The sequence below is a fragment of the Pelodiscus sinensis genome, chromosome 1 (genome assembly GCF_052426305.1).
Source record: "Pelodiscus sinensis isolate ZL-2025 chromosome 1, ASM5242630v1, whole genome shotgun sequence".
NCBI lineage: Eukaryota > Metazoa > Chordata > Testudines > Trionychidae > Pelodiscus > Pelodiscus sinensis.
The window spans coordinates 359,680,554-359,751,209 of record NC_143052.1 but is presented as its reverse complement, the minus strand read 5'-3'; the positions used below and the strand labels follow the sequence as shown (position 1 = coordinate 359,751,209).

General features: G+C 49.3%; 5 protein-coding genes across 5 annotated transcripts; all 5 read left to right on the top strand.

Moving 5' to 3' along the window:
* The first annotated feature begins 5,180 nt into the window (after positions 1–5,180).
* Positions 5,181–6,128, top strand: LOC149526149 (olfactory receptor 52E2-like). Its single transcript, XM_089775395.1, has one exon. It carries the CDS (start codon positions 5,181–5,183, stop codon positions 6,126–6,128), a length of 948 nt encoding a protein of 315 aa, XP_089631521.1.
* Positions 6,129–26,696: 20,568 nt separating this feature from the next.
* Positions 26,697–27,644, top strand: LOC142819372 (olfactory receptor 52E2-like). The gene has a single exon (XM_089775392.1). It carries the CDS (start codon positions 26,697–26,699, stop codon positions 27,642–27,644), a length of 948 nt encoding a protein of 315 aa, XP_089631518.1.
* A 9,002-nt stretch (positions 27,645–36,646) lies between these two features.
* Positions 36,647–37,594, top strand: LOC142819384 (olfactory receptor 52E2-like). The gene has a single exon (XM_075906099.2). The coding sequence runs from the start codon at positions 36,647–36,649 to the stop codon at positions 37,592–37,594; it is 948 nt and encodes a 315-aa protein (XP_075762214.2).
* Positions 37,595–49,519: 11,925 nt separating this feature from the next.
* On the top strand, positions 49,520–50,707 carry LOC142827794 (olfactory receptor 52R1-like). The gene has a single exon (XM_075923646.2). The coding sequence runs from the start codon at positions 49,634–49,636 to the stop codon at positions 50,579–50,581; it is 948 nt and encodes a 315-aa protein (XP_075779761.2). The 5' UTR covers positions 49,520–49,633; the 3' UTR covers positions 50,582–50,707.
* An 18,286-nt stretch (positions 50,708–68,993) lies between these two features.
* On the top strand, positions 68,994–69,941 carry LOC102460637 (olfactory receptor 52E2-like). The gene has a single exon (XM_006112436.2). It carries the CDS (start codon positions 68,994–68,996, stop codon positions 69,939–69,941), a length of 948 nt encoding a protein of 315 aa, XP_006112498.1.
* Positions 69,942–70,656: the final 715 nt, after the last annotated feature.

Below are 70,656 nucleotides of genomic sequence, written 5' to 3'. Positions count from 1 at the left end.
TTAGTTTGGTGAGATCGTTTTGAAGCTCTTCACAGTCTGCTTTGGTATGAACTATCTTGAGAAATTTGGGATCATCTGCAAATTTTGCCACTTCACTGTTAACTCCTTTCTCTAGGTCCTGCCATGAGGGCAGGAGACTGGACTCGATGACTCTCAAGGTCCCTTTCAGTCCCAGTATTCTATGAGTCTATGATCATATGATCATTTATAAATAAGTTGAAGAGGATGGGTCTCAGGACAGACCCTTGCGGGACCCCACTAGTTCCCTCTCTCCACTTGCAAAACTGACCATTTATTCCTACCCTTTGTTTCCTGACTTTTAACCAGTTCTCAGTCCATAAAAGGACCTTCCCTCTTATCCCATGACAACTTACTTTACGAAAGAGCCTTTGCTGAGGGACCTTGTCAAAGGCTTTTTGGAAATCTAAGTACACTATATCCACTGGATCACCCTTGTCCACATATTTGCTGACCCCCTCAAAGAACGCTAGTAGCTTAGTAGGGCAGGATTTCCCATTACAGAAACCATGTGGATTTACCCCAACTAATTATGTTCATCCATGTGCACTGTTATGTGCACTGTTCATGTAGCACTGGGTACTCACAGGTGCCACATTCTGTACAGACCTAGGCATCGTGCTAAGTTTTCTCACTAATCAATTTTATTCTTTACTTTCATTTCATCTAATTTGCACAGTACTGACGTTAGACTTACGGGGCTGTAATTGCTAGGATCACCTCTAGAGCCCTTTTAAAATATTAGCATCACCTTAGTTATCTTCCATTCATTGGTACGGAAGGTGATTTAAAGGAAAGGTTACAAACCAGAGTGAATAGTCCCCAATTTCCCATTTGAGTTCTTTCAGAACCCGTGGGTGAATGCCATCTGGTCGCAGTGATGGTTACTGTTCAGTTTATCAATTTGTCCTGAAATCTTTTCTAATGACACCTCAATCTGGGATAATTCCTCCGATTTGTCACCTATAAAGAAGGGCTCAAGTTTGGAAATCTCCCCAGTAATCTCAGCTGTGAAGACTGAAGCAAAGAATTCATCCAGCTTCCCCGCTATGACTTTATCGTCTTTGATTGCTCCTTTAGGGTCTAGAAGACAGAAACCAAAACGATTTGGGGCTGGAGCACATGGCCTACGAGGAAAGGCTGAGTGGTTTGGGCTTATTTAGTCTGCAGAAGAGAAGAGTGAGGGGGGATCTGAGAGCAGCCTGCAACTCCCTGAAGGGGGGTTCCAAAGAGGATGGAGCGAGGCTGTTCTCAGTGGTGACGTGTGGCTCATTCCCTAGCCTAGCTTGCCCCTCTCTCTTGTAGGGCATCGGCCTTTGACTTTGATTACGTTTGCGGCGGGTCCCTCAGGGCTCTGGCTGTGACTGTCACTCTCTCCACGAGCACGGACAGGCCACCTCTCCTTGTGGCTCCGTGCGTCGCGCCACACGAGGGTGTGTTGGGAGGGACTTCCCTGTGCTAGGCGCTTCCACGGCCCTGCAGGAAATTGGCTGCCTAGCGTGAGAAGAGTGACTGAGGAGAGTCGCTGCGCTCTGCCCTTGCGTAACAGCCCCGTGGGCCTGCAGAAAGTGCCTGTGCCTGCCAACACACCCATCCTGGGCGCTCACAGGTGCCACATCCTGTACAGAACTAGGCATCGTACTTAGTTTTCTCACTAATCAAGTATGTTCAAGTAAACACAGAGCAGCCAATTGCTCTGTGGCTCAGCCCAGAGCCCAGGGTTCTTTTCTCCCTGTAGGAAGGTCCTTTAATTGCTGTTTGTGCAACAAGCTGGATAAATAGCCCCGTCTCCAGGCTGGTTACATCCAGATGCTGCTTCTCCCACCAGAGGCTGAGCGAACACCCCTGGGATGTCCCAGAGCTACATTAACAGTGCACAGCCCGGTGCCGGCTCTCAGTAGGGAACGCTGCCGTAGATACTGGTCTGAGAGAGGTGCGGGACACGGACACTTGAGGGGGGTTCCCTCGGAAGACTCTCTGATATCCGAATTCACAGATCCCATCTCTGATGAGCTCCCCTGCTTCACACACCCAGACCTACGTGGGTATGACCAATGCAGAGAGAACCATGTTCTCAGCAGAGCCATTAAACACCTCTGACTCATAACCGCAGAGGTAAGTTTGCTCCTGTATCTCTGGCCAAAATTCCACTCCTTTCTGTGCACGCACACACCCCCATGGACTCTCACAATCCTAGAGAGTCCTCGACTCCAACCAGCTGTTCAAAGCCCGACCAGCCCGGATTAAAGATCTTAATTCGAACTACCCACTCCGAGCCATGTGTAGCTGCGGGCTCAGAGTTCAGACTAAGGGGGATTTAAAAATGGTGGCGCCCGGGAACATGCAAATGAAGCCCCGGATAGTTAAATCCCGGGCTTCATTTGCAACTTCAAGTGCCTATATTAGCCTCCCTAGTTCGAACTAGGGGGCTAGTATAGACATACCCCCTGAGCCTAGTTTGATAAGATAATTAGATGAGGGTTTCTGGGTTTCTTTTTGGAAGGGATTTGATGCATCCTCCCTCCATCTGTGCGGCTCTTTCCCTCACCCGCTCCCAGTTTGGCTCCCGTCACCCAGTCGCTTTCACCGATGCCCCTGCTCCTGCACCAGCTCACAGCTCTCCTGTTCACACAACCAGGAATCCCAGCCTCCCTTGGCCACAGCCCGGCACTGGGACCTCCCGGTGAACCCGGCAAAACTCTGAATCCCGTCCAGGGTCCCATTGACCTGCTCAGACTGGCACTCAACACACTTTCCTGTCCACCACAGAGCCCTGCATTCCCTTTGGATAGCTCTGCATTCGAGTACATCAGAATATTTTGTTACCATAGAAACACTGAAAGACATTGATATACAATCCCAGGCCTGGCAGGGACCGTGGGGGGCCCTTGAGCCCCGTCCCTTTTCCTCACCCAGGGCTGAGCAGTTCCAGGCTGGTGCTGGGTAGTCTGCAGCCCCCGGCCACACACAGCTGCTGAGGAGAATGGGACTGCGGGCTGGGAGACATTTTGCTGACACCGACCATCCCCAGGCACCGCTCCCACACCTCTGCGTGGCTCCGTCCCCCCATCCCTAGCCCAGGAGAGCGGTGGGGAGGGCGGCCTCCTCGCCTGCAGACCCTCCTCCCCACAGCTCTTTCCTTACCTTGTCCCCAGCGTTGTGCTCCACTCCGCACCCCATCCAGTCTGCCCGCAGCTTTCCCAAAATGTGGTGCCCAGAACTGGACGCACTATTCCCATTGAGAAAAATTCAGTGCAGGGTGGAGGGGAGAATTGCACTTGCGTCTTTATTGCCACAGCCCTGTTACAGACTCCCAGAATTATTTTTTTCCTACCGTGTGACACTGTTTACTCGTATTTATCTGGTGCCCATTAGGACAGCGCGATCCATTGCAACCAGGCTCCTCCTTCCACTGTTTTGCCCATTTTCATGTGTGAAATTGTGTTTTCCTACCTAACGCGTAGATTGGACTGAGTGCCATAGCAGGGCTTCTGCTGCTTCCGAACCTTGTCAGAGCTTTGTTCAAACTTTGCATTTCCCTTTAGTAGTTTATTTTTAAAAGAAAACTGCCCCCCATTTGCCTTTTTATTTGCTGGTTTTGGCTGCTGATGCCCGACTGAGCACTTCAGGTTCTCAATGAGCTGTGTGGTCGATCATTCAGTTCCAAACTCTGGTTCTCCCAACCCGACGGTCCCACTGTGGACAATGTTTAACAGTCTCCTCCACTGCTAATGGACCCAGAGGTGTTTCCTCACCTTACACAGTGTGGGTACCTTGTACAGCTTCAGCACGATGTCTTGAACACGTCTACTTGTTCTGCAACATTAACACGTTATTTTCTCATGCTAGAACTTGCACTAATGTTTTCTAGCTTTTCTTATATTTAATATACTTAACAGGGACATTCACCCAACATTAATTGGGTCTCTAAATCAATTAAGGTTTTATTTTAAATAAAATGAAATTGTACAATAAAAATAAAAGGAAAATGTAGACAGGTATTATTATTATAAATGTAGACCAGGATAGGTTGGTTTTACTCATCTTATCTTCTATTTTTCAAAGCTTAAGCATTGATTTAGCTGTGTCAAACCAGAGCCAATTTCTCCATTTTATCTCTTTTCTGTCCTGACGATTTAGTAGCAATCCTACCGCCCGATCGTTCTCTGAGTCCGGCTCATCTCAGTTCAGGCTCTCTCAGCATTCACTGAGTTCTGTCCCTTTTCAGGACTCTTCTTGATCTGGTGATTTTGTCTCTTTTCCGATTGGCTTCATGAGAAGCTGTCTTTTTCCAGGTAAATCCTGTTTTGTTGGCCCAACCAAACGATCACATTGCTTAAAACACTTTTTTGTCTGTAGCATTGTAATTGTGTAACGACCGAATACAGTCATGTTAAAGGACACCCCATTGTCATTCTCATTTCTCCAGCTCACTTTTCCCCCCACTTAGTTATGCTGATGTTTGGATATTACGGTTTGGGATGTCGTCTCTCTTTGCCCATTGTAATGCAATCAGTTCTGTGCTTCACTTTCCTCTTCTCCATCATCTTCCCCCTTGTTACCTCACAGACTCTTTAAACCCGGTCTCCTCCGTTCCTACAGTTTGTCTTACAACACCCCTTTCTATCTGATGTATCCTCCACAGAGACGAAGTCAGCAACATTGAGTGTGTCCGACCAGGTGATTCTCCATCCCATTCTCCATCATCGGGCATCCATACATGGGCTTTCCTTCTGCTACTGCAGTGAAGGAATAAGTGTTTCCATGGTGCTAATATTAGTGAGGACCTGAAGTTTTCCCCAAGGTTGGTTTCCTACTGTTGCCTTGTATGGTTTCCCACAGCATGGGGTGTTGACATGGTTGAAACAGGGAGCACCAGAAAATATGGAACTGCCAGTAGTAGGGTCATTTGTTTATAATTTGTTTCCCTTATAATGAAAACATCATTTCTCAGGGTGTGAAGAGCAACCGATCTGCTTCCCCATGAAAATAGTCTCCCTCACGTGCGCACCGCGCCTCATACAAACATTCTCTGTCCTTTCAGAGGCTAGTACTGCGAGCATTGCTGTAGATCGTGGGCTCACACAGGACGTCATGAGAACCTACGGCACATACAATAGACACAGTTCTGCCTCAGAGTTGGACAACTTCCTCCCTGCTCCATGGCAGATTCCAACACAACCCAGTTCACCAACCCCTCCACCTTCATCCTGCAGGGCATTCCTGGCCTGGAGTGGGCCCATGTCTGGATCTCCATCCCCTTCTGCACCATGTACGTCATAACCATATTGGGGAACGTCACCATCCTGTTCATTGTGAAGACAGAGCCGAGCCTCCATGAGCCCATGTACTATTTCCTCTGCATGCTGGCCATCACCGACCTGGTCCTGTCTAACGCTACCTTACCGACAATACTGAGCAATTTGTGGTTCAATTTAAGGGAGATCAGTTTCAGTGCCTGCCTCACCCAGCTGTACTTCGTTCATTCAATCGCAGTGATTGAGTCTGGGATACTGGTGGCCATGGGTTTGGATCGCTACGTGGCCATCTGCCATCCCCTGAGACATTCCACCATCCTGAATAACCCTCTGGTGGCCAAGATTGGCCTGGCCATGGTACTGCGAGGTGCCATATTTATACTGCCCTATCCCTTACTGGCGAGGCAGTGGCCATATTGCAGAACCAATGTCATCCCCTACACGCACTGTGAGCACATGGACGTGGTGAATCTGGCCTGTGCTGACATCCGTGTGAGTCGACACTACGGCCTCTTTGTGCTCTTCTGTGTGTTGGGTCTGGATGTGAGTTTTCTTGCTCTGTCCTATACTCTGATCCTCAGGGCCATCTTCAAACTCCCCACAAAGGATGCCCGGCTTAAGACTTTTGGGACCTGCACTTCCCACCTGTGTGTCATCTTAGCCTTTTACACTCCAAATCTCTTTGGCTCCCTCACGACCCGCTTTGGCCTCAATATACCCCAGCATGTATACGTTCTTATTTATAATATTTACCTCCTGGTGCCACCCATGATAAACCCCATCATCTATGGAGTGAGGACCAAACAGATCCGGGCCAGGCTGCTCCAGCTTCTGACTCGCAAATTACCCTAAATGTTTTCTCCTCGTTTCCTGACACTCACATCGAGCAATGTGCCGAGAAGACTGGTGCTGGGCTTCCTTGCCTGAATGACTCACTAGCTAGTCAAAGAGCGATTCAATCCTTTCCTGATATTTCTTTCCAAGTGTAACATATTGGGGAATCAGTCTGTATGTGACTCATTAAATTGTTGGGTTTCTACATTGTAACTGGACACTCAAGGCCCTGGAAATGACCCCACCTCTTTCCCAACGGCTCCACCACTGCTCCACACCTTCCTTTGGGCTCCAGGAAGGTTTGTGCCTCTTCCAAATATCCTTCCCTCCTGCTTCCTCGTCTCCTCTTCCGTCACCCATTGGATCACCTCTGTGACGGGTTCCCTCTGGCCCCCCAGGATGGCAGCTGGAGCTGAGAGGGAACTGAGACCTCTGCCTCCCATGTCTGTGTTCCCTCCTGTGTTGTGAATTGCAAGTGGCAAAGCTCCCCAGTCTGCCTCACCCCAACATCCACAGAGAAGTCCTGCACCCAGAGGTGTTCATGGAAAGTGTACACTCCAAACACCCCCAGATCCCCAGCCAATGCCCCCGGAGCTCCCCTGCCCTAGTCCCATCCAGTATGGATGTGATGCCCAGAACCCTGCTGCTAGAGAGGAACGTGCGTGTTCACCAACTAAGATTCCTGAGCTAAGACTGACCCTTTTGCACTGCTACCCACACACCTTATGCGAGGTGACGTGTATTTAATAGATTTCTGTGCTACAGAAAGAGTGATTTCCAGGGAGCAGTGGCGACAGCAACCAGGAGAAAGTAGAATAACCCCTAAGAAATTAAAGAAAACCTTGACCCAAGTCTAACGTACTAGTGGGCCTATGAATTGAGCAGTGTCCCACCAAGTTATCTAGCACAAGAGGCCTCCTTGTCTTCAGGCAGGCCTCCTTGGTTCCATGCTATGAGCCGTACAGACAGAACTAGCAAAGCATCTGCTTTCAGTGGACAGCTCTCTCAGCCCTTTTGGACATAATTTGGGGCAAACAGGAGCTGTCTGAGGCTGTCTGTGGCAGCTGGTGCCCTAGGCGTAAGGCATAATCTGCGCCCTCACCTGCACGGCCATCAATGATTTGATCATCAGGTGCCCGGGCCCGTGGTGCCCTAGGCAACTGCCTAGTTTTCCTACGCCCACAGGCCACCCCTGGGGGCAAACACACAACTGATGTGTTCTCCAGGTTCAGATCAAAAAAGAGATGGCCAAGCAGAAATCCTCCCTAGGTTTGAGTGAGGGGCCAGCAGCCCTCTCCCAGAGAGCTGCTCCCAATGGAACCAACTTCCACTGGTGGGCACATCACAGAACCCTTCAGTGCTTAGGCTGGTGAGGGTGGCACTGCAGGCTGCACATTTCAAGCCCCTGTCACACACTCGAGTTCAGCCCAAATGCAGACGCAAGGCACCTGGCACGGGATGGTTGGCTCGCACACTGAAGGACACTGGGACGGAAGGAGGGGAGCACGAAAACACACAGGAAGTCTGGTTCATTTGCTACCAGTGGCTCTCCATAGTAAGCTTCATTGAGCTCGGAATTTCCTGTCAATGCCGTTCAAGCCACCCAGAGTTGGTGTGTGAGCCCCAGGGCTGAGAGGGACCCAGAAAGCAGCTCACAAAAATAATATTCTTGCAGGGGACCCTTGACTCTAGATTAAATGGCCAGGATGGACCCTTCTCTGGTTTCCTGTTTTGCACTGGCTGCAGGACTGCCCCGGAGTCATCCCTGCCTGAAAGGGAGCAGAGCTCTGAGGAAAACCCTCCATCCTGAGTGAAACACATGCAGGGATAAGCAAAAACTAAAATCCTTGATAAAGAGTTCAGTGGTCAGTGACCCTTCATGGTCCGCATTTCCACTGGGTTTGCAGTCTCGAGCTGTCTGCCTTCTGTGCCCACCCACCCACCCCTTGAGACCTGTTCCTGCTGGCTCTGTGAGCCCGCTTGCCGCACATTTCTGTTCCGCGTAGTAAGTGCAAATAGAATGCAACCGCCATCTCCTCATTACGTGATTGTTCATTGAGTTCCCATGGCAGCCTCCAATAGGTCTAGGTCACTCTGGACCCTAACCCTATCCCTAAGCATGTCTACCTCTCCCCCAGCTTAGTGTCGACTGCAAACTTGCTGAGGGTACAATCCATCCCCTTCTCCAGGTCATTAATAAAGATGATGACCAAAGCCAGGCCTAGATCCGATCCTAGGGGCACTTTGCCTGAAACTGACTGCCAACCGATGGAGCTGTTGAGCAGGAAGGGGATCCTCAAGGAATCCATTTTGAAGTGCTTGGAAGAGGGGAAAGTGATCAAGAATAGTCAACATGGATTCACCAAGGGCAAGTCATACCTGACCAATCTGATTAGCTTCTATGATGAGGTAACTAGCTCTGTGGATATGGGAATGTCAGTGGATGGTTATATACCTTGACTTTAGCAAAGTTTTTAATATGGTATCCCACAATATTCTTGCCAGGAAGCTAAGGAAGTATGGATTGGATACGTGGACTGTAAGGTGGATAGAAAGCTGGTTAGATTTTTGGGCCCAAAGAGTAGTGATCAATGGCTCAATGTCTGGTTGGTGATCGGTTTCAAGCAGAGTGCCTCAAGGATCAATTTTAGGGACGGTTTTATTCTACGTCTTTATCAAAGACTGGATGAGAGAATAGATTGCACTCTCAGCAAGTTTGCCGAAGACACTAAACCAGGGGGAGACGTAGATACACTGGATGGCAGGGATAGGGTTTAGAGTGAGCTAGACAGATTAGAAGATTGGACCAAAAGAAATCTGACGAGGTTCAACAAGAAGAAGTATAAAATTTGGGAGGGGAGAATCTCAAGCATTGTTCCAGGCTGGGGACCGACTGGCTAAGTAGCAGTTCAGCAGAAAAGGGCCTGGGGATTACAGGGGATGAGAAGCTGGTTATGAGTCAACACTGTGCCCTTTTAGCCAAGAAGTCTAATGACATATTAGGGTGCATTAGGAGGAGCATTGCCAGCAGATCCAGAGAAGTGATTATTCCAGTGTATTCGGCTCTGGTGAGGCCACATCTGGAGTATTGTGTCCAGTTCTGGGCCCCCCACTTCAGAAAGAACATGGATGCATTGGAGAGGGTCCAGCGGAAGGCAATCACAATGAATGACAGTTCCTGGGCATTACCACATAGCTGGCTCCTGCGGTGTTTACTCAGGTCTTACTCCAAGGAAAATTTGCCTCAGAGCCTCAGAATTCGACCTTTTTACTGTACAGCTAACGGCTTTTATCCTCAAGGATTCAATGGACCATTTAGGTCTAGGTTGGATATTAGGAACAACTATTTCCTTAGGAGGGTTATTTCCCTGGGAGGGTGGGGAAGCACTTGGATGGGTTCTCTTGGGAGGAGGTAGAATGTCATCCCTTGAGGTTTTTATGTCCCGCCTTGACAAAGTCCTGGCTGGGATGATTGAGTTGGGCTTGGTCCTGCTTTGGGCAGGGGGCTGGACTCCATGACTCCGGCAGTCTCTTCCAGCCCTGGGGTTTCCTCCACATGGCAGAAGTGGTGAAAGAAGGAAGGGACTTCACCAGTTGGTTTCACTCCAGCCACAACTGAGCCCCTGTAATCATGGCTCCAGGAGCAAGAGTTTTGCAGGGTAGCTGGTCCCACGCTTGAAAGGAGAAATCCCAGCCGCTATATGGAAGATTGGGGAACTTTTTGTTAGACACTCTTTGATTCAAATCCTGTCAAATTTACAGAACTGAGATGGCATTTGTGCTTTATTTCTTGGCAAATGGCCTTTACTCTGTTCGTGTTGCTTTTAAAACAGCAAGGAGTCGTGTGGCACCTTAAAGACGAACACATTTATTAGGGCATCAGCTTTCATGGTCTGGAACCCACTTCCCTGCACAGAATCTGTCCCCTCCTCCTCCGGCATGTCAGGGCTCTGGCTGTTAGTGGGGCTCTTTCCTGCCGTTATCCTGCTGGGAAGCGAGGAGGTGCCAGGGCTCCGCACTGCAACCATTGAACCCACTTTTCAGCAGAGGCAAGACCAGGGTTCCCAGTGGAGCTGTAAGGCTGTGACGCTTTAATGCATTAAGTGCTCACGAGCCCTCGGCCATTGTCCAGAACAGCCGTCAGCCCAGCTCTGCCAGCACTGGGAGTTGGAGAATCCACCCCTTCCAGAATTTGATCTGAGGAAGTGGGTCTGGCCCACAAAAGTTCATCACCTAATAAACCATCTTGTTAGTCTTTAAAGTGCTGCACACTCCTGTCTTTTGTTTCAGCAAGATCAGACTAACACGGCTACATCTCTATTACTAAGAAAAAGAAAATTACTGCCTGTGCCTAATGTGCGAGTTGAGTTTTCAATCAAGCTCTGTCCAACTGAGTTCGCTAGCAGAAGCAGGTAATTTTTTTTCCAGCAGGCTTTTTGGTTCCTTCCTCGGACCAGAACTTCCCCCTAGTTCAGTCTTTTCCCTCTGGTACTTTTAGGTGCGTTGTTGTAGGGAGAGTGAGGAACCATCATTAAGTTATTTCCCCTTTATAACTTAAGTGCTGAAGGATCCATCCAGGGACCCAGGTTCACCTTGACCTGCTGCTCAAAAACAGAGAGGAACTAATAGGGGAAGTAAAGGTGGGTGGTAACCTGGGCAGCAGTGATTGTGATATGGTTGTGTTTAGGATCCTGAAAGGAAGAAACGAGAAGCGCAAAATATACATCCTGGACTGCAGAAAATCAATTGTGCTTTCACTTCCCTGATGCCTATTAATGTCATTTGGTGACCGCTAGTTCTTATATTGTGTAAATAAGTAAGGGTACGTCTACACTACAGTGTTATTTCAAAATATCTTATTTCAAAATAGTTAATTTGCAATAAGATATTTCGAAATAATGTGTCTACACAGAAAATGCATTTTGAAATAGCATTTTGCTGTTTCGAAATACCTTGTCCACACTGAGTGGACGCTGAATCGCATTTAAGGCTGGATGGAACCAGTGGCAGGGCATCAGGTCAGGAGTTACTTTGTGTGGCTGCTGCCTGAGGCTATCTGAGGCCTGCGCTTAAAGCGACCCAGGAGGTTAGGTCCATAAAAGGCTATTAGCCAGGGGATAAAATGGTGTCCTTGGCCTCTGTTTGTCAGAGGCTGGAGAAGGACGGCAGGAGATAAATCACTTGATCATTGTTTTCGGATCCACCCTCTCTGGGGCACCTGGTGCTGGCCGCTGTCGGCAGACAGGACACTGGGCTACATGGACCTTTGGTCTGACGCAGGACGGCCGTTCTTATATTCTTATGTTCTTATGGTTGGGGGTATTTTTCCACTGTGCATTACTTTACATTTAACAACAATAAATTTAATTTTCCATTTTGTTTCCATTAATTTCATTTGGTGTCCTCTAGTCCTTATATTATAGGAAATAATGAATAACTTTTCTTAATTCACCCTCTCCATATCACTCATGATTTTATAAACCTCTATCATATCCTTCCTCAGTTTCCTCTTTTCTAAACTGAAAAGTCCCAGGTGCTTTAGCCTCTCTTCATATGGGACGTGTTCCAAACCCCTGACCATTTTAGTTGTCCTTTCTGAACCCTTTCCAAGGCCAAAGTATCTTTTTTGAGGTGAGGAGACCACATCTGTACGCAGTATTGAAGTTGTGGGCGTCCCATAGTTATATGCAGGGTCAGTAAGATATTCTGTATCTTATTTTCCATCCCTTTCTTAATAATTCCTAACATCCTATTTGCCTTTTTGACCGCCGCTGCACACTGTGTGGACATTTTCAGAGAACTATCCATGATAACACCAAGATCTCTATCCTGATCTGTCGTAGCCAAATTATCCCCCATGATATTTTCTTTATAGTCGGGGTTATTTTTCCCGATGTGCATTACTTTACACTTATCCACATTAAATTTCATTTGCCATTTTGTTGCCCAATCACTTAATTTTCTGAGATCTTTTTGAAGTTCTTCACAGTCTGTTTCTGTCTTGACTATCTTGAACAGTTTAGTATCATCCACCAACTTTTCTACCTCACTGCTTGTCCCTTTCTCTAGATCATTTATGAATAAGTTGAATAGGAATTGGTACTAGGACTGACCTTTGGGGGACCTCCACTATGACCTCTCTCCACTTGCAAAACTGACCATTTATCCCTACCCTTTGTTTCCTGTCTTTTAACCATTTCTCAATCCATGAAAGGGCCTTCCCTCTTATACCATGACAACTTACTTTACTGAAGAGCCTTTGGTGAGGGATCTTTCCAAAGGCTTTCTGGAAATCTAAATACACTATATCTACTACATCCCCCTCGTCCACATATTTGCTGACCTCCTCAAAGAACTCTAGAAGATTAGGAAGGCAGGATTTCCTGTTAGAGAAACCACATTGACTTCCCTCAAGAAATTATATTCATCCATGTGACTGACAATTATATTATTTCCTATCATTTCAGCTAATTTGCACAGTACTGCCGTTAGACTTACCGGCTTGTAATTACCAGGCTCACCTCTAGAGCCCTTTTAAAATATTGGCATGATGTGAGCTATCTTCCAGTTATTAGGTATGGAGGCTGATTTAAAGGATAGGTTAGAAACCACTGTTAATAGTTCCACAATTTCCCATTTGCGTTCTTTCAGAACTCTTGGGTGAATGTCATCTGGTCACAGTGACATGTCATTGTTCACTTTATCAGTTTGTCCTGAAACCTCTTCTAATGACACATTAATCTGGGATCATTCCTCCGATTTGTCACCTAAAAAGAATGGCCCATGTTTGGGAATCTCCCCAATATCCTGGGTAGTGAAGACTGAAGCACAGAATTCATTTATTGTTTCCACAATGACTTTATCATCTCTGAGTTCACCTTTAGGGTCTAGCAGAGAGAAACCAAAATGATTTGGGGCTGGAGCACATGGCCTATGAAGAGAGGCTGAGTGGCTTAGAGTTATTAAGTCTGCAGAAAAGAGGAGTGAGAGGGGATCTGAGAGTAGCCTGCAACTCCCTGAAGGGAGGTTCCAAAGAGGATGGAGAGAGACTGTTCTCGGTTGTGGCATGTGGCTCATTCCCTACCCTACGTTGCCCCTCTCTCTTGTAGGGCATGAGCCATAGACTTTGATTATGTTTGCGGCGGGTCACTCAGGCTCTAGCTGTGACTGTCACTCTCTCCACGAGCACTGACAGGCCATCTCTCCCTGTGGCTCCGTGTGTCGCACCACACAAGGGTGTGTTCGGAGGGTCTTCCCTGTGCTCGGCACTTCCACGGCCCTGCAGGAAGGTGCTACCCAGCGTGAAGAGAGAGACACTCCAGCCCTGTGGGCCTTCAGAAAATGCCTGTGCCTCCCCATAGCCACCTTTGTTCATGTGGCTCTGTCTTTGGCCCACCCAACGCATCCCGAGCGCTTAAAGGTGCCACAGTCAGTGCAGACTTAGGCCTGTTGCCAAACTGTCTCACTAACCAAATATCATTTTAAAATAAACACGGAGCAGCCGTGGGGAACTAATAGGGGAAGTAGAGGTGAGTGACAACCTGGGAAGCAGTGATCATGAGATGGTAGATTTCCGGATCCTGACGAAAGGAAGATAAGAGAGTAGTAAAATACACACCTTGGGCTTCAAAAAAGCAGATTTTGACTCCCTCGGGGATCTGATGGGCAGAATCCCCTGCGATGCTAACATGAAGGGGAAAGGAGTCCAGGACAGCTGGCAGTATTTTAAGGAAGCCTTATTGAAGGCACAGAAAGAAACCATCCCGACGCGTAGCAAGAGAGGCAAACATGGTAGGAGACCTGATTGGCTTACAGGGGAAATCCTTGGTGAACTTAAGCACAATAAGGAAGCTTACAAAAAGTGGAAACTTGGAGAAATAACCAGGGAGGGGTTTAAATGTATAGCTCGAGAATGCTGGGGGATTATCAGGAAGGCGAAAGCGCAAATGGAATTGCGACTGGCTAAGGATGTGAAGGATAACAAGAAAGGTTTCTACAGGCATGTTAACAAGAAGAAGGTGATCAGAGAGGGTGTGCGGCCCCTAATGGATGAAGGAGGTAACCTAGTGACAGATGATGTGGGGAAAGCTGAAGTGCTCAATGCGTTCTTTCCCTCTGTATTCACGGACAAGGTCGGCTCCCGGACTTCTGAGCTAAGTGACACAAGATGGGATGAAGATGGACAGCCCATGGTGGGTAAAGAACAGGTTAGGAACTACTTAGAAAAGCTAAACGTACACAAATCCATGGGTCCGGACTTAGTGCATCCGAGGGTGCCGAGGGAGTTGGCAACTGTCATTGAGGAGCCTTTGGCTATTATCTTTGAAAAGTCGTGGAGATCGGGAGAAATCCCGGATGATTGGAATAAGGCAAATGTAGTGCCCATCTTCAAAAAAGGGAAGAAGGACGATCCAGGGAACTATAGGCCAGTCAGTCTTACCTCGGCTCCTGGAAAAATCATGGAAGGGATCCTTAAGGAATCCATTTTGAGACAGTTGGATGAGAGGAAAGTGGTTAGGAATAGTCAGCATGGATTCACAAAGGGCAAGTCGTGCCTGAGCAATCTGATTAGCTTCTATGATGAGGTAACTGGCTCAGTGGACTTGGGAAAGTCAGTGGATGTGATATACCTTGACTTTAGCAAGGCTTTTGATACGGTCTCCCACAATATTCTTGCCAGCAAGTTAAGGGAATGTGGATTGGATAAATGGACGGTAAGATGGCTAGAAAGATGGCTAGAAGGCCGGGCCCAGTGGGTAGTGATCAATGGCTCGATGTCAGGCTGGCGGTCGGTTTCTAGTGGAGTGCCCCAAGGTTCAGTTTTAGGACCGGTTTTGTTCAATATCTTTATTAATGATGTGGATGAGGGGATGGATTGCACCCTCAGCAAGTTTGCGGATGACACTAAGCTTGGGGGAGAGGTAGATACACTGGAGGGCAGAGATAGGGTCAAGAGTGACTAAGAGAAATTGGAGGATTGGGCCACAAGAAATCTGATGAGGTTCAACAAGGACAGGTGTAGAGTCCTGCACTTGGGACGGAAGAATCCCAAGCATTGTTACAGACTGGGGACCAACCAGTTAAGTAGTAGTTCTGCAGAAAAGGACCTGGGGGTTACAGCCGATGAGAAGCTGGATATGATGCAACAGGGTGCCCTTGTAGCCAAGAAGGCTAATAGCATATTAGGTTGCTTTAAGAGGAGCATTGTCAGCAGATCCAGAGATGTCATTATTCCTCTTTATTCAGCGTTGGTGAGGCCACATCTGGAGTATTGCGTCCAGTTCTGGGCCCCCCACTACAAAAAGGATGCGGACGCATTGGAGAGGGTCCAGCGGAGGGCAACCAAAATGATTAGGGGGCTGGAGCATATGACTTATGAGGAGAGGCTGAGGGAGTTGGGTTTGTTTAGTCTGCAGAAGCAAAGAGTGAGGGGGGATTTGATAGCAGCCTTCAACCTCCAGAAGGGAGGTTTCAAAGAGGAAGGAGAGAGGCTGTTCTCAGTAGTGACAGATGGCAGAACATGGAGCAATTGTCTCAAGTTGTGGTGGGAGAGGTCCAGGTTGGATATTAGGAAAAACTATTTCACTAGGAGGGTGGTGAAGCACTGGAATGGATTACCTAGGGAAGTAGTGGCGTCTCCATCCCTAGAGGTGTTTAAGTCTTGGCTTGACAAAGCCTTGGCTGGGTTGATTTAGTTGGGATTGGTCCTGCCTAGAGCAGGGGGCTGGACTTGATGACCTTCTGAGGTCTCTTCCAGTTCTATGGTTCTATGATAACGGGATGGTTTGATGAGATAACATGATCTTGGTAGCTAATTCACCATTCATTATCAGTGGGAAATAGGTCAATGGACAGATGATAGGAGTCATTACAGAGAACTTTCTGGGTGTCTGGCTGGTGAGTCTTGCCCACATGCTCAGGGTTTAGCTGATCGCCATATTTGGGGTGGGGAAGGAATTTTCCTCCAGGGTAGATTGGCAGAGGCCCTGGAGGTTTTTCGCCTTCCTCTGTAGCATGGGGCACAGATCACAGCTGGAGGATTCTCTGCATCTTGGGGCCTTCAAAGTATTTGAAGGCTTCAATATCTGAGACATAGGTGAGAGGATTATTCTAGGAGGGGGTGGGTGAGATTCTGTGGCCTGCACTGTGCAGGGGGTCAGACTAGATGATCATAATGGTCCCTTCTGATCTTAAAGTCTATGAGTCTATGACTGTGTCTACACTGGGCCACTTATTCCGGAAAAGCAGCCGCTTTTCCGGAATAAGCTGAGAGCTGTCTACACTGTCCCCTTGAATTTCCGGAAAAGCACTGACGATCTACTGTAAGAAATCAGCTGCTTTTCCGGAAAAACTGTGCTGCTCCCGCTCGAGCAAAAGTCCTTTTTCCGGAAAACTGTTCCGGAAAAGGGCCAGTGTAGACAGCCCAGTAGTCTTTTCCGCAAAAAAGCCCCGATCGCAAAAATGACGATCAGGGCTTTTTTCTGGAAAAGCACGTCTACATTAGCCACGGACGCTTTTCCGGAAAAAAGGCTTTTCCGGAAAAGTACCCTGCCAATGTAGACGCACTTTTTCCAGAAATACTTATAAAGGAAAACTGTTCCGTTTTAAGCATTTCTGGAAAAAGGTGCCAGTGTAGACACAGCCTATGAGTCTAAGAGCTGTGCCAGGGATATGCCAAGGCCCAGGACCAGAGCTCCCACTCCAGGGCAGCCCCCAAGACCTGCCCTTACTACCAGGAGTTGGAGCAGATTGTGGGTTGTGGGGAAGCCCAGAGTCCACTGCGTGTGGTGGAGTCCGGGTTAACCCCCCACACCATAGACCAACCCCTGAGGGAGGGGACCCAGGCAGGAGAGGCGGGAAAGCTGCACCCAGAGGAGCAGGAGGAGGAGGACGAGGCATCAGCAGGGACCCTCTCCCAGGAGCCGGTCCTCCAGACCCCACAGGCCTCTCAGGCGTCCATGGATATCGGGAAGGGAACATCAGGTGAGTGCTTTCAGGGGTCACCACACGTGGACGGGTTGGCAGTGTGAGGGGCCAGCTAGTCCCATTGCCACTGTGGGGCCCCTGTGAGGCTTTGGGGCCACTGCCCAACTCACACGCAGTGTCACCTGTATCACCCCTGAGTCTCCTGTCCAAGGAGAGCCCCTGACAGACATGGCTTGCCCTCGGGGATAGCGGGGGTGCTCACAGACAGTGACTGTCCCCTCCTCTTTTCCTACACTGCCTGACCCTCTACCCAACAGGGGAGCACCACACCCGCCCCACCCCCATCCCGGACCCGTGGCACCCACAGGCACTAGCGGGTCTACACAGACCTGCTGAGGGAGCACGTAGTGGCCCTGCAGCACCTGAACAGGACCCTCCAGCAGAGGATGGAAGCAGAGGCCGAGTGGCGCACCAGGCTGCTGGATGAGCTGGTCCAGAAGCGCACTTCCATCTGTGCCACAATTCGGGAGGTCCTAGCCTTGCCTGCCCCTGTCACGGGCACTGCTCCTTTTGCACTCCAGGCCCCACTCCCCCTGATCCTCCAGCATCCCCTTCCCCAGCCCGTCCAGTCCACCTTCCCCCCCAGCCCATCCTGCTCCCCCCCTCCTGCCCAGGCCAAGACTGGCTCTCGCTCCATCCAATTCCAAGGCCGTGGCAATGCCAGGCTGCAAGAAGGTAGCAATACCCTTTGATCAGGGTACTTTGACCAACTTGTTCCTCCCTCCCCACTCCAGGTTTTCAGTCAACTACCACCCCAGTGAAAGGACATTTCAGTTATGGAACAAAATCTTCATTTCTGAGGGACAGATTTACTTTGTTTATAAACAGTTGAATGGTAAGAAGAGAAAGGTGCTTTTTATTCACAGTTCACACCTTTTCTGTACTACTAGTGTTTCTCATAAAAAAAATTTCTGTTTCCAAAGAAAACCGGGTCTGTATGTCTTCTTAATGGGCATAGAGTGAGAATTGTGGACGGAAAGGGATCAGTCAGGCCAACCCCGCCATGGGGGAGACCCTGGCAAAAATCAGTGGGCTCCTTCTGAGAATCTCTCCCTCAGGACCTCTTGGATTTGGACACCAGCCTGGCGGATGGCAGCCGTCTGGGGCTGCTCAAATGGCCTGTCCTCACCATCAGCACCTGTCCCCCATCTCATCAGGAAGGCCTCCCCTTTCCTCTCCACCAGGTTGTGGACGGCACAACATGCAGACCTCACCTCCGAGATGTTGCCTTCGCCCATCTCCAGGTGTGTGAGGAGGGAATGGCACCTCCCTTTCAGGAGGCTGAAAGAGCATTCCATGTGGATGCGAGCCTGGTAAGATGCGTGTTGAAAAGCTCCTTGCTCACATCCAGGTGGCCAGTGTAGGGCTTCATGAGGCACGGCATGGGGGTAGGCCATGTCGGCCACTATGCACACTGGCATCTGCACGTCCCCGAGCATGAGGTGCCACTGAGGGAAAAATGTTCCTCCTGCAACCTGCGGTTCAGGTAGGAGTTGCGGAATATGCGGGCATCATATGCCCGCCCCGACCACCCGACACAAATGTCCATAAAGTGTCCCGAGTGGTCGACCACGGCCTGCAGCTCCATGGAATAGGAGTCCTTCCTGTTTATAAAGTGGACTGCTTGATGGGGCGGTGCGTGGATCGTGATGTGTGTCTCTTGAGGGCTCCTCCGCGGATCGGGAAGCCAAGAGAAGCAAACCCGGCAGCGATGTTGTCCAGGACCCGGAGATGGATGAGCCTCTTCAGCACCTCCACATTCATGGCCCTCACCACCTGCAGCACGAGACAAATAGACAGACAGAAACCAGGTGTAGTAAGTTGAGGGTCAGTAACATGGAGTCAGCAGGCCTAAACAGAGGCCTGTAACATGAAAACAGCAACAGGCCTGCTATCTAGTGAGCAAGACTTTGGTTCAGTAACAGGAGCCAAGAAAGAGGCCCTATTGATAACTCTGTGATTATGTAAGTTAGGTCGAGCATGGAAGGACACAGGGAGGCACTGGGTACAGACTGTGAGCCAAACGGGAGTAATGGAACATCTTAATAAGAAATGTCTTGGTACAAAAACTCCCTAAAAACTAATGCACCTACCGACCTAGGTTCAGGACCGGGTCGGAATTGACAGAGTGAAGGATTGTAAGTAAGCCCCCCTTCCATAAGGTGAGGGGTGGTAACTAGGCAACAGAGGGTGGTAACCTGGTACGTAAAGTAATGATGTACGTTGTTTGTACCTGTCTATAAAAGGACACCGCAGAGGGTGCTCTCCGGCAGACCTTGGGGGGGGGGGTGCACTAGGCACCTGAACGGCAGGTGTCATTGCTTAAATTTACAGAGTGCACAGTAGCTTAATATCTGATATATGGCAATAGGCCTGCCCGGTGTTGGTACCTTGTCAACGCGGGCCATAGTGCCTAGTGGTGTAACATTGTACTGATCTCTGTTACCAACTGGTAGAGCTTCGCATTTGACAATAAACCTGCTCAATTGATTTCAAACCTTCCCTGCATCTGTCGCTTCCGGGGCCTCTCAGAGATCTCTCGTGTTGACCCAAGTGCACGGGGTCTAACACTCTAGATAAAGGGAGTATCGATTGTTACGCACGCAGCCGAAAGTTTATCAAGGAGTAGAGGTCCTGTCGGGAGCGCGCCAGGACGACGCTTACACTGACAGTCCAGCACTCCTAGTCCGAACTATCTAGTTCGTCCTGCGTGTAGCCGCGGGCACAGAGTCCGCACTAGCAGACATTTAAAAATGGCAGCACCCGGCAATATGCTAATGAAGCCCGGGAAATTCAAATCCCGGGCTTCATTTGCAACTCCGTATGACTACATTAACCACGACACTTATAGTCATACCCTTATAGACTAACTGAAGTGTAGGAGCATAAGCTTTAATGGGCAAAGACCCACTTCGTCAGATGCATGTGACGAAGTGGGTCTTTGCCCACGAAAACTTATGCTTCTACACTTCAATTAGTCTATAAGGTGCCACAGGATGCCTCGCCGCTTTTGCAGATTTAGACTAACACAGCTACCTCTCTGATACTTGACAGGTTACCTAAGCGCTTGGGAGGAGATCCCTCCCCCCTCCCAACTTTCCCCTCTCCTTGTCATGACACCCCCCTCTCCCACATCAGTGCAGGGGTGGCCGAGGAGCAGCCTCCAAGTGCACTCCATCCCCCACTCCCTCTTGCCCTTCCCTGGCAGTCCCCCTTTCTCAACCCGCTCACTCAGCAGGGCCTGTCCCCCAAAAGTGACTTACCTACATCAACACGACAGTTGATCTCCCCATGCCAAACTGGTCCCTTCCAGTCCTAGTATTCTATGATTCTGTGATCATATGATCATTTATAATAAGTTGAAAAGGATGGGTCTCAGGACAGACCCTTGCGGGACCCCACCAGTTCCCTCTCTCTACTTGCAAAACTGACCATTTATTCCTACCCTTTGTTTCCTGTCTTTTAACCAGTTCTCAATCCATGAGAGGACCTTCCCTCTTATCCCATGACAACTTACTTTACGAAAGAGTCTTTGCTGAGGGACCTTGTCAAAGGCTTTCTGGAAATCTAAGTACACTATATCCACTGGATCACCCTTGCCCGCATATTTGCTGACCCCCTCAAAGAACGCTAGGAGATTAGTAGGGCAAGATTTCCCATTACAGAAACCATGTGGATTTCCCCCAACTAATTATGTTCATCCATGTGCACTGTTATGTGCACTGTTCATTAGCACTGGGTACTCACAGGTGCCACATTCCATGCAGACCTAGGCATCGTGCTAAGTTTTCTCACTAATCAATTTTATTCTTTACTTTCATTTCATCTAATTTGCCCAGTACTGACGTTAGACTTACGGGTCTGTAATTGCTAGGATCACCTCTAGAGCCCTTTTAAAATATTAGCATCATCTTAGTTATCTTCCATTCATTGGTACGGAAGGTGATTTAAAGGAAAGGTTACAAACCAGAGTGAACAGTTCCCCAATTTCCCATTTGAGTTCTTTCAGAACCCTTGGGTGAATGCCATCTGGTCACAGTGATGGTTACTGTTCGGTTTATCAATTTGTCCCAAAACCTTTTCTAATGACACCTCAATCTGGGATAATTCCTCAGATTTGTCACCTAAAAAGAAGGGCTCAAGTTTGGAAATCTCCCCAATAATATCAGCTGTGAAGACTGAAGCAAAGAATTCATCCAGCTTCCCCGCTATGACTTTATCGTCTTTGATTGCTCCTTTAGGGTCTAGAAGACAGAAACCAAAACGATTTGGGGCTGGAGCACATGGCCTACGAGGAGAGGCTGAGGGATTTGGGCTTATTTAGGCTGCAGAAGAGAAGAGTGAGGGGGGATCTGAGAGCAGCCTGCAACTCCCTGAAGGGGGGTTCCAAAGAGGATGGCGAGAGGCTGTTCTCAGTGGTGACGTGTGGCTCATTCCCTAGCCTAGGTTGCCCCTCTCTCTTGTAGGGCATCAGCCTTAGACTTTGATTGTGTTTGCGGCGGGTCCCTCAGGGCTCTGGCTGTGACTGTCACTCTCCCCACGAGCACGGACAGGCCACCTCTCCCTGTGGCTCCATGTGTCGCACCACACGAGGGTGTGTTGGGAGGGACTTCCCTGTGCTAGGCGCTTCCATGGCCCTGCAGGAAAGGGGCTGCCCAGCGTGAGGAGAGTGACTGAGGAGTCGCTGTGCTCTGCCCTTGTGTAACAGCCCCGTGGGCCTGCAGAAAGTGCCTGTGCCTGCCCGTAGCCACCTTCTCTATCTGGCTCTGTTTCCTGCTCACCCCCCACCCTGGGCGCTCACAGGTGCCACATTCTGTGCAGACCTAGGCCTGGTGACTAACTTTCTCACTAACCAAATATCATTTTAAAGTAAACACAGAGCAGCCAATTCCTCTGTGGCTCAGCCCAGAGTTTTTTTCTCCCTGGGGAAGGTCCTTTAATTGCTGTTTGTGATGCAATCTGGATAAATAGCCCAGTCTCCAGGCTGGTTACATTCAGAGGTTGAGCAAACCCCCCTGGGATAGCCCAGAGCTATATGAACAGTGCCCAGCTCTGTGCCGGCTTTCGGCGCGTGACACTGCTACAGATGCTGGGCTGAGAGGTGCAGGACCCGGACGCCTGAGGGCGGTTCCCAGAGAAGACCCTCTGATCTCCGAATTCACAGATCCCATCTCTGATGAGCTCCCCTGCTTCACACATCCAGATCTACGTAGGTATGATCAATGCAGAGAGAACCATGTTCACTGCAGAGCCATTAAACACCCCTGGGTCATAGTGTCAGCCAACAGTCAGGGCAGTTTGTGTGGGTATGTCTCCTAAGTCTTTGATTGCTAAGACATGAAGTCTCGTCGCAGCGGGCAGCCCAGAAGGCTGAAAGGAGCCCCGAGAGTTTAATGTCCGTGACTTTACTGCTAGGACCGAGGTCCCGTCGCAGAGGGTAGCCAAACAGGCTAACAGACGTCCCAGTGTGTAGGAAGACCTTATTACACCTTAGATTTTAGCTGCTAGAACACAAAGTTCCTTCGCAGCGGGCAGCCTGGGAAAGGCTGGAAAGGTGCCCCAACGGATCTTGTCACCTGGGAGTGAGACAGATCCAAACGCCCAAGCTCTCCCTATGTCTGTCCCTTTGTGACTGGCTGAAGTTCTTTTAAATTGTGCTTGGTTCTATTACAGCAACTGAAGGAGTCAGGTTAAAGCTTAAACAGTTATGGATTTATTAAAAGAACTTATAAATCATATGGTTACAATGGCTATTGCTCTATTTCTTAAATGCTAGCAAAATATAGATCTTACAAATGATTACAGGAAAAAGGTAAAGATAGAAAATAGAAATAATGGTACCAAGTGATAGCTTAATCTTTAAAGAGCTCTAACAATATGTATATATACTTAAACAAAGGACCACATCCAGGTACAATTTTTACCCCCTTCTGTGCCTCTCGACTCCAGCGTGTCAGGCCAGGGCCGGTCTCTCAATTTCTAGGAAAGACGAATACGAGGTGGGCGTCCCCTCTGGAACCTCGGGAGGTCAAACACCTAACCCGACCAGCAGATAGGTGGTAGATTGACACACAAAGTCAGTGTGCTGCTGGACTCATCTTTATACCCCTGGGGGCCCGTAGTCTCTTTCTTATCTTAAGAGGGCAAATTTTACTGGTCTGTTTTTTGGTGCCAGTTCTTACAAGCAGGTTACAAGTTAATTTACACTTGTAAGAGAGAGATAACTAAATTAGGACTGCCAGATGTTCTTGTTGGACGGGAGATTCCTCCCCCCCCCCCCCCCCGCGGACGGTTATGTGTTCGTATCAATATGGGTTAAGTCAAGGGCATGATGTACAGCCTCTTAGTTTGACCACCCTCTTATCTCTGCTTACTGTTGGTCATGGTCACTGAGCCAGCATATCTAAACCTCTTGCTCCAGGGTTTTCAAAGAATATGCTGTTTTCCTGCTATTATGTGCCCTGCATGGTTTCAAGCAGACAAAGATGGACGTAAAATGGGGGTTCACTTCTGGCTACACATAGGCACAGAGGTAAGTTTGCTCCTGTATCTCTGGCCAAAACTCCCCTCTTTTCTGTGCCTGTGCACCCCTCCATAGACTCACACAATTCTAGGGAGTTGTCGACTCCAATCAGCTGTTCAAATCCGGATCAGCCTTGATAAAAGATCTTAATTCGAACTACCTACTCTGTGCTGCGTGTAGCTGCGAACACAGAGTTCGGACTAAGGTGGATTTAAAAATGGCGGCGCCTAGGAACATGCAAATATTTAAATCCCGGGATTCATTTACATCTTCGAATGCCTACATTAGTCTCCCTAGTTCGAACTAGGGGTCCAGTGTGGATATACCCCCTGAGCATAGTTTGATAAGATAATTAGATGAGGGTTTCTGGGTCTCTCTTTGGAAGGGATTTGATGCAGCCTCCCTCCATCTGTGCGACTCTTTTCCTCACTCTCTCCCATGTTGGATCCCATAATGTCACCCAGTCGCTTTCACCGATGCCGTGTGCTAGGGGGAAACCCAGCCCCTGCGCCAGCTCACAGCTCTGCTGTGCACACGACCAGGAATCCCAGCGTCTGTTGGCCACAGCCCGGCACTGGGAGCTCCCGGTGAACCCAGCAAAACTCTGAATCCCGTCCAGGGTCCCATTGATCCATTTCACGGTGCCCTCATCTAGGGCTCAGGCCAGCACTCAACACGCTTTCCTGCCCACCACAGAGCCCTTCGTTCCCTTTGGACAGCTCCGCATTCGAGTACATCAGAATATTTTGTTCCCAAAGAAACACTGAAAGACGTTGATATACAATCCCAGTCCTGGCAGGGATGTGAGAGGCCCTCAAGCCCCATCCCCTTTCCTCACCCAGGGCTGAGCAGTTCCAGGCTGGTGCTGGGCAATCTGCAGCCCCCGACCGCACACAGCTGCTGAGGAGAATGGGACCGTGGGCTGGGAGACATTTTGCTGACACCGACCATCCCCAGGCACCGCTCCCACAGCTCTGCATGGCTCCGTCCCTCCATCCCTAGCCCAGGAGAGCGGTGGGGAGGGCGGCCCCCTTGCCTGCAGACCCTGCTCCCCACAGCTCTTTCCTTACCTTGTCCCCAGCGTTGTGCTCCATTCCACACCCCGTCCAGTCTGCCCGCAGCTTTCCCAAAATGTGGTGCCCAGAACTGGACGCGCTATTCCCATTAAGAAAAATTCAGTGCAGGGTGGAGGGGAGAATTGCACTTGCGTCTTTATTGCCACACCCCTGTTACAGACTCCCAGAATTATTTTTTCCCTACCGTGTGACACTGTTTACTCGTATTTATCTGGTGCCCATTAGGACAGCGCGATCCATTGCAACCAGGCTCCTTCTTCCACTGTTTTGCCCATTTTCATGTGTGAAATTGTGTTTTCCTACCTAACACGTAGATTGGACTGAGTGCCATAGCAGGGCTTCCGCTGCTTCCGAAGCTTGTCAGAGCTTTGTTCAAACTTTTCATTTCCCTTTAGTAGTTTATGTTTAAAAGAAAACTTCCCCCCATTTGCCTTTTTATTTGCTGGTTTTGGCTCTGCTGTTGCCCAACTGAGCACTGCAGGTTCTCAATGATCTGTGTGGTCGATCATTCAGTTCCAAACTCTGGTGCTCCCAACCCGACGGTCCCACTGTGGACAATGTTTAACAGTCTCCTCCACTGCTAATGGACCCAGAGGTGTTTCCTCACCTTACACAGTGTGGGTACCTTGTACAGCTTCAGCACGATGTCTTGAACATGTCTACTTTATTTGTGACATTAACAAGATATTTTCTCATGCTAGAACTTGCACTAAAGTTTTCCAGCTTTTCTTATATTTAATATACTTAACAGGGACATTCACCCAACATTAATTGGGTCTCTAAATCGATTAAGGTTTTATTTTAAATAAAATGAAAATGTATAATAAAAATAAAAGGAAAATGTAGACAGGTATTATTATGAGGATAAGTTGGTTTCACTAATCTAATCTTTTATTTTTCAGAGCTTAAGCATTGATTTAATTGTGCAAAACCAGAGCCAATTTCTCCATTTTATCTCTTTTCTGTCCTGCCGATTTAGTAGCAATCCTACCGCTCGTTCATTCTATGAGTCTGGCTCAGCTCAGTTCTTTCTCTCTCAGCATTCACTGAGGTCTGTCCCTTTTCAGGACTCTTCTTGATCCGGTGATTTTGTCTCTTTTCCATTTGGCTCCATGAGAAGCTGTCCTATTCCAGGCAGGTCCCGTTTAGTCGGCACAACTAAATGATTACGTTGCTTTATACACTTTCTTGTCTGTAGCGTTGTAACTGTTTAGCGACCGAATACACTCATGTTAAAGGACACCCCATTGTCATTCTCATTTCTCCAGCTAACTTTTCCCCCCTCTTAGTTATGCTGATGTTTGGATATTACGGTTTGGGATTTCTTCTCTCTTTGCCCATTGGAATGCAATCAGTTCTATGCTTCATTTTCCTCTCCTCAATCATCTTCCCCCTTGTTACCTCACAGAATCTTTAAACCCGGCCTCCCCCGTTCCTACAGTTTGTCTTGGAACACCCCTTTCTATCTGCTGTATCCTCCACAGAAACGAAGTCAGCAACACTGAGCATGTCTGACCAAGTGATTCTCCATCCCATTCTCCATCATTGGGCATCCAGACATGGGCTTTCCTTCTGCTACTGCAGTGAAGGAATAAGTGTTCCCATGGTGCTAATATTAGTGAGGACCTGATGTTTTCCCCGAGGTGGGTTTCCTGCTGTTGCCTTTTATGGTTTCCCACAGCATGGGGTATTGACATGGTTGACACGGGGAGCACCAGAAAATATGGAAGTGCCAGTAGTAGGGTCATTTGTTTACAATTTGTTACTCTGAATAATGAAAACGTCATTTCTCAGGGTGTGAAGAGCAACCGATCTGCTTCCCCATGAAAATAGTCTCCCTCAGTGCGCACCGTGCCTCATACGAACATTCTCTGTCCTTTCAGAGGCTAGTACTGCGAGCATTGCTGTAGATCGTGGGCTCACACACGACTTCAGGGGAACGTACGGCACATGCAATAAACACCGTTCTGCCTCAGAGTTGGACAACTTCCTTCCTGCTCCATGTCAGATTCCAACACAAGCCAGTTCACCAACCCCTCCACCTTCATCCTGCAGGGCATCCCTGGCCTGGAGTGGGCCCATGTCTGGATCTCCATCCCATTCTTTGCCATATACGTCATAACCATATTGGGGAACTTCACCATCCTGTTCATTGTGAAGACAGAGCCGAGCCTCCATGAGCCCATGTACTATTTCCTCTGCATACTGGCTGTCACCGACTTGGTCCTGTCTACCGCTACCTTACCCACGATACTGAACAATTTCTGGTTCAATTCCAGGGAGATCAAGTTCAGTGCCTGCCTCACCCAGCTGTACTTCATTCATTCAATCGCACTAATTGAGTCTGGGATACTGGTGGCCATGGCTTTGGATCGTTACGTGGCCATCTGCCATCCCCTGAGACATTCCACCGTCCTGAATAATCTACTGGTGGCCAAGATTGGCTTGGCCATGATGCTGCGAGGTGCCATACTTGTACTGCCCTATCCCGTACTGGCGAGTCAGTGGCCGTATTGCAGTACCAACGTCATCCCCTATACGCACTGTGAGCACATGGACGTGGTGAATCTGGCCTGTGCTGACATCCGAGTCAGTCGATACTATGGCCTCTTTGTGCTCTTCTGTATGTTGGGTCTGGATGTGAGTTTTCTTGCTCTGTCCTATATTCTGATCCTCAGGGCCATCTTCAAACTCCCCACAAAGGACGCCCGGCTCAAGACTTTTGGGACCTGCACTTCCCACCTGTGCGTCATCTTAGCCTTTTACACTCCAACTATCTTTGGCTCCCTCACGACCCGCTTTGGCCTCAATATACCCCAGCATATCTACATTCTTATTTCTAACATTTACCTCCTGGTGCCACCCATGATAAACCCCATCATCTATGGAGTGAGGACCGAACAGATCCGGAACAGGCTGCTCCAGCTTCTGACTCTGAAATTGCCCTAAACGTTTTCTCCTGGTTACCTGACACTCAGATCGAGCTCCGTGCTGAGAAGGCTGGTGCTGGGCTTGCTTGCCTGAATGACTCACTAGCCAGTCAAAGAGCAATTCAATCCTTTCCTGATATTTCTTTCCAAGTGTAACATATTGGGGAATCCATTTGTATGCAACTCATTAAATTGTAAGGTTTCTACATTGTAACTGGACACTCAAGGCCCTGACAATGATCCCGCCTCTTTCCCAAAGTCCCCACCACTGCCCCACAACTTTCTTTGGGCTCCAGGCAGGTTTGTGTCTCTTCCAAATATCCTTCCCACCTGCATGCTCATCTCCTGTTCCATCACCCATTGGATCACCTCTGTGATGGGTTCCCTCTGCCCTCCAGGATGGAAGCTGGAGCTGAGACAGAGCTGAGACCCCTGTTTCCCATGTCTGGGTTCCCTCCTGTGTTGTGAATTGCAAGTGGCAAAGCCCCCCAGTCTGCCTCACCCCAACATCCACAGAGAAGTCCCGCACCCAGCGGTGTTCATGGATGCTCGGCCATCCACTGCCTGAGCCCCCAATGGGAAGGGTACACTCCAAACACCCCCAGCTCCCCAGCCAATGGTCCCGAAGCTGCCCTGCCCTAGTTCCATCCAGTATGGATGTGATGCCCAGAACCCTGCTGCTAGAAAGGAAGGTTCACCAGCTAAGGTTCCTGAGCTAAGACTGACCCTTTTGCACTGCTACCAACACACAGTGTGCGAAGTGACGTGTATTTAATAGATTTCTGTGCTACAGAAAGAGTGATTTCCAGGGAGCAGTGGCGACAGCAACCAGGAGAAAGTAGAATAACTCCTATGAAATGAAAGAAAACCTTGACCCAAGTCTAACGTACTAGTGGGCCTATGAATGGAGCAGTGTCCCACCGAGTTATCTAGCACAAGAGGGTAGCATTTCAGGCAGGCCTCCTTGGTTCCATGCTATGAGCTGTACAGATAGAACCAGCAAAGCATCTGCTTTCAGTAGACAGCTCTCTCAGCCCTTTTTGGACATAATTTGGGGCAAACAGGAGCAGTTTTAGGCCGGCTGTGGCAGCTGGTGCCCTAGACAGAAGGTGTGATCTGCGCCCTTGCCTGCACGGCTGTCAATGATTTCATCATCAAGCGCCCGGGCCCATGGCGCCTTAGACAACTGCCTAGTTTGTCTACGTCCACGGGCCACCCCTGGGGGGCAAACACACAACTGATATGTTCTCCAGGTTCACATCAAAAAAGAGATGGCCAAGCAGAAATCCTCCTTAGGTTTGAGTGAGGGGCCAGCAGCCCCTCCCAGGGTGTGTCTAAACTACATGCCTCCGTCGACGGAGGCATGTAGATTAGACAGATCGGCAGAGGGAAATGAAGCTGCGATTATAATAATCACGGCTTCATTTAAATTTAAATGGCTGCCCCGCTCTGGCAATCAGCTGTTTGTCGGCAGATCGGGGCAGTCTGGACGCGCCGCGTCGACAAAGAAGCCTTTCTTGATCGGCACAGGTAAACCTGGTTTCACGAGGCAAATCTGATGAGGACAAGTGTAGAGTCCTGCACTTGGAACGGAAGAATCCCAAGCATTGGTACAGGCTGGGGACCGACTGGCTAAGTAGCAGTTCAGCAGAAAAGGTCCTGGGGATTACAGGGGATGAGAAGCTGGAGATGAGTTAACAGGGCGCCCTTGTTGCCAAGAAGTCTAATGACATATTAGGGTGCATTAGGAGGAGCATTGCCAGCAGATCCAGAGAATTGATTATTCCAGTGTATTCGGCTCTGATGAGGCCACATCTGGAGTATTGTGTCCAGTTCTGGGCCCCCCACTTCAGAAAGAATGTGGATGCATTGGAGAGGGTCCAGCGGAAGGCAATCAAAATGAATGAGAGTTCCTGGGCATTACCACATAGCTGGCTCCTGCGGTGTTTACTCAGGTCTTACTCCAAGGAAAATTTGCCTCAGAGCCTCAGAATTCGACCTTTTTACTGTACAGCTAACGGCTTTTATCCTCAAGGATTCAATGGACCATTTAGGTCTAGGTTGGATATTAGGAACAACTATTTCCTTAGGAGGGTTATTTCCCTGGGAGGGTGGGGAAGCACTTGGATGGGTTCTCTTGGGAGGAGGTAGAATCTCATCCCTTGAGGTTTTTAGGTCCCGACTTGACAAAGTCCTGGCTGGGCTGATTGAGTTGGGGTTGGCCCTGCTTTGGGCAGGGGGCTGGACTCCATGACTCCGGCAGTCTCTTCCAGCCCTGGGGTTTCCTCCACATGGCAGAAGTGGTGAAAGAAGGAAGGGTATGTCTACACTACAAAGTTAATTCGAACTAACGTACATGAGTTCGAATTAACTTTGATAGGCGCTACACTAGCGCTCCGCTAGTTCAAACTTAACAGAGAGGAACTAACAGGGGAAGTAGAGGTGGGTGGCAACCCGGGCAGCAGTGATTGTGATATGGTTGTGTTTAGGATCCTGAAAGGAAGAAACGAGAGCAGCAAAATATACATCCTGGACTGCAGAAAATCAATTGTGCTTTCACTTCCCTGATGCCTATCAACGTCATTTGGCGCTGCTGCACGCTGTGGATGTTTTCAGAGAACTATCCACGATAAGTCTAAGATCTCTTTCCTGATTTTTTGTAGCCAAATTATCCCCCATGATATTTTCTGTATAGTTGGGGTTATTTTTCCCGATGTGCATTACTTTACACTTATCCACATTAAATTTCATTTGCCATTTTGTTGCCCAATCACTTAATTTTCTGAGATCTTTTTGAAGTTCTTCACTGTCTGTTTCTGTCTTGACTATCTTGAACAGTTTAGTATCATCTGCCAGCTTTTCTACCTCACTGCTTGTCCCTTTCTCTAGATCATTTATGAATAAGTTGAATAGGAATTGGTCCTAGGACTGACCTTTGGGGGACCCCACTATAACCTCTCTCCACTTGCAAAACTGACCATTTATTCCTGCCCTGTGTATCCTGTCTTTTAACCATTTCTCAATCCATGAAAGGGCCTTCCCTCTTATCCCATGACAGCTCACTTTACTGAAGAGCCTTTGGCGAGGGATCTTTTCAAAAGCTTTCTGGAAATCTAAGTACACTATATCCACTGGATCCCCCTTGTCCACATATTTGCTGACCTCCTCAAAGAACTCTAGCAGATTAGGAAGGCAGGATTTCCTGTTAGAGAAACCACGTTGATTTCCCTCAAGAAATTATATTCATCCATGTGACTGACAATTATATTATTTCCTATCATTTCAGCTAATTTGCACAGTACTGACGTTAGACTTATCAGCTTGTAATTGCCAGGATCACCTCTAGAACCCTTTTAAAATATTGGCATGATGTTAGCTATCTTCCAGTTATTAGGTATGGAGGCTGATTTAAAGGATAGGTTAGAAACCACAGTTAATAGTTCCACAATTTCCCATTTGCGTTCTTTCAGAACTCTTGGGTGAATGTCATTTGGTCACAGTGACATGTCACTGTTCACTTTATCAGTTTGTCCTGAAACCTCTTCTAATGACACATTAATCTGGGATCATTCCTCCGATTTGTCACCTAAAAAGAATGGCCCAGGTTTGGGAATCTCCCCAATATCCTCAGTAGTGAAGACTGAAGCACAGAATTCATTTATTGTTTCCACAATGACTTTATCATCTCTGAGTTTACCTTTAGGGTCTAGCAGAGAGAAAGCAAAACGATTTGGGGCTGGAGCACATGGCCTACGAGGAGAGACTGAGGGGTTTGGAGTTATTAAGTCTGCAGAAGCGAAGAGTGAGGGGGGATCTGAGAGCAGCCTGCAACTCCCTGAAGGGGGGTTCCAAAGAGGATGGCGAGAGGCTGTTCTCAGTGGTGACGTGTGGCTCATTCCCTAGCCTAGGTTGCCCCTCTCTCTTGTTGGGCATCGGCCTCAGACTTTGATTATGTTTGCGGCGGGTCCCTCAGGGCTCTGTCTGTGACTGTCACTCTCTCCACGAGCACGGACAGGCCACCTCTCCCTGTGGCGCCGTGTGTCGTGCCACACGAGGGTGTGTTCGGAGGGACTGCCCTCTGCTAGGCGCTTCCACGGCCCTGCAGGAAAGGGGCTGCCCAGTGTGAGGAGAGTGACCGAGGAGAGTCGCTGTGCTCCGGCCCCTGTGTGACATCCCCGTGGGCCTGCAGAAAGTGCCCGTGCCTGCCCGTAGCAACCTTCTCCACATGGATCTGTCTCCTGCCAACACACCCACCCTGAGCGCTCCCATTCTGTGGAGACTTAGGCCTGGTGCCGAACTTTCTCACTACTAGCAAATAGCATTTTAAAGTAAACATGGAGCAGCCAATTGCTCTGTGGCTCAGCCCAGAGCCCAGAGTTCTCCTCTCCCTGGGGAAGGTCCAATAATTGCTGTTGGTGCCGCAAGCGGGATAAATAGCCCAGTTTCCAGGCTGGTTACATCCAGATGCCGCTTCTCCCCTAGGGGCTGAGCGAACCCCCCTGGGATGGCACAGAGCTATATGAACAGTGCACAGCCCTGTGCTGGCTCTCGGCGGGACGCTGCTGCAGATGCTGGGCTGAGAGAGGCGCGGGACATGGCTGCTTTGGGGTGATTTGTAGGGAAGACTCTTTGGTCTCTGGATACCACAGATCCCATCTCTGATGAGCTCCCCTGCTCCACAAACGCAGACCTTTGTTGGCATGATCAATGCAGAGTGACCATGTGCTGTGCAGAGCCATTAAACATCCCTGGGCCATTGCCACAGAGGTAAGTTTGCTCCCGTTTCTCTGGCCAACCCCCTGTCTCCCCATAGACTCATCTAATTCTAGGGAAGTGAGAGAAATGTAGCCGTGTTATTCTGGTGTAGCTGAAACAAACTACAGGACAATGTAGCACTTTAAAGACTAACAAGATTGTTTATTAGGTGATGAGCTTTCGTGGGCCAGACCCACTTCCTCAGATCAAATAGTGGAAGAAAATAGTCACAACCATATATACCAAAGGACACAATTAAAAAAAATGAACACATATGAAAAGGACAAATCACATTGCAGAACAGAAGGGGCATGCGGGGCGGGGGGAGGGGGGGTAAATGTCTGTGAGCTAATGGTATTAGAGGTGATAATTGGGGAAGCTATCTTTGTAATGGGTAATATAACTAGAGTCTGGGTTAAGACCCCGGCGTTGAGTGTTGAATTTTAGCAGGAATAACAGTTCAGAGGATTCTCTTTCAAGTTCAGTCTTAAAAGGCATCGACTCCAACCACCTGTTCAAAGCTGGACCAGCCCCAACTAAATCATTGCAGCCAGGGCTTTGTCAAGCCAGGAGCTGAACCCTGAGAGACCCATCCCACTGCTTCACCACTCTCCTAGGGAACTCCTTTTTTCTAATGTCCCACCTACACCTCCCCCCGTGATGTGCTCCAGCCCAGAGGTGGCTGCATTTTAGTGTCCCAGGGGTCCTTCAGAAGGAAAGGATTTAGCAGATGCACAATCCAAGGCCCAGTCCTCAGGCTGGGGTCAGCTTTTGGCTCAGGCCGCACTGAAGCAAAACTGCCCTTGGAATCAGAAATGAGGAAAGACCTGAGGAGGCAGCTGCATGTCCCTGCACAGACGCTGTCCCCTCCCCCTCGGGCATGGCAGGGATCTGGCTGGTTCTAGGGGTTCATTCCTGCCGTTAGCCTGCCGGGAAGCGAAGAGATGCCAGGTCTCCGCACTGCAACCATGAACGCATTGATCAGCAGAGGCAAGACCAGGGTTCACAGTGAAGCTTTAATGCTTTAAGTTCTCACGAGCGCTTGTGAAGTGCCGTGCTGCTGTGATGCTTTCAGTGTCGAATAGCCCAGAAACCAATGTCCAGAACAGCACTGGGAGTTAGAGAATCCAGCCCTCCCCCTCGCAGTCTCTCCGCAGGGTGAATCACGCTCAGGGCTCAGCCGTTAGCCCGGATTTCCAGCTGGAATTTCTCCGGCTTCAGCCTCCAGCCTCTGGGCCTGGCGCTTCTCATCTCGGTGAGATCCCAGAGCCCGACATTCCCGGTGGTTCTGCCCCAGCCCAGTCTCTGCCTGAGCCTAGTTTGATACGATAATGAGATGACAGTTTGGGTCTCTCTTCGGATGGGATTTGACGCAGCCTCCCTCCATCTGTGCGGCTCTTTTCCTCACTCTCTCCCATGTTGGATCCCATAATGTCACCCAGTCGCTTTCACCGATGCCGTGTGCTAGGGGGAAACCCAGCCCCTGCGCCAGCTCACAGCTCTGCTGTTCACACGACCAGGAATCCCAGCGTCCCTTGGCCACAGCCCGGCACTGGGAGCTCCCGGTGAACCCGGCTAAACTCTGAATCCCGTCCAGGGTCCCACTGATCCATTTCACGGTGCCCTCATCTAGGGCTCAGGCCGGCACTCAACACGCTTTCCTGCCCACCACAGAGCCCTGCGTTCCCATTGGACAGCTCCGCATTCGAGTACACCAAACTATTTTGTTCCCATAGAAACATAGAAACACAGAATCCCAGGCCTGGCAGGGATGTGGGAGGCTCTCGAGCCCCATCCCCTGACCTCACCCAGGGCTGAGCAGTTCCAGGCTGGTGCTGGGCAATCTATAGCCCCCGGCCACGCACAGCTGCTGAGGAGAATGGGACCGTGGGCTGGGAGACGTTTTGCTGAGACCGACCATCCCCAGGCACCGCTCCCACAGCTCTGCGTGGCTCTGTCCCCCTGTGCCCAGCCTAGGAGAGCGGTGGGGAGGGCGGCCCCCTCGCCTGCAGACCCTGCTCCCCACAGCTCTTCCCTCACCTTGTCCCCAGCGTTGTGCTCCACTCCGCACCCCGTCCAGTCTGCCCGCAGCTTTCCCAAAATGTGGTGCCCAGAACTGGACGCGCTATTCCCATTGAGAAAAATTCAGTGCAGGGTGGAGGGGAGAATTGCACTTGCGTCTTTATTGCCACACCCCTGTTACAGACTCCCAGAATTATTTTTTCCTACCGTGTGACACTGTTTACTCGTATTTATCTGGTGCCCATTAGGACAGCGCGATCCATTGCAACCAGGCTCCTCCTTCCACTGTTTTGCCCATTTTCATGTGTGAAATTGTGTTTTCCTACCTAACACTGAGCGCCATAGCAGGGCTTCCGCTGCTTCCGAAGCTTGTCAGAGCTTTGTTCAAACTTTGCCTTTCCCTTTAGTAGTTTATGTTTAAAAGAAAACTGCCCACCATTTGCCTTTTCATTTGCTTGTTTTGGCTGCTGATGCCCGACTGAGCACTGCAGGTTCTCAATGAGCTGTGTGGTCGATAATTCAGTTCCAAACTCTGGTGCTTCCAACCCACTGGCTCCACTGGGGACAATGTTTAACACTCTCCTTCACTGCTAATGGACCCAGAGGTGTTTCCTCACCTTACACGGTGTGGGTACCTTGTACAGCTTCAGCACGATGTCTTGAACACGTCTACTTTTTTTGTCAAGTATCAGAGGGGTAGCCATGTTAGTCTGAATCTGCAAAAGCGACGAGGAATCCTGTGGCACCTTATAGACTAACTGAAGTGTAGGAGCATAAGCTTTTGTGGGCAAAGACCCACTTCGTCAGATGACCTGCATCTGATGAAGTGGGTCTTTGCCCACGAAAGCTTATGCTCCTACACTTCACTTAGCCTATAAGGTGCCACAGGACTCCTCGTCGCTTTTACTTTTTTTGTGACATTAACAAGTTATTTTCTTATGCTAGAACTTGCACTAATGTTTTCTAGCTTTTCTTATATTTAATATACTTAACAGGGACATTCACCCAACATTAATTGGGTCTCTAAATCGATTAAGGTTTTATTTTAAATAAAATGAAATTGTACAATAAAAATAAAAGGAAAATGTAGACAGGTATTATTATGAGGATAAGTTGGTTTCGCTAATCTTATCTTCTATTTTTCAAAGCTTAAGCATTGATTTAGCTGTGTCAAACCAGAGCCAGTTTCTCCATTTTATCTCTTTTCTGTCCTGCTGATTTAGTAGCAATCCTACTGCCCATTCGTTCTATGAGTCTGGCTCAGCTCGGTTCTTTCTCTCTCAGCATTCACTGAGTTCTGTCCCTTTTCAGGACTCTTCTTGATCCGGTGATTTTGCCTCTTTTCCATTTGGCTCCATGAGGAGCTGTCCTATTCCAGGTACGTCCCGTTGTGTTGGCACAACCAAATGATCATGTTGCCTTAAACACTTTCTTGTCTGTAGCGTTATAACTGTTTAGCGACCGAATACACTCATGTTAAAGGACACCCCATTGTCATTCTCATTTCTCCAGCTAACTTTTCCCCCCTCTTAGTTATGCTGATGTTTGGATATTACGGTTTGGGATCTCTTCTCTCTTTGCCCATTGGAATGCAATCAGGTCTGTGCTTCACTTTCCCCTCCATCATCATCTTCCCCCTTGTTTCCTCACAGACTTTTTAAACCCGGCCTCCCCGTTCCTACAGTTTCTCTTACAACACCCCTTTCTATCTGCTGTATCCTCCACAGAGATCAAGTCAGCGAAACTGAGTGTGTCCGACCAGGTGATTCTCCATCCCATTCTCCATCATTGGGCATCCAGGCATGGGCTTTCCTTCTGCTACTGCAGTGAAGGAATAAGTGTTCCCATGGTGCTAATATTAGTGAGGACCTGATGTTTTCCCCGAGGTGGGTTTTCTGCTCTTGCCTTGTATGGTTTCCAACAGCATGGGGTGTTGACATGATTGAAACAGGGAGCACCAGAAAATATGGAAGTGCCAGTAGTAGGGTCATTTCTTTACAATTTGTTTCTCTGAATAATGAAAAAATCATTTCTCAGGGTGTGAAGAGCAACCGATCTGCTTCCCCATGAAAAAAGTCTCCCTCAGTGCGCACCGCGCCTCATACAAACATTCTCTGTCCTTTCAGAGGCTAGTACTGCGAGCATTGCTGTAGATCGTGGGCTCACACAGGACGTCAGGAGAACCTACGGCACATGCAATAGACACCGTTCTGCCTCAGAGTTGGACACCTTCCTCCCTGCTCCATGGCAGATTCCAATACAACCCAGTTCACCAACCCCTCCACCTTCATCCTGCTGGGCATTCCTGGCCTGGAAGCAGCCTATGTCTGGATCTCCATCCCATTCTTTGCCATATACGCCATAACCATCTTGGGGAACTTCACCATCCTGTTCATTGTGAAGACAGAGCCGAGCCTCCATGAGCCCACGTACTATTTCCTCTGCATACTGGCTGTCACCGACCTGGTCCTGTCCACGGCTACGTTACCCACAATACTGAGCAATTTCTGGTTTAATTTCAGAGAGATCGCATTCAGTGCCTGCCTCACCCAGCTGTATTTCATACATTCAATTGCACTGATTGAGTCTGGGATACTGGTGGCCATGGCTTTGGATCGTTACGTGGCCATCTGCCATCCCCTGAGACATTCCACCATCCTGAATAACCCCCTGGTGGCCAAGATTGGCTTGGCCATGGTGCTGCGAGGTGCCATATTTGTACTGCCCTTTCCCTTACTGGCGAGGCAGTGGCCATATTGTAGAACCAATGTCATCCCCTACACGCACTGTGAGCACATGGATGTGGTGAATCTGGCCTGTGCTGACATCCGTGTCAGTCGATACTATGGCCTCTTTGTGCTATTCTGTGTGTTGGGTCTGGATGTGAGTTTTCTTGCTCTGTCCTATATTCTGATCCTCAGGGCCGTCTTCAAACTCCCCACAAAGGACGCCCGGATCAAGACTTTTGGGACCTGCACTTCCCACCTGTGTGTCATCTTAGCCTTTTATATTCCAACTCTCTTTGGCTCCCTGACGACCCGCTTTGGCCTCAATATACCCCTGCATGTCTACATTCTTATTTCTAACATTTACCTCCTGGTGCCACCCATGATAAACCCCATCATCTATGGAGTGAGGACCAAACAGATCCGGAACAGGCTGCTCCACCTTCTGACTCTGAAATTGCCCTAAATGTTTTCTTCTGGTTTCCTGACACTCAGATCAAGCTCCGTGCCGAGATGGCTGCTGCTGGGCTTGCTTGCCTGAATGACTCACCGGCTGGTCAAAGACCGATTCAATCCTTTCCTGATATTTCTTTCCAAGTGTAACATATTGGGGAATACATTTGTATGTGACTCATCAAACTGTAGGGTTTCTACATTGTAACTGGACACTCAAGGCCCTGACAATGACCCCGCCTCTTTCCCAAAGGCCCCACCACTGCCCCACACCTTCCTTTGGGCTCCAGGCAGGTTTGTGTCTCTTCCAAATATCCTTCCCTCCTGCATGCTCATCTCCTGTTCCATCACCCATTGGATCACCTCTGTGATGGGTTCCCTCTACCTTCCAGGATGGTAGCTGGAGCTGAGACAGAGCTGAGACCTCTGCCTCCCATGTCTGGGTTCCCTCCTGTGTTGTGAACTGCAAGTGGCAAAGCCCCCCAGTCTGCCTCACCCCAACATCCACAGAGAAGTCCCGCACCCAGCGGTGTTCATGGATGCTCGGCCATCCACTGCCTGAGCCCCCAATGGGGAGGGTACACTCCAAACACTCACAGCACCCCAGCTAATGGCCCCGGAGCTGCCCTGCCCTTGTCCCATCCAGTATGGATGTGATGCCCAGAACCCCGCTGCTAGAAAGGAAGGTGCGTGTTCACCAGCTAAGGTTCCTGAGCTAAGACTGACCCTTTTGCACTGCTACCCACACACCGTGTGCAAGATGACGTGTATTTAATAGATTTCTGCGCTACAGAAAGAGTGATTTCCAGGGAGCAGTGGCGACAGCAACCAGGAGAAAGTAGAATAACCCCTAAGAAATTAAAGAAAACCTAGACCTAAGTCTAACGTACTAGTGGGCCTATGAATCGAGCAGTGTCCCACCGAGTTATCTAGCACAAGAGGGTAGCATTTCAGGCAGGCCTCCTTGGTTCCATGCTATGAGCTGTACAGATAGAACCAGCAAAGCATCTGCCTTCAGTAGACAGCTCTCTCAGCCCTTTCTGGACATAAATTGGGGAAAACAGGAGCAGTCTGAGGCCAGCTGCGGCAGCTGGCGCCCTAGGCGGAAGGCGTGATCTGCGCCCTTGCCTGCACGGCTGTCAATGATTTCATCATCAGGCGCCCGGGCCCGTGGCGCCTTAGGCAACTGCCTAGTTTGTCTACGTCCACGGGCCACCCCTGGGGGCAAACACACAACTGATGTGTTCTCCAGGTTCACATCAAAAAAGAGATGGCCAAGCAGAAATCCTGCTTAGGTTTGAGTGAGGGGCCAGTAGCCCCCTCCCAGAGAGCTGCTCCCAATGGGACCACGTTTCAATGGTGGGCGCATCACAGATCCCTTCACTGCTCAGACCGGAGAGAGTGGCACCACAGGCTGCTCACGTTCCAAGCCCCCGTCACACACTCGAGTCCAGCCCAAATGCAGTGCGGCTGCAGTTGCAGACGCAAAGCACCTGGCACAGGATGGTTGGCTCGCACACTGAAGGACACTGGGACGGAAGGAGGGGAGCACGAAAACTCACAGGAAGTCTGGTTCATTTGCTACCAGTGGCTCTCCATAGTAAGCTTCATTGAGCTCGGAATTTCTTGTCAATGCCGTTCAAACCACCCAGAGTTGGTGTGTGAGCCCCAGGACTGAGAGGGACCCAGAAAGCAGCTCACACAAATAATATTCTTGCAGGGGACCCTTGACTCTAGATTAAATGGCCAGGATGGACCCTACTCTGGTTTCCTGTTTTGCACTGGCTGCAGGACTGCCCTGGAGTCATCCCTGCCTGAAAGGGAGCAGAGCTCTGAGGAAAACCCTCCATCCTGAGTGAAACACATGCAGGGATAAGCAAAAACTAAAATCCTTGCTAAAGAGTTCAGTGGTCAGTGACCCTTCATGGTCCGCATTTCCACTGGGTTTGCAGTCTCGAGCTGTCTGCCTTCTGTGCCCACCCACCCACCCCTTGAGACCTGTTCCTGCTGGCTCTGAGAGCCCGCTTGCCGCACATTTCTGTTCCGCGTAGTAAGTGCAAATAGAATGCAACCGCCTTCTCCTCATTACGTGATTGTTCATTGAGTTCCCATGGCAGCCTCCAATAGGTCTAGGTCACTCTGGACCCTAACCCTATCCCGAAGCATGTCTACCTCTCCCCGCAGCTTAGTGTCAACCGCAAACTTGCTGAGGGTGCAATCCATCCCCTTCTCCGGGTCATTAATAAAGATGATGACCAAAGCCAGGCCTAGATCCGATCCTAGGGGCCCTTTGCCTGAAACTGACTGCCAACCGATGGAGCTGTTGAGCAGGAAGGGGATCCTCAAGGAATCCATTTTGAAGTTCTTGGAAGAGGGGAAAGTGATGAAGAATAGTCAACATGGATTCACCAAGGGCAAGTCATGCCTGACCAATCTGATTAGCTTCTTTGATGAGGTAACTAGCTCTGTGGATATGGAAAAGTCAGTGCATGCTTATATACCTTGACTTTAGCAAAGGTTTTAATATGGTCTCCCACAATATTCTTGCCAGGAAGTTAAGGAAGTATGGATTGGATACAAGGACTGTAAGGTGGATAGAAAGCTGGCTAGATTTTGGGCCCAATGGGTAGTGATCAATGGCTCGATGTCTGTTTGGTGGTCGGTTCCAAGTAGAGTGCCCCAAGGATCCATTCTAGGGACAGTTTTATTCTACATCTTTATCAATGACTGGATGAGGGGATAGATTGCACTCTCAGCAAGTTTGCCGAAGACACTAAGCCAGGGGGAGAGGTAGATACGCTGGATGGCAGGGATAGGGTTTAGAGTGAGCTAGACAGATTAGAAGATTGGACCAAAAGAAATCTGATGAGGTTCAACAAGGACAAGTGTAGAGTCCTGCACTTGGAACGGAAGAATCCCAAGCATTGGTACATGCTGGGGACCGACTGGCTAAGTAGCAGTTCAGCAGAAAAGGGCCTGGGGATTACAGGGGATGAGAAGCTGGATATGAATTAACAGGGTGCCCCTAATGAAGTCTAATGACATATTTGGGTGCATTAGTAGGAGCATTGCCAACAGATCCAGAGAATTGATTATTCCAGTGTATTCGGCTCTGGTGAGGCCACATCTGGAGTATTGTGTCCAGTTCTGGGCCCCCCACTACAGAAAGAACGTGGATGCATTGGAGAGGTTCCAGCGGAAGGCAATCACAATGAATGAGAGTTTCTGGGCATTACCACATAGCTGGCTCCTGCGGTGTTTACTCAGGTCTTACTCCAAGGAAAATTTGCCTCAGAGCCTCAGAATTTGACCTTTTTACTGTACAGCTAACGGCTTTTATCCTCAAGGATTCAATGGACCATTTAGGTCTAGGTTGGATATTAGGACCAACTATTTCCTTAGGAGGGTTATTTCCCTAGGAGCGTGGGGAAGCACTTGGATGGGTTCTCTTGGGAGGAGGTAGAATCTCATCCCTTGAGGTTTTTAGGTCCCGACTTGACAAAGTCCTGGCTGGGCTGACTGAGTTGGGGTTGACCCTGCTTTGGGCAGGGGCTGGACTCCATGACTCCGGCAGTCTCTTCCAGCCCTGGGGTTTCCTCCACATGGCAGAAGTGGTGAAAGAAGGAAGGCTATGTCTACACTATAAAGTTAATTCGAACTAACGGACGTTAGTTCGAATTAACTTTGATAGGCGCTACACTAGCGCTCCGTTAGTTCGAACTTAATTCGAACTAGCGGAGCACTTAGTTCGAACTAGGTAAACCTCATTCCCTGAGGACTAAGCCTAGTTCGAACTTACTAGTTTGAATTAAGGGCTGTGTAGCCCCTGAATTCGAACTAGTGGGAGGCTAGCCCTCCCCAGCTTTCCCTGGTGGCCACTCTGGGCACCCCCAGGGAAACTTGTATGCCCCCCTCCCGGCCCCGGAGCCCTTAAAGGGGCACGGGCTGGCTACGGTGCCCGTGCCAGGTGCAAGCTTGCCAGCACTCAGCCAGTAGACCATGCACCTGGTACGGCTCGAGCCAGCCACCCGATGCCCCCTAGCCCTCCACCTCTTCCAGGGACCAGGCTGGCGGCTCTCGGGAGCCTGCCCAGGACTGCAATAGGCGGGCACCTGTCTGGTCTAGTGCAGACATCTTGGACCTCGTCCACGACCTCCGCACTAGGCACAGGAAAGTGGCCGTCTAGGGCAGGAGAGCTGCCAGCCTGGCCACCCAGGACCAGGTTTGCATGAAAATCGAGGTGGTCCACTGAGACCCCCGACCCTGAGCCCTGAGCTTAGAATGGCCGTACTGGGTCAGACCAAAGGTCCATCTACTCCAGTAGCCTGTCTGCCGACAGTGGCCAACCCTAGGTACCTTGGAGGGGATGGACCAAAGACAGTGACCAAGCCATTTGTGTCGTGCCATCCCTCTCCAGCCTTCCACAAACTTTGGGCAGGGACACCGTTTCTACCCCCTGGCTAATACCACTCCATGGACCCAACCTCCATGATTTGATCTAACTTCTCTTTAAACTCTGTTCTAGTTCTAGCCTTCACAGCCTCCTGCAGCAAGGAGTTCCACAGGTTGACTCTTTGCTTTGTAAAGAACAACTTTCTGTTACTAGTTTGAAGCCTGCTACCCATTCTTTTCCTTTGGTGTCCTCTAGTCCTTCTATTATGGGAACTAATGGAGAACGTTTCTTTATGCACCCTCTCCACCCCACTCATGCTTTTATAGACCTCTATCATATCCCCCCTCCGTCTCCTCTTCTCTAAGCTGAAAAGTTCCAGTCTCTTTAGCCTCTCTTCATATGGGACCTGTTCCAAACCCCTCATCATTGTAGTTGCCCTCCCCTCTCCCACCCTCTCTCTTCCCCTCTCCCACCTCCTTTTCCCAGTCTCCCCGAGTTTTGTTCAATAAAGAAAGATTCTATTTTTGAACACACGTTTTCTTTATTTTGTACATCAGGAAGGGGGGATAGGGAAGGGTAAGTGGAAGGAGGTGAGGGAGGAATGGGGTATGCGCCCCTGATGGGGAGGACTGGGCTGGCTCTGCGGGCTTCTGGGGGTGGAAGCTCTCCTGCAGCCCCCCGATTGCCCCCTCCCCCTGGATGGCAGCCTGTGGCAAGTGCAGCCGGGCTGATGGCCGAGTGCTGTGATGTTCCGCGTGTGGGCACTCAGGGCACTCCAAGCCAGGACTGCTTTGCAAGTGGGGAACCCCTGAGAACTATGTGTCCGGGGTGGGGGTTGGGTCCCTCTAAGCACAGCCCTCGGCTAGTCTGAGACAGCATCTCCACGCTCTAAGTCCTCATCTGATGCCCTGCCGGCACTGCTTCCGGCCAGCCTTAACCTCTGTTCAGGGTCCACTCACTGTGGACATGCTAGTTCAAATTAGCAAAACACTAATTAGCAAAATGCTAATTCGAACTAGTTTTTAAGTCTACCTGCGCTAATTCGAATTATCTTAGTTCGTATTAACTAATTTGAACTAAGTTAGTTCGAATTAGCGCTGTAGTGTAGACGTACCCGAAGGGACTTCACCAATTGGTTTCACTCCAGCCACAACGGAGCCCCTGAAATCACGACTCTAGGAACAAGAGTCTTTCAGGGTAGCTGGTCCCAGGCTTGAAAGGAGAAATCCCGGCCGCTATATGGAAGATTGGGGAACTTTTTGTTAGACAGTCTGATTCAAATCTTGTCAAATTTATAGAACCGAGAGGGCATCTGGGCTTTATTTCTTGGCAAATCGCTTTCATGGGCTGGAATCCTGTTCCCTGCACAGACGCTGTCCCCTCCTCCTCAGGCTGCATACAAGAAGGCTACGTCTACATTGGCCCCTTTTCCGCAATAGGGAAATGCGCGGGGGATTTAAATATCCCCCGTGGCATTTAAATAAAAATGTCCGCCGCTTTTTTCCGGTTTTTAGAAAAGCTGGAAAAGAGCGTCTACACTGGCCCCGATCCTCCGGAAAAAAAGCCCTTTTCCGGAGGATCTTATTCCTCTGTGGGACTGGTTTGTGGCCTGTTTGGAGAGGCCACCAGTCTGGGGGCTGTAAGGAGCCCCGGATTTGAGCAATTCGCCCTGAGCGGACGCCCTTAGCTGTGCCCAGACACGGCCCGGTCCACCACACCTCACCTTGACCTGCTGCTCAAAAACAGAGAGGAACTAATAGGGGAAGTAGAGGTGGGTGGTAACCTGGGCAGCAGTGATTGTGATATGGTTGTGTTTAGGGTCCTGAAAGGAAGAAACGAGAGCAGCAAAATATACATCCTGGACTGCAGAAAATCAATTGTGCTTTCACTTCCCTGATGCCTATCAACGTCATTTGGCACTGCTGCACGCTGTGGATGTTTTCAGAGAACTATCCACGATAACTCTTAGATCTCTTTCCTGATTTGTCGTAGCCAAATTAGCCCCCATGATATTTTCTGTATAATTGGGGTTATTTTTTCCGATGTGCATTACTTTACACTTATCCACATTAAATTTCATTTGCCATTTTGTTGCCCAATGACTCGATTTGGTGAGATCTTTTTGAAGTTCTTCACAGTCTGTTTCTGTCTTGACTATCTTGAACAGTTTAGTATCATCTGCCCGCTTTTCTACCTCACTGCTTGTCCCTTTCTCTAGATCCTTTATGAATAAGTTGAATAGGAATTGGTCCTAGGACTGACCTTTGGGGGACCTCCACTATAACCTCTCTCCACTTGCAAAACTGACCATTTATTCCTGCCCTGTGTTTCCTGTCTTTTAACCAGTTCTCAATCCATGAAAGGGCCTTCCCTCTTATCCCATGACAGCTCACTTTACTGAAGAGCCTTTGGCGAGGGATCTTTTCAAAAGCTTTCTGGAAATCTAAGTACACTATATCCACTGGATCCCCCTTGTCCACATATTTGCTGACCTTCTCAAAGAACTCTAGCAGGTTAGGAAGGCAGGATTTCCCGTTAGAGAAACCATGTTGATTTCCCTCAAGAAATTATATTCATCCATGTGACTGACAATTATATTATTTCCTGTCATTCCAGTTAGACTTACTGGCTTGTAATTACCAGGCTCACCTCTAGAGCCCTTTTAAAATATTGGCATGATGTGAGCTATCTTCCAGTTATTAGGTATGGAGGCTGATTTAAAGGATAGGTTAGAAACCACAGTTCATAGTTCCACAATTTCCCATTTGCGTTCTTTCAGAACTCTTGGGTGAATGCCATCTGGTCGCAGTGACATGTTACTGTTCACTTTATCAGTTTGTCCTGAAACCTCTTCTAATGACACATTAATCTGGGATCATTCCTCCGATTTGTCACCTAAAAAGAATGGCCCAGGTTTGGGAATCTCCCCAATATCCTGAGTAGTGAAGACTGAAGCACAGAATTCATTTATTGTTTCCACAATGACTTTATCATCTCTGAGTTCACCTTTAGGGTCTAGCAGAGAGAAACCAAAATGATTTGGGGCTGGAGCACATGGCCTATGAAGAGAGGCTGAGTGGCTTAGAGTTATTAAGTCTGCAGAAAAGAGGAGTGAGAGGGGATCTGAGAGTAGCCTGCAACTCCCTGAAGGGAGGTTCCAAAGAGGATGGAGAGAGACTGTTCTCGGTTGTGGCATGTGGCTCATTCCCTACCCTACGTTGCCCCTCACTCTTGTAGGGCATGAGCCATAGACTTTGATTATGTTTGCGGCGGGTCCCTCAGTGCTCTGGCTGTGACTGTCACTCTCTCCACGAGCACTGACAGGCCATCTCTCCCTGTGGCTCCGTGTGTTGCACCATACTAGGGTGTGTTGGGAGGCACTTCCCTGTGCTAGGCGCTTCCACGGCCCTGCAGGAAAGGGGCTGCCTAGCGTGAGAGGAGTGACCGAGGAGAGTCGCTGCGCTCCGGCTCCTGCGTGACAGCCCCGTGGGCCTGCAGAAAGTGCCTGTGCCTGCCTGTAGCCACCTTCTCCACATGGCTGTCTCCTGCCAACACACCCACCCTGAGCGCTCCCATTCTGTGCAGACCTGGGCCTGGTGCCGAACTTTCTCACTAACCAAACATAATTTTAAAGTAAACACGGAGCAGCCAATTGCTCTGTGGCTCAGCGCAGAGCCCAGAGTTCTCCTCTCCCTGGGGAAGGTCCAATAATTGCTGTTTGTGCCACAGGCGGGATAAATAGCCCACTGTCCAGGCTGGTTACATCCAGATGCTGCTTCTTCCCCAGAGGCTGAGCGAACCCTCCTGGGATGGCACAGAGCTATATGAACAGTGCACAGCCCTGTGCCTGCTCTCGGCAGGACGCTGCTGCAGACGCTGGGCTGAGAGAGGCGCGGGATGTAGCTGCTTTGGGGTGATTTGTAGGGAAGACTCTTTGGTCTCTGGATTCACAGATCCCATCTCTGATGAGCTCCTCTGCTCCACAAACGCAGACCTACGTTGGCATGATCAATGCAGAGTGACCATGTGCTGTGCAGAGCCATTAAACATTCCTGGGCCATTGCCACAGAGGTAAGTTTGCTCCCGTTTCTCTGGCCAACCCACCTCCTCCCCCCATTGACTCATCTAATTCTAGGGAAGTGAGAGAAATGTAGCCGTGTTAGTCTGGTGTAGCTGAAACAAACTACAGGACTATGTAGCAGTTAGCCAGCTGGGAAGCGAAGAAGTGGCAGTGCTCCGCACTGCAACCATGAACGCATTTATCAGCAGAGGCAAGACCAGGGTTCCCAGTGAAGCTTTAATGCTTTAAGTTCTTGCGAGCGCTTATGAAGTGCCGTGCTGCTGTTATGCTTTCAGTGTCGAATAGCCCAGAAACCAATGTCCAGAACAGCACTGGGAGTTAGAGATTCCAGCCCTTCCCCTCGCAGCCTCTCCGAAGGGTGAATCACGCTCAGGGCTCAGCCGTTAGCCTGGATTTCCAGCTGGAATTTGCCTGGCTTCAGCCTCCAGCCTCTGGGCCTGGCGCTTCTCATCTCGGTGAGATCCCAGAGCCCGACATTCCCGGTGGTTCCGCCCCAGCCCAGTCTCTGCCTGAGCCTAGTTTGATACGATAATGAGATGAGGGTTTGGGTCTCTCTCTGGATGGGATTTGACGCAGCCTCCCCTCATCTGTGCGGCTCTTTTCCTCCCCTGCTCCCAGTTTGGGTCCCGCGATCTCACCCAGTCGCTTTCACCAATGCCGTGTGCAAGGGGGAAACCCAGCCCCTGCGCCAGCTCACAGCTCTGCTGTGCACACGACCAGGAATCCCAGCGTCCCTTGGCCACAGCCCGGCACTGAGAGCTCCCGGTGAACCCGGCTAAACTCTGAATCCCGTCCAGGGTCCCATTGATCCATTTCACGGTGCCCTCATCTAGGGCTCAGTCCGGCACTCAACACGCTTTCCTGCCCACCACAGAGCCCTGCGTTCCCATTGGACAGCTCTGCATTCGAGTACATCAGAATATTTTGTTATCATAGAAACATAGTAAGACACAGAATCCCAGGCCTGGCAGGGACCGTGTTCTATTGTGTTACCATAGAAACATAGAAACACAGAAACATAGAGTCCTAGGCCTGGCAGGGACCGTGTTGGGCCTTTGAGCCCCGTCCCCTTTCCTCACCCAGGGCTGAGCAGTTCCAGGCCGGTGGTGAGTAGTCTGCAGCCCCCGGCCACACACAGCTGCTGAGGAGAATGGGACCGTGGCTGGGAGACATTTTGCTGACACCGACCATCCCCAGGCACCGCTCCCACAGCTCTGCGTGGCTCTGTCCCTGTGCCCTGCCCAGGAGAGCGGTGGGGAGAGCGGCCCCCTCGCCTGCAGACCCTGCTCCCCACAGCTCTTTCCTCACCTTGTAACCAGGTGGTGCTCCACTCCGTACCCTGTCCAGTCTGCCTACAGCTTTCCTGAAATGTGGTGCCCAGAACCGGACATGCTATTCCCATTGAGAAAAATTCAGTGCAGGGCGGAGAAGAAGAATTACACTTGTGTCTTTACTGCCACACTCCCGTTACAGCCTCCTAGAATCAGATTTGCTTTTTTTCCAACCGTGTTACACTGTTTACTCGTATGTATCTGGGGTCTATTGCAGCTGGGCTCCTCCTTAGACTGTTTTGCCCATTTTGCATGGGTGCAATTTTTTTTCCTTCCTACCACGTAGATTGGACTGAGCGCCATAGCAGGGCTTCCGCTGCTTCCGAAGCTTGTCAGAGCTTTGTTCAAACTTTGCCTTTCCTTTTAGTAGCATATGTTAAAAAAGAAATCTTCCCCCCCATATGCCTTTTTTATTTGCTGATTTTGGCTCTGCTGATGCCCAACTGAGCACTTCAGGTTTTGAATGAGCTGTGTGATTGAACATTCAGTTCCAAACTCTGGCACTCCCAACCCAACGGTCCCACTGTGGACTGTGTTAATCACTCTCCTTCACTGCTAATGGACCCAGAAGTGTTTCCTCTTATTACACGGTATGGGTACCTCATACAGCTTCAACATGATGTCTTGAACTCGTCTAATTTTTCTGCAAGATTAACAACTTTCATTTCTCACACTAGGATTTGCACTAAAGTTTTCTAGCATTTCTTATATTTAATATACTTAACAGGAACATTTACCCAACATTAATTGGGTCTTTAAATCGCTTAAACTTTTTTAAAAAAATAAAATGCAAATGTACATGAAAAAATAAAAGGAAAATGTATATACTTTCTTTTAACTATTGTACTTTTAATAATAGATAGTTATTATTATGAACAGGACTCGCCGAACTGCGGGAAGCCCCGCTCGCAAGCCGCCCTGTCTGGCGATCTGTGCATGCTCTTCTGGGTTTCAATCTACTCTCCACAGGTGAGTAGATTGTATTATTTGTCAACCCTGATTATGAAGATAATTTTCCTTTGCAATTTCTTAAAAATACTATTTTTTCTATTTCATTTTTTTAGTAAATTGGTTTGAAATGAGCATTCCATCAGTTTTTTTCTTCCTATAAACTCTCTACATTTTAAGAAAAAGGGATTATAATCAATTTAGTTTCAGGAATCTTATCTTCTACTTTTCAAATTTAAGCATTGATTTAGTTGTGCCAAACCAGAGATAATTTCACTCTTTTATCTCATGTCTCTCCTGCCGATTAAGGAGCAATCCTTCTGCGTGTTCGTTCTCTGAGTCCAGCGCAGCTTGGTTCAGGCTCTCTCAGCATTCACTGATTTCTGTCCATTTTCAGGACTGTTCTTGATTTGGTGATTTTGTCTCTTTTTCCATTTGGATCCATGAGGAAACGTCCCATTCAAGGCATGTCCCGTTTTCCTGGCACAACCAAACGATCACGTTTCTTTGAACACTTTCTTGTCTGTGGCCTTATCACTGTTTAGTGAGTGAATACACTCATGGTAAACGACCCCCATTGTCACTCTCATTTCTCAGCTCACTTTCCCCCCTCTCAGTTGTGCTGATGCTTGGATATTACGGGTTGGGATCTCTTCTCTCTTTCCCATTGGAATGCAATCCGTTCTGTGCTTTACTTTCCTCTCCTCCATCATCTTCCCCTTCTTGTTTCCTCAAAGACTCCTTAGGCTCGGCCTCCCCCAGTCCCGCGGTTTGTCTCAGACCACCCCTTTCTATCTGCTGTGTCCTCCACAGAGACGAGGCATCAAAACTGAGCACATGTCCCACCGGGTGATTCTCCATCCAATTCTCCATCCTGAGGCATCCAAACATGGGCTTTCCATCTGCCACCGTAGTAAAAGAATAAGTGTTTCTATGGTGTTGATATCAGTGAGGACCTGATGTTTTCCCCAAGGTGGGTTTCCTACTGTTGGCTTGTATGGTTTCCCACAGAGTGAGGTGTAGACATGATTGACACGGGGAGCACCAGAAAATATGCAGCTGCCAGTAGTAGGGTCATTTGTTTACAGTTCATGTAGTGAAGAGCAACCGATCTGTTCCCCATGAAAATATTCCCCTTCAGTGCACACTGCACCTCACACAAACGTTCTCTGTCCTTTCAGATGCTAGTACTGCGAGCATTGCTGTAGATCCTGGGCCCACACGGGACGTCAGGGGAACGTACGGCACATGCAGTAGACACCATTCTGCCTCAGAGTTGGACACCTTCCTCCCTGCTCCATGGCAGATTCCAACACATCTGAGTTCACCAACCCCTCCACCTTCATCCTGATGGGTATCCCTGGCCTGGAGTGGGCCCATGTCTGGATCTCCATCCCCTTCTGTGCCATGTACGTCATAACCATCTTGGGGAACATCACCATCCTATTCATGGTGAAGACGGAGCCTAGGCTCCATGAGCCCATGTACTATTTCCTCTGCATGCTGGCCGTCACCGACCTGCTCCTGTCCACATCTACACTACCCACAATACTGAGCAATTTCTGGTTCAATTTCAGGGAGATCGAGTTCAGTGCCTGCCTCACCCAGCTGTACTTCGTTCACTGCTTCTCAGCGATTGAGTCTGGGATATTGGTGGCAATGGGTTTGGATCGCTACGTGGCCATTTGCCGTCCCCTGAGACATTCCACCATCCTGAATAACCCCCTGGTGGCCAAGATTGGCCTGACCATGGTGCTGCGAGGTGTTGTACTTGTACTGCCCTTTCCCATCCTGGCGAGCCAGTGGCCATATTGCAGAACCAACGTCATCTCCTACACGCACTGTGAGCACATGGACGTGGTGAATCTGGCCTGTACCGACATCCATGTCAGTCGTAACTACGGCCTCTTTGTGCTATTCTGTGGGGATACTCTGGATATGTTTCTTATCTCTGTGTCCTATATTCTGATCCTCAGGGCCGTCTTCAAACTCCCCACAAAGGACGCCCGGCTCAAGACTTTTGGGACCTGCACTTCCCACGTGTGTGTCATCTTAGCCTTTTACACTCCAAATCTCTTCAGCTCTCTCACGACCCGCTTTGGCCTCAATATACCCCTGCATATCTACGTTCTTATTTCTAACATTTACCTTCTGGTGCCGCCCATGATAAACCCCATCATCTATGGAGTGAGGACCAAACAGATCCGGGCCAGACTGCTCCGGCTTGTTACTCTGAAAGGGACCTAAATGTTTTCTCCTGGCTCTCAGATCAAACTCCATGTTGATTTGGCTGGTTCTGGGCTTGCTTCTCTCAATGACTCACTGGCTGGTCAAAGAGAGATTCAATCCTTTCTAAATTTAACATATTGGGGAATCAATCTGTATGCGACTCATTAAATTGTAGGGTTTCTATGTTGTAACTGGACAACCAAGGCCCTGACAATGAGCCCTCTTCCTTCCCAAAGGGCCTAGCCCTGCCCCACACCTTCCTTTGGGCTCCAGGCAGGTTTGTGCCTCTTCCAAGTGTCCTTCCCTCCTGCTTCCTCGTCTCCTCTCCCATCACTCATTGGGTCACCTCTGTGATGGGTTCCCCCCTGTTGCCCCAGGATGGCAGCTGGAGCTGAGACAAAGCTGAATCCTCTGAGTCCCATGTCTGGGTTCTCTCCTGTGTTGTGAATTTCAAGTGGCAATTCCCCCCATTCTGCCTCACCCCAACATCCACTGGCAGGTCCTGCACCCAGTGGCGTTCATGGATGCTCGAACAGACACTGCCTGAGCCCCCAGTGGAAGACACTACAGCCCAAACACCCCCAGCTCTGCAGCCAATGCCCATGGAGCTGCCCTGCCCTGGTCCCATCCCAGTGTGGATGTCATGCCCAGCACCCTGCTGCTGGATGTTTTCAAGGTATTTCAATGAAAGAAGATGCCCCGTGCGATGGTAGCTACCCATGAAAATTACAGATCTCTGATCCCTTAGTAACAGCCCTGTGTGTTCGGAATATTTCCCCTCAGTCAGCTCTCTCCAGAACTTTCTATCTGATAGCGATCCATCCCTACTGAGCATGTACAGGGCATCGGTCCCTACAGACAGCTTGGCATTCTCTCCAGCTCTTTTTCCTCATCAACTACAATTATAAAATATGCTCACAGAGCAGCCAATTCCTCCATGACTCAATTCAGAGCCCAAAACTTCTCCTCTGCCTTTGGGAAGGCTCCTAAAACATTGTTTACTCCTAACACTGGATAATTAGCACAGAGGCCCAGACAGGCCAGACTCCTGCCTGGTTACATCCAGATGCTGCTTCTCCCCCAGATGCTGACTGAACTCCCCTGGGATGGCCCAGAATTGTGTTATCACCAGCACACAGCCTTGTGTCATCTCTCGGTGTGGGACACTGCTGCAGATGCTGGGCTGAGAGAGGTGCGGGACTCGGCTGCCTGAGGGGGGTTCCCAGGGAAGATACATATGAAAGAAGATGCCCAGTGCGATGGTAGCTACCCATGTCACTCTCAGCACTCACAGGTACCAACTCTTGCTGAAGAGCTCACCGGGGGTACGTCTACACTACAGAGTTAGTTCGAACTAACTTAGTTCTAATTAGTTAATTCAAACTAAGCTAATTCGAACTAACGCGTCTAGAACTAAAAACTAGTTCGAATTAGCGATTTGCTAATTCGAACTAGCATGTCCACATTAAGTGGACCCTGAACCGGGCTTAAGGATGGCCGGAAGCAGTGCCGGCAGGGCATCAGAGGAGGACTTAGAGCGTGGAGATGCTGTCTCAGGCTAGCCGAGAGCTGCGCTTAAAGGGACCCGACCCCCACCCCGGACAGACAGTTCTCAGGGGTGCCCCGCTAGAAAACCAGTCCTGGCTTGGAGTGCCCGGAGTGCCCACACTGGGCACATCACAGCACTCAGCCATCAGACCGGCTGCACTTGCCGCAGGCTGCCATCTGGGGAGAGGGGGCATTTGGGGGGCTGCAGGAGAGCTTCCACCCCCAGAAGCCCGCAGAGCCAACTCAGTCCTCCCCATCGGGGGCTCATACCCCATTCCTCCCTCACCTCCTTCCACTTACCCTTCCCTAGCCCCACTTCTTATTGATGTACAAAATAAAGATAACGTTTCTTCCAATATTGACTCTGTCTTTATTGAACAAAACTGGGAGAGACTGGGAAAAGGAGGTGGGAGAGGGGAAGAGAAAGGCTGGGAGAGGGGAGGGCAACTAACATGATCAGGGGTTGGGAACAGGTCCCAGATGAAGAGAGGCTACAGAGACTGGGACTGTTCAGCTTAGAAAAGAGGAGATGGAGCGGGGACAGGATAGAGGTCTCTAAAAGCAGGGGTTGGGTGGAGAGGGTGCATTCAGAAAAGTTCTTCATGAGTTCCCATAAAGAAGGACTAGAGGACACCAAAGGAAAGGAATGGGTAGCAGGCTTCAAACTAGTAAGAGAAAGTTGTTCTTCTTCCCAAAGCAAATAGTTAACTTGTGGAACTCCTTGCTGCAGGAGGCTGTGAAGGCTACAACTAGAACAGAGTTTAAAGGGAAGTGAGATCAAGTCATGGAGGTTGGGTCCATGGAGTAGTCTTAGCCAGGGGGTAGGAGTGGTGTCCCTGCCCAAGGTTTGTGGAAGGCTGGAGAGGGATGTCACGAGACAAATGGCTTGGTCACTGTCTTCGGTCCATCCCCTCCAAGGTCCCTAGGGTTGGCCGCTGTTGGCAGACAGGCTACTGGGCTAGATGGACCTTTGGTCTGACCCAGGACGGCCATTGTAAGCTCAGGGCTCAGGGTCGGAGGTCTCAGTGGACCCCCTTGATTTTCATGCCAACCTGCTCCTGGGTGGCCAGGCTGGCAGCTCTCCTGCCCTAGCCGGCCACTTTCCTGTGCCTAGTGTGGAGATCGTGGACGAGGTCCACGATGTCCGCACTAGCCAAGGAAGGTGCCCACCTCTTGTGGTCCCGGGCAAGCTCCCGGGAGCCGCCAGCCTGGTCCCGTTAAGGGGGGTGGACTGGGGGACATTGAGTGGCTGGCTCGAGCCATGCCAGGTGCAGGGTCTGCTGGCTGGGTGCTGGCAGGCTTGCACCTGGCACGGGCACCGTAGCCAGCCCGTGCCCCTTTAAGGGCTCTGGGGCCGGGAGGGGGGCAGACGAGTTTCCCTGGTGTTGGCCAGAGTGGCCACCAGGGAAAGCTGGGGAGGGCTAGCCTCCCACTAGTTCGAATTAAGGGGCTACACACCCCTTAATTCGAACTAGTAAGTTCGAACTAGGCTTAATCCCTGTAAAATGAGGTTTTCCTAGTTCGAACTAAGCGCTCCGCTAGTTCGATTTAAATTCGAACTAGCGGAGTGCTAGTGTAGCGCCTAGGAATGTTAGTTCGAACTAACGTCCGTTAGTTCGAACTAACATTGTAGTGTAGACATACCCCTGTTCCCCACATTCACTGCAACAGGAGCATGAGAAAATACACAGGAAATCTGGGGTCCTTGCCATTCTACACAGCCAGTGAACATCCCAGGGACCCTATCCTAAGAGTGAGTTTTTTCTAGTATCTCGAGCCAAAATGGCCCTGTTTTCTGTGCACCGTTACTCACCTCTAGCTAATGCCCTGCAGCACCGACATGGCTGCATTTCTGTGGCCCAGAGGAGCCTTCAGGATGGAAGGTGCAAACAGCCGGACAATACAAGGCCGACCTCTGGGGCCCTGGGCCCTTGTTTGCTCAGGCAAATCTCACTTTGCCAGCTGTGTGCTAATGCCCTGATCTCCCCTCCTCCTCTCGTATGTTGGCGATCCTCTTTGGCTGTTAGACGGGCTGGGTACTTCTCTCTTTCCCACTGCAGAGCTTGGAGGAGGAAGAGCCCCTCTCAGAATAACGGGGCCAAGGCCCATGCTCTTCTAGCTTCATTGGAGAAGCTGGCTGAACTGTTAGGTCAGAGGGTACGTCTACACTGCCCGCCTATTTTCTGAAATAACGAGCATGTAATTTAGCATTCTGGAAGCCCACGTTCCACATGGGTTAAGGGATTTCTCGAAATAACACGTTATTTTGAATTTTGGCATAAATTCGTATTTTATTGTGAGTGAAGGGTCCTGTGCAGATGCACCTGGAAAACAATTCAGAAAGCAGCAGACACCTAACATAGGAAATTCCCCTCTGAATGATTATAGACTGGAACAGTTACAACTGTTATGAGCAGTCCATGCCAATCTAGACACTCTTCTCCGCAAATTCTTTTAAAGGAAAAACTTTTCCGTTAGAAGTATTTGCGGAAAATCATGCCAGTCTAGATGTAGCCCTGGTAGTCTATAAGGAGCCACAGGACTCCTTGTCACTTTTGCCGATCCAGACTAACACGGCTTCCCCTCTGATAGTATTTGCCATTTTCTTGCTCAGTCACTTTGTTTGCTGAGATCATTCCGAAGCTCTTCACAGTCTGCTTTGGTCTTAACTCTCTGGAGCAGTTTGGGATCATCTGCAAATATTGCCACCTCGCTGTTTACCCGAGATCATTTGTAAATAAATTGAATAGGATGGATCCCAGAACAGACCCTGGGGGGACCCCACTAGTTACCTCTCTCCACTCGGAAAACTGACTATTTATTCCTACCCTTTGTTTCCTGTCTTTTAACCAATTATCAATCTGTGAAAGGACCGTCCCTCTTATCCCATGACAACTTACTTTACTTACAGGCCTTTGGTGAGGAACCTTGTCAAGGGCTTTGTGGAAATCTAAGGACTCTATATACAGTGGATCCGTCTCGTCCACGTGTTTGTTCACCCCCTCAAAGAACTCTAACAGAGTAGTAAGGATTTTCCTTTACAGAAACCATGTTGACTTTCCCCAACAAATTATGTTCATCCATGTGTCTTACAATTTCATTCTTCACTATAGTTTCAAATATTTTGCCTGGTACTGAGGTTAGACTTACCCATCTGTAATTGCCAGGATCACCTCTAGAGAACTTTTAAAAAGTTGGCATAATGTTAGCTATTTTCTAGTCATTAGGTATGGAAACTTATTTAAAGGATAGGTTACAAGCCACAGTTAATAGTTCCAAAATTTCCAATTTGAGTTCTTGGGTGAATGCCATCTGGTCTCAGTGACTTGCTACTGTTAAGTTGATCGATTTGTCCCCAAACCTCCTCTAGTGATACTTCAGTCCGGCACAATTCCTCAGATTCGTCATCTAAAGAGAATGGCTCAGGTTTGGGAAGCTCCCCGATATCCTCAGCTTTGAAGACTGAAGCCAAGAATTCATTTAGTTTCTTCACAATGACTTTATCATCTCTGACGGCTCCTTTAGCATCTCGAGCATCCAAGAGCCCCACTGGTTGTTTGGCCTTCATCCTGCTTCTGAAGTACTTAAAAAACATTTTGCTATCAAGTTTTTGGCTAGCTGCTCTTCAAACTCCTCTTTTGGCTTTTCTTATTATAGTTCTACACTAAATTTGATAGTGTTTATGGTCCTTTCTATTTTCCTAACTAGGATTAACTTCCACTTTTTAAATAATGTCATTTTATCTCTCGCTGCTTCTTTTATTTGGTTGTTAAGCCACAGTAGCACTTTTTTGGTTTTCTTTCTGTGTTTTTAAATTTGGGGTATACATTTAAGTTGGGCCTCTATTGTGGTGTCTTTGAAAAGTTTCCATGGAAGATTGGTGAACTTTTTGTTAGACACTCTTTGTTTCAAATCCTGTCGAATTTATAGACGCGAGATGGCATCTGTGCTTTATTTCTTGTCAAATCGCCTCTAATCTGAATGTGTTGCTTATAAAACAGCAGGGAGTCCTGTGAACCTTAAAGATAAATACATTTATTAGGTTATCAGCTTTCATGGGCTGGAACCCACTTCCCTGCACAGACACTGTCCCCTTCTCCTCCAGCATGTCAGAACTCTGGCTGGTTGTGGGGGCTCTTTCCTGCCGTTATCCTACTGGGAAGCGAGGACCAGGGCTCCGCACTACAACCACTGAACCCCCTTGTCAGCAGAGGCAAGCCCAGGGTTCCCAGTGCAGCTGTAAGGCTGTGACGCTTCAATGCATTAAGTGCTCACAAGCCCTCAGCCAATGCCCAGAACAGCCCCCAGCCCAGCTCTGCCAGCACTGGGAACTGGAGAATCCAGCCCTTCCCCTCTCAGTCTCTCCGAAGGGTGAATCACAATCAGGGCTCAGCCGTTAGCCCGGATTTCCAGCTGGAATTCATCTGGCTTCAGCCTCCAGCCTCTGGGCCTGGCGCTTCTCATCTCAGTGAGATCCCAGCGCTCGACATTCCCGGTGGTTCCGCCCCAGCCCAGTCTCTGCCTGAGCCTAGTTTGATACGATAATTAGATGAGGGTTTCTGGGTCTCTCTTTGGATGGGATTTGACGCAGCCTCCCCCCATCTGTGCGGCTCTTTTCCTCCCCCGCTCCCAGTTTGGATCCCGGGATCTCACCCAGGCGCTTTCACCGATGCCGTGTGCAAGGGGGAAACCCTGCCCCTGCGCCAGCCCACAGCTCTGCTGTGCACACGACCAGGAATCCCAGCGTCCCTTGGATAGAGCTGGGCACTGGGAGCTCCCCACGAGGCGGTTGCCTAGTCCAGGCTCCTTTTGCTGAAGGACATGGGGCCCTCATCCCTTTTACCATAGAAATATAGAACAACAGAGAATCCCAGGCCTGTCATGGTCCTCGGAAGCCCTCGAGCTCCATCCCCTGCCCTCACACAGGGCTGAGTATTCCCGGGCCTGTGCTGGACAGTCTGCAGCCCCCGGCCACACACAGCTACTGAGGAGAATGGGACCGTGGCTGGGAGACATTTTGCTGACACCGACCATCCCCAGGCACCGCTCCCACAGCTCTGCGTGGCTCTGTCCCCCTGTGCCCAGCCCAGGAGAGCGGTGGGGAGGGCGGCCCCCTCGCCTGCAGACCCTGCTCCCCACAGCTCTTTCCTCACCTTTTACACAGTGTGGTGCTCCACTCCACACCCTGTCCAGTCTGCCCGCAGCTTTCCCAAAATGGGATGCCCAGAACTGGACAGAATATTACAGCTGGGGGCAACTGAGTGCAGAGCAGAGAATAAGAACTTGACTGTCTTGCTCACAACACCCCTTTTAGGAATCCCGGAAAGATATTTGCTGTTTGTTTTTTCAACTGTGTGACACTGTTGACTCGTATTTGGCTTGTGGTCCACTAGCCCTTTAAGAGGGCTCCTTTCTAGACAGTCGCTTCCCTTTTTCTGTGTATTTGTCAAGTCTGTTCTGCACTCTGGCACGAAAATGCAGAAGTAGGGGCCCACAAGTGCACTCTAAACTGTTTTCTTTACAGGCTTTGATACTGAAACGTCCCCCAAAATCCTAATACCCAGATTTTGGGAATCCGCTGCTACCACCCAAGTAATACCAAGGAAGAGATAACTTGGGAAACCACATCCTTCAGGTAGAACTCTTCCCTGCCCCACCCTCATTTTTGCTTGGAGTTGGGAAAAACAGAGGTGACCCACAGACAGACCTTCCAGGACACAACAATCAACCAGTACCGGTTAATTTAAAAAATGGAAAAGAAACTTTTATTATCAAAACAAAACTACAGTTGGAAGCATAGTTAAGTGGCTAGATGGGAAGAGCCACCAATTGATAAAGATTCTCAGGGGTTCCCCTGGGTTAAAACCTAGTTACAAAGAAAGACCAACACTTCACCAGCTCAGACATTAGTTCCAAATTCACAAACTGGGAAAGCTACAGATCCTGATGGACTAGCTAAACTTTGCCCTCCTTACACATAGTAAGAAGACTGATCTTGGGGAGAGATGGGCCTCCCATCTCCTACAGTCTTGGAAGACAGTGCTCTGCTTTTCATACAAAGGAGGGAAAGTTAAAGATTCCTTTGTCCTAGTTTGAAATTCCTACCTGCATTGGTATTGGCTGATCAGATACCGAGCTAGGGACAGAGTTAACCCCTTAGTCACCTAGTGTTGGTCAGCACTCCTGATTATGACAGTGTACAATTGATTTTTCCTTTCTAAGACTTATTTTTTAATTAATCCCACACCCAGTTTTTCTATTTTCCTCTAAGATTTCTTTGTTCAAACTTTGTTTTTACTTTTAGTAGTTTATGTTTAAAAAAATGCCCCATATTTGCCTTTTTTATTGTTTGTTTTTGGCTCTGCTGATGCCCAAAGGAGCACTTTTGGTAATGAATGAGATGTGTTGTTGATTGTTCACTTTGGAACTACAGTACAGAGATTTTTCAGAAAAATGGCCAGTTTTCCAAAAAAACTTCAATTACGTCCACTCTGCAATTGCATTCTTTTGAAAGAACAGAGGGCTTTTTCCAACACTGGTAATCTTCATTCTACGATGGGGAAGTCTTTTTGCCAAGGAGCTCTTCTGGAAAAAGGCGTGTGTGGACGGCAAAGAGGGAGTTCTTTCGAAAGAAGAGAAAGGAGGAAAAAGCTCATTTTCCCTAGTGGCCACTCCATCCACAGTAATCACAGCTTACATATGAGCTAGTGCCCATTCAGTGTCCATTCAGTGTGGATGCTATCTTTCAAAGAAGCAGATAGCTTTTTCAATGCACTTTGGCAGTGTGGACATACTCTTTTAGAAGGTGTTTTTCCAGAAGATCTCGTCTAGATGTCTAGGGATGTTGTGGAATCTCCATCACTGGAGATATTCAAGAGCAGGTTAGACAGAAATTGGTCAGGGATGATCTAGACCAGGGCTACTAAACTTTGGAAGCTCCGGGGGCCACAGTGATACTTACAGCAAATGCCGACAGCGGCAACTGAAGTTTGGTTGCATATATGTGCAACTATATAATCAGGGATAGGTTGGCATTTTGAACATTGGCCTGCTAAACCCAGGGTTGTAAGTTCAATCCTCGAGGGGGCCATTTAGGGATCTGGGGCAAATCTGTCAGGGACAGTACTTGGTCCTGCTATGAAGGCAGGGGGTTGGACTCAATGGCCTTTCAAGGTCCCTTCCAGTTCTATGGGATAGATACCATAAAATCTCAAGTATAATGTACACTTTTTCCCCCACTTTTTAGGGTCAGAGCCAGGGTGCAGCCCTTCCAGGCTCCCAGACAAGGCGAGGAGCCGGCTGCACCACCAGGCTGCAGTGCCCTAGTTCGCTGCCTGCCCAGCGCTCCTTCAGGCTGTGCCTTGGGGCCCCCGCAGCAGGTGTGAGCTCAGTGCGCACGAACTCAGCTGGGCAGGGGGCCCCGCGGCAGGCGCAAGCCCCTTCCCTCCTATATATAGCATAAAATCACAAGTATAATGGGGGTTCACACTTTAGATAAGAGTTTAGTTAATTCAAGATCTCTGGCATTTAAAAGGCAGGTGCATATTATACATAGGTGTGCATTATACTCGAGAATTTACGGCATATCTCCATATATTTTTTTTCACACTAACAGTCATGAATACAAAGATTAAAGCTCTGCTGTTATTAATAAAATGCAATATTTACCTTATTTCAACCCCTATGACAGCACTTTCAGTGAGTAATGACAGTCCAGGAATTTAACTACTAAAACACATATCAACAGAAGACCATTACATTGATTACTTTTTTTATTTTGTTTTTATTTGGCTTCCACTCTTGGGCCATGAGATGAGCCCCGCATAAACCCAAATTGCACCACGGGACATAAACAGATGGGTCATGGGTCAAGTGTTGAGTAGCACAGATATACACAGTGATTGGTCCTTCCATGACGGCAGGGAACTGGACTTGATGACTTCTCGATCTTGATCACCTCTTGATGACCTCCCTTTCAATTCCACTGTTCCATGGTTCTATGATTCTGGCTAAACTTGGTTCAGCCTCATTCAGCATTCACTGAGTTCTGTCACTTTGCATGACTGTACTTTATTTGGTGATTCCTTCTGTTTGGCTTTATGAGCAGCAGTCCCATTCCAGGCACACCCGTTTTCCTGGCACAACCAAACCCTTACGTTGTTTTAAGCACTTTCTGGACTGTGGAACTGTGGCTATTTACATACCTACTAAACGCATGTTAAAGAACATCCAATTTCCATTCTCATTTTTCCAGCTAACATTTCCTCCACTCAGTTGTGCTGATGTTTGGACATTACGGGTTGGGAACTCTTCTTTCTTTGCCCATTGGAATGCAATCAGTTCTGTTGTTCACTTTCCTCTCCTCCGTCATCCTCCCATTCTGCTTTCTTCACAGACTCTCAAATCTGCCCGCTCATGGCAGGCTCCCCATTCCCATGGTTTGTCTCGGAACGCGCCATTCTACCTGCTGTGTCCTCCACAGAGACGAGGCCACCAACCTGAGCACGTGTCCAACCAGGTGATTTTCCATCTCGTTCCTCTGGTATCCAAACATGGGCTTTCTTTCCGTCACTGGAGAGAATGAGCGGGGGTTTCCAAGGTGCTGACAGCAGTGAGGACCTGGTGTTTCCTCTGATGTGTGTTTCCAGCTGCTCCCTATTAGGGTTTCCCACAGCAAGGGGTGTAGACATTATTGGTACCGAGAACACCATGAAGTATGGAATTGCCAGCAGTTGGTCAATTCTTCATAATTCATTTCTCTGAATAACTGTTTTATTTTCAGTGTGTGCAAAGCAACCGATCTGCTTCACCATGAAAATAATCTCCATCAGCGCATACTGTGCCATCTACCAATATTCTGTGTCCTTTCAGGCATTTGTCCTGTGAACATTGCAGTTGGTCCTGGTCACTAAGGGTATGTCTTCACTACAGCACTAATTCGAACCAACTTAGTTTGAATTAGTTAATGCGAACTAAGCTAATTCAAACTAACACGTCTAGAACTAAAAACTAGTTTGAATTAGCGTTATGCTAATTCGAACTAGCATGTCCACATTAAGTGGACCCTGAACCGGACTTAAGGATGGCCGGAAGCAGTGCCGGCAGGGCATCAGAGGAGGACTTAGAGCGTGGAGATGCTGTCTCAGGCTAGCCGAGGGCTGCGCTTAAAGTGACCCGACCGCCACCCCGGACAGACAGTTCTCAGGGGTGCCCCGCTTGCAAACCAGTCCTGGCTTGGAGTGCCCAGACTACCCACACTGGGCACATCACAGCACTCGGCCATCAGACCGGCTGTACTTGCCGCAGGCTGCCATCTGGGGAGGGGGGCAATTGGGGGGCTGCAGGAGAGCTTCCACCCCCAGAAGCCCGCAGAGCCAGCCCAGTCCTCCCCATCGGGGGCTCGTACCCCATTCCTCCCTCACCTCCTTCCACTTACCCTTCCCTAGCCCCCCTTCCTGATGTACAAAATAAAGGACAATTGTGTTCAAAAATGGAATCTCTCTTTATTGAACAAAACTGGGGGAGACTGGGAAAAGGAGGTGGGAGAGGGGAGGAGAGAGGCTGGGAGAGGGGAGGGCAACTAAAATGATCAGGGGTTGGGAACAGGTCCCATATGAAGAGAGGCTAAAGAGACTGGGACTTTTCAGCTTAGAAAAGAGGAGACGGAGCAGGGACAGGATAGAGGTCTCTAAAAGCAGGAGTTGGGTGGAGAGGGTGCATACAGAAAAGTTCTTCATTAGTTCCCATAATAGAAGGACTAGAGGACACCAAAGGAAAGGAATGGGTAGCAGGCTTCAAAGTAGTAACAGAAAGTTGTTCTTCACAAAGCAAAGAGTCAACCTGTGGAACTCCTTGCTGCAGGAGGCTGTGAAGGCTAGAACTGGAACAGAGTTTAAAGGGACGTGAGATCAAGTCATGGAGGTTGGGTCCATGGAGTGCTATGAGCTAGGGGGTAGGAGTGGTGTCCCTGCCCAAGGTTTGTGGAAGGCTGGAGAGGGATGGCATGAGACAAATGGCTTGTTCACTGTCTTCGGTCCATCCCCTCCAAGGTCCCTAGGGTTGGCCGCTGTCGGCAGACAGGCTACTGGGCTAGATGGACCTTTGGTCTGACCCAGGACGGCCATTGTAAGCTCAGGGCTCAGGGTCGGGGGTCTCACTGGACCCCCTTGATTTTCATGCACACCTGCTCCTGGGTGGCCAGGCTGGCAGCTCTCCTGCCGTAGACGGCTACTTTCCTGTGCCTAGTGCGGAGATCGTGGACGAGGTCCACGATGTCCGCACTAGCCCAGGCGGGTGCCCGCCTCTTGCGGTCCAGGGCAAGCTCCCGGGAGCTGCCAGCCTGGTCCCAGGAAGAGGGGGAGGGCTGGGGGGCATCGGGTGGCTGGCTCGAGCCATTCCAGGTGCAGGGTCTGCTGGCTGGGTGCTGGCAGGCTTGCACCTGGCACGGGCACTCTAGCCAGCCCGTGCCCCTTTAAGGAGTCTGGGGCCGGGAGGGGGGCAATAGAGTTTCCCTGGTGGTGCCCAGAGTGGCCACCAGGGAAACCTGGGGAGGGCTAGCCTCCCACTAGTTCGAATTAAGGGGCTACACACCCCTTAATTCGAACTAGCTAGTTCGAACTAGGCTTAATCCTCGTAAAATGAGGATTACCTAGTTCGAACTAAGCGCTCTGCTAGTTCGAATTAAGTTCGAACTAGTGGAGCGCTAGTGTAGCGCCTATGAAAGTTAGTTTGAACTAACCCTGTTGTGTAGACATACCCATACAGGTCAGCAGGGGATCATAAGGTACATGCAGTTGACCATCTTCTGCCTCATCTCCGCCCTCATCATTGGACGTGTTCTCCCCTGCTCCATGTCAGATTTCAATGCAACACACTTCACCCACTCCTCCACCTTCATCCTGCTGGGCATTCCTTGCCTGAGGGCAGCCCATATCTGGATCTCCATCCGCTTCTGTGCCATGTACACCGTAGCCCTCTTGGGGAACTTCACCATCCTGTTCATTGTGAAGACAGAGGTGAGCCTCCATGAGCCCATGTACTATTTCCTCTGCATGCTGGCCGTCTCCAACATAATGCTGTCGATGTTTTCACTACTCATAATAGCGAGCAATTTTCCGTTCATTTCCAGACAGATTGATTTCAATGTCTGTCTCCTCTTTTCTAAACTGACAAGTCCATGTCTTTAATCTCTCTTCAAATGGAACCCGTTCCACACCCCTAATCATTTTTGTTGCTCTTTTCTGAACCTTTCCAAAGACAATATCTCTAATTTGAGATGAGGCAACCACGTCTGTACACAGTATTCAACATGTGATTTTATATAGAGGCACTAAGATATTCTGTCTTATTCTCTATCCCTTTTTAATGACTCCTAACATTCTGTTTGCTTTTTTGACTGCTGCTGCCCACTGAGAGGATGTTTTCAGAGAACTATCCACAATGACTGCAAGACCTCACTCTTGAGCAGTTGTAGCTAACTTCATCCCCATCATATTGTATGTATTTTTCCAATGTGCATTACTTTACATTTACCAACAATAAATTTCATTTCCCATTTTCTTGCCCAATCACTTCGTTTGGTGAGATCTTTTTGAAGCTCTTCACTGTCTGCTTTGGTCTTGACTATCGTGAGCAGTTTGGGATCATCTGGAAACATTCCCACATCACTCATTCCCCTTTCTCTAGATGATTTATAAATAAGTTGAATAGGATCAGTCCCAGGACAGACTCTTGGGGGACCCCACTAGTTACCTCTCTCCACTCGGAAAACGTAGCATTTATATCTACCCTGTTTCCTGACTTTTAACCAGTTCTCAATCCATGAAAGGACCTTCTCTCTTATCCCATGACAACTTAATTTATGAAAGAGCCTTTGGTGAGAGACCTTGTCAAAGGTTTTCTGGAAATCTAAGTACACTATATCTACTGGATCCCCCTGGTCCACATATTTGCTGACTCCCTCAAAGAACTCTAGTAGAGTAGTAAGACAGGATTTCCCTTTGCATAAACCATGTTGATTTCCCCCAACAAATTGTGTTCATCCATGTGTCTGATAATTTTATTCTTAATTATCGTTTCAACTAATTTGTCCAGTACTGACATTAGACTTACTGGCTTGTAATTGCTAGGATAACCTCTAGAGACCTTTTAAAGTATTAGCATCAAGTTAGCTATTTTCTAGCCCTTAGATACAGAAGCTGATTTAAAGGATAGGTTAGAAACCACGGTTAATAGTTTTGCAGTTTCCCATTTCACTCTTGTAGGGCATCGGCCTTAGACTTTGATTGTGTTTGCGGCGGGTCACTCGGGGCTCTGGCTGTGACTGTCACTCTCTCCACGAGCACGGACAGGCCACCTCTCCCTGTGGCTCTGTGTGTTGCGCCACAAGAGGGACTTCCCTGTGCTAGGCACTTCCATGGCCCTGCAGGAAAGGGGTTGCCCAGTGTGAGGAGAGTGAGTGAAGAGAGTCGCTGCGCTCCCGCCCCTGTGCGACATAAGAACATAAGAACGGCTGTACTGTGTCAGACCAGTATCTAGCCCAATATCCTGTCTGCCGACAGTGGCCAGCACCAGGGGCCTCAGAGGGGGTGGACCGAAGACAATGATCAAGCGATTTGTCTCCTGCCATCCAAACTGAGGCCAGGGACACCAATTCTATACCCTGGCTAACAGCCTTTTATTGACTTAACCTCCATGAAATCTAGTTTCTCTTTAAACTCTGTTATAGTCCTAGCCTTCGCAGCCTCCTCTGGCAAGGAGTTCCACAGGTTGACTACACGCTGTGTGAAGAACTTTCACTTATTAGTTTTAAACCTGCTATCCATTAATTTCATTTGGTGTCCTCTAGCTCTTCTATTATGGGAACTAATAAATAGTACCGTGGGCCTGAAGAAAGTGCCTGTGCCATCCCGTAGCCACTTTTCTCCACGTGGCTCTGTCTCCTGCCCACTTCCTGACCTTGGGCGCTCCCAGGTGCCACATTCTGTGCAGACCTAGGCCTGGTGCCGAACTTTCTTACTAACCAAACATCATTCTAAAGTAAACACGGAGCAGCCAATTGCTCTGTGGCTCAGCCCAGAGTTCTCTTCTCCTTGGGGAAGGTCCTTTAATTGCTGTTTGAGCCGCAAGCTGGAGACATAGCCCAGTCTCCAGGCTAGTTACCTCTAGCTGTTGCTTTCTCCCCTAGGAGTAAGTGAACAACCCTGGGATGGCCTAGAGCTGTTTTATAGACGGAGCTTTGCCCTGTGCCAGCTCTCAGCACGGGACACTTCCGCAGATGCTGGGGGCTGAGAGAGGTGCGGGATGCAGCTGTTTGGGGGCGGGCGTGGTCCAGGGAAGACTCTTTGGTCTCTGGATTCACAGATCCCATCTCTGATGAGCTCCTCTGCGCCACAAACCCAGACCTACGTAGGCATGATCAATGCAGAGTGAACCACGTGCTCTGCAGAGCCATTAAACATCCCTGGGTCACTGCCACAGAGGTAAGTTTGCTCCTGTATCTCTGGCCAAACCCCCCTTTTCTGTGCACGCCCCCCACCCCCATAGACTCACACAATTCTAGGGAGGCGTCCACTCCAACCACCTGTTCAAAGCTTGACCAGCCTGGACTAAATGATTGCAGTCGGGGTTTGTGAAGCCAGGATCCCACCGTAAGGAACCCACCCCACTGCTTCACCACTTTTCTAGGGAAATCGTTTTTCCTAATGTCCCACCTAGACCTGCCCCCAGTGATGTGCTCCAGCCCAGAGGTGGCTGCATTTCAGTGTCCCAGGGGTCCTTCAGGAGGAAAGGACTTAGCAGATGCTGTCCCCTCCCCCTCTGGCATGTCAGGGCTCTGGCTGGTCCTGGGGGCTCTTTATTGTCGTTAGCCTGATGGAAAGCGAGGAGGTGCCAGGGCTCCGCACTGCAACCAATGACCCCAATGAAGTGCCATGGCCATGCTGCTGTGATGCTTTCAGTGCCCACAAGCCCTCAAGGCAAAGCCCAGAACAGCCTTCGGCCTGACTTAGCCAGCACTAGGAGTTAGAGAATCCGGCCCTCCGCTCCTAGTTTCTCTGAAGGGTGAATCACGCTCAGGGCTCAGCCGTTAGCCCGGATTTCCAGCTGGAATTCGTCTGGTTTCAGCCTCCAGCCTCTGGGCCTGGCGCTTCTCATCTCGGTGAGATCCCAGCGCCCGACATTCCCGGTGGTTCCGCCCCAGCCCAGTCTCTGCCTGAGCCTAGTTTGATACGATAATGAGATGAGGGGTTTGGGTCTCTCTCTGGATGGGATTTGACGCAGCCTCCCCCCATCTGTGCGGCTCTTTTCCTCACCCGCTTCCAGTTTGGGTCCCGCGATCTCACCCAGTCGCTTTCACCGATGCCGTGTGCAAGGGGGAAACCCTGCCCCTGCGCCAGCTCACAGCTCTGCTGTGCACACGACCAGGAATCCCAGCGTCCCTTGGCCACAGCCCGGCACTGGGAGCTCCCGGTGAACCCGGCTAAACTCTGAATCCCGTCCAGGGTCCCATTGATCCATTTCACGGTGCCCTCATCTAGGGCTCAGGCCGGCACTCAACACACTTTCCTGCCCACCGCAGAGCCCTGCGTTCCCATTGGACAGCTCCGCATTCGAGTACATCAGAATATTTTGTTACCATAGAAATATAGAAACATAGACTCCTAGGCCTGGCAAGGACCGTGGAAGACCCTTAAGCCCCTTTCCTCACACAGGGTTGAGCAGTTCCTGGCCAGTGTTGGGCAACCTGCAGCCCCCGGCCACACACAGCTGCTGAGGAGAATGGGACCGTGGCTGGGAGACATTTTGCTGACAACGACCATCCGTAGGCATCGCTCCCAAAGCTCTGCGTGGCTCTTTCCCCGTGTGCCCAGCCCAGGAGAGCGGTGGGGAGGGCGGCCCCCTTGCCTGCAGACCCTGCTTCCCACAGCTCTTTCCTCACCTTGTACCCAGCGTTGTGCTCCACTCCACACCCTGTCCAGTCTGCCCACAGCTTTCCCAAAATGTGGTGCCCAGAACTGGACAGAATGTTATAGCTGGGGGCAATTGAATGCAGAGCAGAGAAGAAGAAGAACTTGTCTGTGTTGTGTAAAACATCCCCTTGCAGCATCCCAGAATCAGATTTGCTTTTTTTTTTCAACCTTGTGACAGTGTTTACTCCTATTTATCTGGGGTCCATTTTGACAGCGTAATCCATTGCCACAGGGCTCCTCCTCCGACTGTTTTGACCATTTTGCATGTGTACAATTGTGTTTTCCTTCGTAGATTGGACTGAGCGCCATAGCAGGGCTTCCGCTGCTTCCGAACCTTGTCAGAGCTTTGTTCAAACATTCCCTTTCCTTTTAGTAGTTTATAGAATCATAGAACACTAGAACTGGTCGTGGGCCTACCCTGTCCTTGGTCTTCCTTTCGCTTCTGTAGAAAGTCTTCTTGTTTCCCTGTATTCCTGTAGCTAGTTTGAGCTCATTTTGTGCCTTTGTCTTTCTAACCTTGCCCCTGCATTCCAGTGTTGTTTGCCTATATTCACCCATTGTCATTTGTCCTGGTTTCCATTTTAATATCACTCCTTTTTATTTTTAGATCATGAAAGATCTCGTGGTTAAGCCAACGCAGTCTTTTGCTGTATTTTCTATCTTTCCAACACAGTGGAATAGCTTGCTTTCGGGCTCTTAATAATGTCCCTTTGAAAAACTACCAACTCTTCTCTTTTGCTTTTCTCCCTTATAACCTTCATTAGAATTCTGAATTATGTTTATAAGAAAATTGCCCTGTGATGGACAGGAGGAGGCTGGCCAGCACCCAGTGACTTAGGGTATGTCTACACTACCCTCCTAGTTCGAACTAGGAGGGTAATGTAGGCATACCACACTTGCAAATGAAGCCCGGGATTTGAATTTCCCGGGCTTTATTTGCATAAGCGGGGAGCCGCCATTTTTAAAACCCCGCTGGTTCAAACCTTGTGCAGCGAGGCTACATGGGGCACGAACTAGGTAGTTGGAACTAGGCTTCCTAGTTTGAACTACCGTTACGCCTCGTGAAATGCGGAGTAACGGTAGTTCGAACTAGGAAGCCTAGTTTGAACTACCTAGTTCGTGCCCCGTGTAGCCTCGCTGCACGGGGTTCGAACCAGCGGGGTTTTAAAAATGGCGGCTCCCCGCTTATGCAAATAAAGCCCGGGAAATTCAAATCCTGGGCTTCATTTGCAAGTTCGGTATGCCTACATTACCCCACTAGTTCGAACTAGCGGGGTAGTGTAGACATACCCTGAGGGATTAAACTCCGGGCGCTGGCAAGGGTGTTGGCAGCGGACTGGAAGAACCAATGGGATACGGTGCTGAAATTTGAATTGGAGATAGATACCTGGTGTCCTCTTCCTTTAGGAATTCTTTTTGTCCGACTGTGTTACACTGTTTATCCAGACTGTTCTTGTGATCCACTAGGACACACTAGAAACCTTTCAACAGGGCTCCTTCCCATACCATTATTTCCCATTTTGTTTGCGAGCGACTAATTTCTCCTTCCCAACACTTATAATTTCATTAGTCCCAGGACAGGTTTTCCATTGTGTCCTAAGGTTGTCAAAGCTCTTTTCAAACTTTGCCTTTCCTTTTAGAGTTCATGTTTAAAAGAAAACTGCCTCCCCCCCACTTCTCTGAATAATGAAAATGTCATTTCTCAGGGTGTGAAGAGTAACCAATTTGGTTCACCACAAAAATAATCTCCCTCAGTGCGCAGCGCACCTCATACAAACATTCTCTACCCTTTCAGACGCTAGTACTGCAACCATTGCTGTAGATCCTGGGCATACGTAGGACATCAGGAGAACGTACGGCACACGCAATAAACACCATTCTGCCTCAGAGTTGGACACCTTCCTCCCTGCTCCATGGCAGATTCCAATACAACCCAGTTCACCAACCCCTCCACCTTCATCCTGCTGGGTATTCCTGGCCTGGAGTGGGCCCATGTCTGGATCGCCATCCCCTTCTGCTTCATGTACGTCATAACCATCTTGGCGAATGTCACCATCCTATTCATCGTGAAGACAGAGCCAAGCCTCCATGAGCCCATGTACTATTTCCTCTGCATGCTGGCCATCACCGACCTGGTCCTGTCCACGGCTACTTTACCCAAAATATTGAGCAATTTCTGGTTCAATTCCAGGGAGATTGAGTTCAGTGCCTGCCTCACCCAGCTGTTTTTCGTTCATTCCTTCGCACTGATTGAGTCTGGAATCTGTGTGTCCATGGCTTTTGATCGCTACGTGGCCATCTGCCATCCCCTGAGACATTCCACCATCCTAAATAACTCCATGATGGCCAAGATCGGCCTGGCCGTTTTGCTGCGAGGTGTCCTGCTTGCACTGCCGTATCCCTTCCTGGCAAGACACTGGCCATATTGTAGAACCAACGTCATTGCCTACACGCACTGTGAGCACATGGATGTGGTGAAGCTGGCCTGCGCCGACGTCCGTGTCAGTAGTTACTACGGCCTCTTTGTGCTATTCTGTAGGGTTGGTCTGGATTTGCTCTTTATTGCTGTGTCCTACATTCTTATTCTCAGGGCCATCTTCCGCCTCCCTACAAAGGAAGCCCGGCTCAAGACTTTTGGGACCTGCATTTCTCACCTCTGTGTCATCTTAACATTTTACACTCCAAATCTCTTTTCCTCCCTCACGACTCGCTTTGGCTTCAATATACCCCTGCATTTCTACATTCTGATTGCCAACATTTACCTCCTGGTGCCACCCATGCTAAACCCCATCATCTATGGAGTAAGGACCAAACAGATCCGGGACAGGCTGCTCCGGCTTGTTATGCCGAAAGGAACCTAAACCTTTTCTCTTGGTGTCTTGGCTCTCTGGCAGAGTGCCATGTCAAGAAGGCTGGTGCTGGACTTGCTTTCCTGCATGACTCACTGGCTAGTCAAAGATCAATTCAATCCTTTCCTGATATTTCTTTCTAAGTGTAAAATATTGGGGAATCGATCTGTGTGCGACTCATTAAATTGTTGGGTTTCTACGTTGTTACTGTACACCCAAGGCCTTGACACCGACCCCACCTCTTTCCCAAAGGCCCCATCCCTGCCCCACCCCTTCCTTTGGGCTCTGGGCAGGTTTATTCCTCTTCCAAGTGTCCTTCCCTCCTGCTTGCTCATCTTCTTTCCCATCACTCATTGGATCACCTCTGTGATGGGTTCCCCCTCCCCCTCTCAAGATGGAATCTGGAGCTCAGACAGAGCTGATTCCTCTTCCTCTCATAGGTGGGTTCTCGCCCCCGAGTTGTGAAATTAAAGCCTGTCCTCCAACTTCCCAGCAGAGGACCCCAGAGCTGCACTGGTTCGCCCCACTCAAAACTAGGCCAGTATGAATTTTTTACCCAGGTCCCCACTGCTACAAAGGAAAATGGGTGTTCTGCTCTTGTTCATTTGGTGTCCCCTAGTTCTTATATTGTGGAAATAAATAAATAACTTTTCCTTATTCACATTTTCCACACCGGTCATGGTTTTCTACTCCTCTATCACATACCCCCGGCTGTGTCTAGACTGCA

What these genes read in the sequence shown, in the direction of transcription:
- LOC149526149 (XM_089775395.1), top strand. Translation starts at nt 5,181, where the DNA reads ATGGCAGATTCCAACACAACCCAGTTCACCAACCCCTCCACCTTCATC.
- LOC142819372 (XM_089775392.1), top strand. Translation starts at nt 26,697, where the DNA reads ATGTCAGATTCCAACACAAGCCAGTTCACCAACCCCTCCACCTTCATC.
- LOC142819384 (XM_075906099.2), top strand. Translation starts at nt 36,647, where the DNA reads ATGGCAGATTCCAATACAACCCAGTTCACCAACCCCTCCACCTTCATC.
- LOC142827794 (XM_075923646.2), top strand. Translation starts at nt 49,634, where the DNA reads ATGGCAGATTCCAACACATCTGAGTTCACCAACCCCTCCACCTTCATC.
- LOC102460637 (XM_006112436.2), top strand. Translation starts at nt 68,994, where the DNA reads ATGGCAGATTCCAATACAACCCAGTTCACCAACCCCTCCACCTTCATC.